The sequence below is a fragment of the Marmota marmota genome, unplaced genomic scaffold (genome assembly GCF_001458135.2).
Source record: "Marmota marmota marmota unplaced genomic scaffold, marMar, whole genome shotgun sequence".
Taxonomy (NCBI): domain Eukaryota; kingdom Metazoa; phylum Chordata; class Mammalia; order Rodentia; family Sciuridae; genus Marmota; species Marmota marmota.
In genome coordinates, this window is record NW_026000221.1 from 12136328 (window position 1) to 12208416 (window position 72089).

General features: G+C 32.7%; 1 protein-coding gene and 1 pseudogene across 6 annotated transcripts in view; both read left to right on the forward strand.

Annotated features, from left to right (window-relative positions):
- The window catches only part of Prr16 (proline rich 16), a 160775-nt gene extending 154921 nt beyond the window's left edge, over positions 1–5854 (forward strand). For 5 of the 6 annotated variants that reach the window (XM_048792025.1, XM_048792024.1, XM_048792028.1 and 2 more), the window contains one exon: positions 4464–5854. In XM_048792025.1, coding sequence (XP_048647982.1) covers positions 4464–5219 — 756 coding nt within the window. In that variant the 3' untranslated portion in view covers positions 5220–5854. Of the gene's footprint in view, positions 1–3379; positions 3491–4463 lie in introns of all 6 variants that reach the window. The other variant, XM_015488617.2, reaches the window with a different exon arrangement.
- Positions 5855–39806: 33952 nt separating this feature from the next.
- LOC107144652 lies at positions 39807–47853 on the forward strand (annotated as a pseudogene).
- The last annotated feature ends 24236 nt before the right edge of the window (positions 47854–72089 follow it).

Here is a 72089-nt window from a genome sequence, read left to right on the forward strand (position 1 = left end):
TAAGTCATCTGTACTGAATTTTTATTTTCTCAAATAAGTTATATTACATAATCACTTAATTTTTTCTAAACCTGCTCTCTTTTATAAAAATAGGTATATTTTTATCAGGAACAGGGGAAAGGAAAGGTAAGGGAGAGATGGAAGTCAAAGGATACAAAGTAGTAGATATATAGGATGAAAAAGTCAAAAATCTAACATACAGCATGAGGACTATAGTTAACAATAGTGTATGGCATTCATGACTTAGTGCTAAATTAGTAGACTGTAGCTGTGCTGGCCACCGAGAAGCAAAATGAGTAACATGTAAAAGGATGCATACATAGATTTGTTCCTCTGTAGGGACTATTATATTCCCTGTATGCTTTATAACATCATGTGCATAACTTAAATATACACAATAAACTTTATTTCAAATTCAATTTTTCATTACAAAATTATATGTGTATATATATAATATGAAATAAATAAATTAATATAGAAAAAAATAACTTTGACTTAAGAAATGTTAACATTTTATCATAATTACTATATATCAAATTTTTGAAAATTAAATAATTTTGCTATGTACTTGATGGCTCCCAACACCCATTCCTTTTCCTCCTTGTGTATTATTTATTTCCATATTGTATAAACTAAACTACCTGTGTTTCCATATAAACAGTATATGAATACTGAACATACGTTTTTATAGCTTTTAAAACTATTCAGTATCAGGTTTTTGAGATATATCCCTGGTGATACACAAGAGCTCACTTTATTGATTTTAACTATTTGAATGCTTTCTCATTTTCATTCAGTTTATGTTTTCTCTAGTACTAGTGAGATCAAATATATCCTATGTCCTTTGGAAATACGGTGCTCATTTTATGTGAGTTAGTTGTTCATAACTTTTTCCCAATTTCTTGTGTGTATCTGTGTTCTTATATGAACGTGAACTTTCAGTTTTGTATCATTCCCTTACTCACCTAAATTGGTGTTGATACTATATTTTTCTCTCCTAAGGCTTAGGCTGTGCCAGGTACAATGGTATGTGCCTATAATCCCAGTGGCTCTGGAGGCTGAGGCAGGAAGATGTCAAGTTCATAGCCAGCTTCAGCAACTTAGTGAGGCCCTAAATAACTCAGCTAGACTGTATCTCTTAACAAAATATTAAAAAGGAATGGGGATGTGGTTCAGTGGTAAAGCACCCTAGGTTCAATCCTTGGCATCAATATTCCTTTTTTTTTGGCCTGATATCTTATTTCTTTCACTTTATATTCAGTCTTTTTTTTAAATAGAAATTACTTTTTAAAATAACTTACTTTATTTGTATTTGTTACGATGACAAATATGTTGAAATTATTTATATTCTTATGTGTAGTGATTTTTTTACCATGCTTTTTTATTCCTCATTTGTTAGTTTTCTTATTTTCTTCCTTTGAAAGATTTATTGGAGCTTCTATACCTATTTTTTTAAATATTTTTTAGTTGTTCATGTACCTTTATTTTTTATTTATTTATATGCAGTGCTGAGGATCGAACTCAGTGCCTCATACTTGCCAGGTAAGCGCTCTGCAACTGGGCCCCAGCCCCGCCCCTCTATACCCATTTTTTATTCCTTTTTTATTTTAGAAGTTATAATTTTTAATGCATTTTTTATAGTTGTAGTTGGATACACTACCTTTATTTTATTCATTTATTTTTATGTGGTACTGAGGATTGAACCAAGGGCCTTGTACATGTTAGGCAAGTACTCTACCAGTGAGCCACAACTCCAGCGGTAGAAGTTATAATTTTAAGTCTATCATTTCAATAGTTACCCTAAAAGTTTACAAATGCATTCTTGACTTAATATGCTCTAAGTTCAATAAAAATGAAATAGTATTTTTTTTTCTCCCACACTTGAAAGGATACAATGAGACCTTAATATGCTTGGACTTTTATTGTTCATCAATTAGACATGTTATTTTCCCAAGTATTTTAGTTTTTATGTTTTTTGAATCCTGCTGTAAATTAGTCATTAATGTATTATTGTTTTGTAATTGATGTATATTTTGACTTATTGACCAATTTCTGTGTTCATCTGTGCTGCTTCTATTCCAGTCCCTTTTGTTTTTTTTAACTTTTCATTGAATTTTGTTGTTGTTGTTGTTACTTTCAATACCGAGCTGTATTTTCATTGAATATTGTTTTGTTTTTGTTACTTTCAATACTGAGCTGTAAGCAGCATAATCTCTTAATCTTTATTATCTGAAAAGGTCTATTTCTCTCATTTTTGCATAAAAGTTAAACTATATAAAATTCCAATAGCTGTCATTCAGTATGAAATGTATTTTTAAGTTGTCTTGAGGTGTCTATTATTTTTGTAAACATCTCCTGTTTGCCTAATTTTTGTTACTCTGTAATTATTTGAATATTTAGTGTTCCTTTTTGATGCAAAATTTTTATCATTATTTTTCATTGTTCTGTAGTTGAACTCTGTATGTCTCAGGTGACAGTTTGCATACATTTTCCTATTTGAAATTGTGTATAATTTAACTAGAGTACACATTAGCTTTATGTATATTTACATGCATGTATGCATATATATCAATTAAGGTTCCCATGAACAAACTCATTGTCTGTCTGAACACTGGTTCTCTAACTTCTGGAACTCTTTTTAAACTAAGTGGGAACATTTTCACAGCACTACAAGGACTCTCAGGGTCCCTCTGTATCATCCTATTTTATGGTTCCCCTCATCCTAGAGCCTCTTTAAATAGCTCTCACTCAGGCACCCTCTTCCTCATGGGGATTTGATCAGACTCTTTCCTGCTTGAGCCACCATGCTCCTGCCAGTTAGCTGCAGTTCACCTTCCAGGAGGACTTCACCCACCTCTCTTGTGGGGTCCTGTTCTCATCTTTAATGCTGCATATGCTTTCAAGCACTTGGGGAAATTGTGCTTTTATTTGTTTGAGGATCCAGTTAAGGTCAGCCCTTCTACTAGATGTCCTGCTACATGACAGCACTGTTTGTGTGTGTGTGTGTGTGTGTGTGTGTGTGTGTGTGTGTGTGTGTTTTCTTCTCTTGGCATTTAATAGACACTTGGGAAATGACAGTGCGGAAATTAAAGAGGCATGGCCTATCACATCATCAGTATTTTATCAGCTCTGAAAATTGGCTTCACTTCCCTCACAGTAGATGAGTTTCCTCTCTTTTGCCACAAATATTTAATACAATTAAAAACCTGGGGTAGATACAACTCCAAGTGAACTGGTACCCAGTGCCCATGAGCCATGACAGTTCCATTACCTCAGATTTGTTAGCTATACTTTCCCACTCCAATCTTTACATATCGAGTTTAGAATGAGCCAGTGTACCACCATTTGTGCCATCATTTATGGCTAAATTTTTTTACAGAATATGTCTTCTGGAAGAATTGTGTAAGTTTAAAAATAATGACAACTCTAAAAGTCAAACAACAAAGAAAATCCTTATGCCCACACTTGAACTGCAGAAAGGATCCTCAAGGTATTTACCTAACAAATATTTCCTGTCCCCCTAATAAGTATCAGTCACTATATCAGGTCATCAGAATATAACAGCAAAACCAATCAAGGGCCCTTCTCTCACTGAGATTAGGGGCTATGTGGGAAACATTATTTCAGTATTCACACTACTGCTCAACATGTCATTAAAATGATGTGAAAGTGTTCAATGAAACAAATAAGATTGCTTGGGGATATTGAACATATTAGCTTGACCTATAATTGCAGTTGGATTGGGAAGTCATTCATGAATGCCTCCTGAACTAAAACTCTTAATATTTGAAAGAGTTAATTTGATGTAGAAGAGAGGCCAGAGCATTTCAAGAAGAAATATTCATATGTGTAAACACCCTGTGGCAGGAAGCAGACTGGCAATGATAGTGGTCAAAAAGAAGACTGAGAGATTTGAGAACAGAAAAGAAGGGAATTTATTAGGGTTGAAGATGGGAGGATTTTTAGGAGTGAGAGCAGGCGATGTGCTCGAGCCAACTCAGCACTGCCTAACAAGGGCCAATTATGTTTTCAGAAGCAAAACCATGATTGAAATTTTGCACATTATTTGGCTTTTTCTCACTTTTTGCATTGAAACAATCTTCTCCTCTAGCTTTCTATGTGCTAAGCAGGAGAGAAGTCATATTCTCTTACAAAGAAGTTACATTTTTACATCAGAATTCTCTTTGGTGGGTGTATCAGAGCCAGGAATAGAATGTGCACATAAATAGTGTATTACATTCTAGGCATTTGAAATTGTGCTATCAAGCAGTTAGCACTTTGCGGGATGTAGCTGCTCTGTAAATTTATTGACTGAAAATTTGAAGCAGCAGTGGAATTCACAGTTCAATATCAGTCAATGCTCCCATAGCAGATGATAGCTAGACCAAAAAAAAAAAAAAAAGTTTCTAGCATATTCTGTTTTGAATCATTCTTCAACACAATTACCTTGTCCTTTCTACCAGGTGGTTGACCAGATTGATACCCTGACCTCTGACCTACAGCTGGAGGATGAAATGACAGACAGCTCCAAAACAGACACACTGAATAGTAGCTCCAGCGGCACCACGGCCTCCAGCATAGAGAAGATCAAAGTGCAGGCTAACGCACCGCTTATTAAACCTCCAGCGCACCCATCTGCTATCCTCACAGTCCTGAGAAAGCCAAACCCTCCACCACCTCCTCCACGGTTGACACCTGTGAAGTATGAAGACCCTCAAAGGGTGGTGCCAACTGGCAATCCTGTCAAGACCAATGGCACCCTTCTACGGAATGGAGGCTTACCAGGTGGACCCAAGAAAATTCCAAATGGAGATATCTGCTGCATACCCAATAGTAACTTGGACAAGGCTCCAGTGCCGCCTCTGATGCACAGACCTGAAAAAGACAGGTGTCCCCAGGCAGGGCCTCGGGAACGAGTACGGTTCAATGAAAAAGTGCAGTACCATGGCTATTGTCCTGACTGTGATACCCGGTATAACATAAAAAACAGGGAGATCCACTTACACAGTGAACCTATCCACCCACCAGGAAAGATTCCTCTCCAAGGCCCTCCCCTCCCTCCTCCACCCCATCTTCCTCCTTTCCCCCTAGAAAATGGGGGACTGGGAATAAGCCACAGTAACAGCTTCCCCCCTCTCAGACCTGCAACTGTGCCTCCTCCCACTGCACCAAAACCACAGAAGACCATCTTGAGGAAATCAACCACTACAACAGTGTGATGTATGCCATTTAAAAAACTTTTTGGTTTTATTTTTATTTTCTATATTATAAGCATAAAATAATAAGTAATAAGCACTTTCTACTCAAGCAATAAAAAGCCCAAATAAACTAATCCTGCATTCAACAAAGTGGCATAAAAACCACCTGGTAAGTATTCAGTGCATTGCTTATGTCCTGAGTTCACATTATTTTAAATGAACATCATCAAAAACTGCAGAACAATGAAACCTTTGAATGCATTGTTTTTGCACTTGACCTATGACAAACTGTGACCTTCAGATTTCAAATATTTTGATTTATAATGAGAGATGGGATTTCAAATATTTTGATTTATTAATAAACCCACAGTGTGATCCATTTTATTCCTGCCTAACTCATCTATGCATTAAAACATGTCACACTCTTAACTTTGATCTAATGCTTTTTAATAAGAAATTTTAATACAGAAGGACTATTTTGTTAATTTTTCTAAAGATGTTTGTCACTAGTTTTGCATTATTAAATGCTGAGGATAATACCAAAAGTTTATTTTCTATGCTATACAATTACTAATTAAATGTTCAGCTATATATGTAATAAAATATTTTGGTCTGTGGAAATGAATATCAATAAATAATAGTAAATAATGACAAAACCAAGTGTTCCTCAGAATTAAAATGAAGTATTGGTTCATTTAATCCTATGTTAATATTCATCATAGTGGGTGGCAACTCTAACAGAGTTTGGAGAAGATCTCAGTGAGTGTATGTCAGAGTTTTCTAAATTACATATAACCCATGTCGTAAACGCATCTACACATTTTCATATTGTCCACTTCCATCATGGTATTTCAGGAGCTGCCTGTTGATCTCCCTGCATGTTGCCAGGCCTTATAAACTCTTGTCACACTCAGCATTCTTCCAGGGTACACTGGAAGTCATTGCAGTTGTGGAATGTTTTGCCTCCTGCACCAGCAAGTTCTCTGCCTCCCTGAAAGAACCCACATTCCCACAGGACACTCAAAGGAAAAATATAGATGTTTCTGTTAACAGGTTGTGTTCAGCATTGGCCTGAAGCTATTTTTCTTCACAGTTGAAAGATGTCTCTTTGCTCTTCCATAGCATCTTTTGCTTCTATTGCCAAATAAAGGTCCTTTTTCTTCAGTCTTATTTGACTTGCCTACCCAAGAGCCAAGTTTGATTCCCAATAGCGTTGATTTGCACTGATAAGATGTTTTGTCCCAGAGGTAGAATGAGTTTATTTCCCTTAGAGTCATGGTGAAGAATAATGCCTGAAAATAAACTGGTCCAGAGTAGAGAGAATTGTTATTGGTGGAAATTTGTTCATTGTGTAAGCTGAATATTGGGTAAGCTGATCCTTTTGAATATATGACTTTTGATTTTAAATAACTTTTGCTGTTACAGAGAGGGAGTCAGTAATCCTTTCTTTGTTGTTTTTTCTTATCTATGTCATGGTAATTTGGAATACTGTTTTAACAACTTTCTATTAAAAGATGATAATGTATTTTGGATAGAATATGAAAATAAAACAGGCTTTCCCAATACATAATCAAATGAGTTAAATACAGAATGTTAAGGTTTTGCTCAGCCTATTGTTTTATCTTCATGTCTTGGACATAAAGATAATGCAAGCAGAATAACACAGTATTTTAAATAGTTTTAACTCCTAAGAAAAATAATCAAGAAAAGCTAAATCTAAAATATAGTAACTGTATGATCAATACATTTAAAATGTATGACACAGGCTATAAATGGTTAACTTGCTGCATACCAAAATAATATGCTAACTTTTTACTGGATGCATTCAGTCTTGAGATAACTCAGGATTTCATTGTGTTTCTTGGTTTAAACAATTACTATCCTTCATATTTGTGTCAAGTGCTAAACCTTTGAAGATTATGAACAGTCATAGAAGACATAAATTTTTCTTTTTTTAGTTCATCTTCCTTCTTCAGTCAGTTACAATGACTTCAGTCAGTTACAAACCACCATATTGTCTGAGAAAATCTTGACCCTTGTTGAGTTCTGGAAACCAAGCTGGATCTCAAAGTAGACCTATCTTGCAATCACTAGTCATCAGCAGAGTAGATAATTTGCTTGCAATACAGCAAGTTAAATAAGTTGAATCATTCCAAGCTGATTGAAGAAGGACATTGTGTCATATGCTAGAAAAAAACCTCAGAGATTCAATTCCATCTCTCTTCCTCAAAGTGTAGACGAAGCTTCCCCAAGAAAGATCATATTTCTCTTTTGGGTTGGTGTTCTATACCAAAATTTCACCCATTTTTAATTCAACACATTTGTAACTAACTATTGGCCTAAAATTTGAGTTGAATCTTAACCCCAACATGTTACAATTGTTGGTTTTACTCCTTGGTAAATTTTATTTATTTATAATCAATGTTAAATATTAGATTACAAAAATATTGAGACTTTTGTACTCAGATTATTTCATTATTTCATTAATCTATGGATTATATTATACTATTTTGTCTTTTTGACCAACTGATAATTTTGCAACATTCACTGAAGCTTGATTATATTTTAAGTATACATACACTTGTGAAATATGGATAATAACATATATAGCATCATTATATTTTCCTTGGAAACTATAATTAAAATGTCATAGATGGCAGTATAGTCTTTGTTATCAGCCAACATGCTTTCAAAATTTAAATTTTGAAGTACAAGCACTCTACATTTTCCTTCAAATCATCATAAAACATGATATCTTTCCTCATAAGAAACCAAAACAGAAAAAAACATAAGAGCAGCTACTTTTTAATGATATGCTTTTGAACACTTTTATCTATAATGATATGTAACACAGAGATAGTATCCATTCTCTTTTGATAGTAATGATCCTAGGAAATGTAAAATGGCAATACACTGCTTATGATAAAATCCATTCATAGTATAAAAATAAAATGTATTTGAACAAGCATGGCACTCATTATTTAAGTTAGAATAAGAACAAATTTTGACTCTTTAGTTTAGACATGATTTTTTCTATTTTGGGGGGTTATTGTATCTCTAATGAAGATAAAAAAAAATTGACCAAAGTTCTTATCTATATACCAATATTTATAAAAAGTTATAAAAAGAAATAAAACCAATATTTTTACATCATACTTAAGGCCTAATATGAAAATATCTTTACAAAATACAATGCAAAGGTATCTAAAAAGAAAAAAATTCCTACACTTCTAATATGATATAATGTTCATACTTCCCCTTATTAATTTAATAATATTTTGGGAAAAAATGAATTTTTTGTAGAAGAGATTTAATTAACTTAAAAATCTTATTTTTGATATATTATGCATCATTATTATTTAATAAATACAGGAATAATTCACAGTATTTTATATCACCTAATTTGGACAGATCTGTAATTGCTTTTAGCTTGACTAAACAGCAGCTACACAGTCTCTGAAACTATATAAGACCTTTTATCTGTAGATCCTAATTATAGATCTTTCTGGGTGCTGTGTGAAGAAAAATCTGAGTAGTTCTGCATATAATTGCACTAGGAATGTTATAATCAACTCATGAATCACTCCTTACCTGATTCCCACCCCCCCCATGGACTACATGTGATAATCTAATGCTTAGTCTTATAATTATACTGAAGATTTGGTTTCTTTCTCCTAATTCTCTGTTGGTAGCAAATTTTTCTAAAATGTACACTCAGAATTATAGCAAAAGACTAAATTGATAAAATGCCCATGTTTTCTAAGTGAGGAAACGATTTATGAGCAATAAAGTTCTTTAAAATGTCATATCGCATAATTTGGTAAAGTGCATAGAATCTGACAATTACTAGACATTATCACAAAAATCACATGACATTTTCTAGGTCAATGGGTAGCTGCAACACTATAATTATATTTTCAGAGTAAACATTTTGTAGCTTTGGAATCCAGCTGTATGATTCTGAAATAATGACAGACATGCTACTGCTAGGACACTCAGAGGTGTTGAACGTAAAACTGCAGTTAACTACACCTTTGTGGAGCAGTAATTATGGAGAGTGTCATTTCATTTGAAGCCCTTGGATTTATCATTCTTATCTTTAGAGAGAGAGAGAAAAAAAAAAACACTAATGTGGAACATAAAGAGGCTTTGCAAGTAGCCCTCTCTTAGAAATGCAGTTAAATCCATATGGAGCATAGCAACATTTGAAGTCCAAAGAGAAATAAGAAGTAAATATTCTTCATATCTTCTAGAGTGAACAAAAAAGGCAGACTGACATATTAACTTCTCTCTGAAACATTGTGTATAGTAGATTTACTCTAATAATCTCTAACAATAATATATAAAGTAAATGTCTTTACCTTGGTTTACAAGGGTAGGAATCCAGCACTTCAATTTCAGTATTTTGCCAAAATCAGCCACTTAGTATATGTGGGGTGACATTTTGGTGTTAGTATGACTCCCTTGCTTTTTCATCCCCAAACATCACCATTTAATTGTGTTCTTCATAGCCCTGAACTTTGCAAATCTTTCCTTTATTCTGAGAAGTTATTTTGACGCTTGAAAAGGGTTACCTAATGTTGTTTTGACATTCTTAATGTGTTTGATCTTTGCAGAATATGAAAGGGATTTCAGGCAATTTAGCTACTGTCTAAAATGAATGAGCTCCTGAATAATGCAAGCCTCATTTTCTCATGTATTATACCTGCCACTTCACCTTTCAGTTTTTCCCCCCCTACAAGTTCAAATACTATTATTTTAGATCTTTTCTGTAAGAAATTTTATTCCCTAGTATTCTTGCCATTGACCCTGAATGTGTCACTATCACTCACTGGTATTTCATTTGTGAATTTCATCTATTTAACATTGATCTCTAGAACTAAAATAGCAGTGGGTTCACTCTGTGAAACCTGTAAAGAACCAGTGCCTTAGAAAGATTCCTAATAAAAGGGTTTTCATCCTTTCATTCTTAAACAATACATATGATTTTCCACAATTTGATAAAGTAATGTCAACTCTTCTAAGCACTAATGGAGATTTGGGACCAGTTAAATGAATCAGTGTGTGCCTATTATTGTTGGGGTTCAAAGTGGCAAAACATGATATTTAACCTTATCAAAGGCTTACTTTCTCCCAAACACTCTCCTCAGTGTTTGTGTATATTATTTTTCCTTATAAACTCATTTCTTGTTCACCATTATTACCTACATCTTATGAATGAGAAAACTATGGCACTGAAAACTGACTGCCCAAGATCTTAAGAGCCCATCAGTGGCCAAGCCAGGGCTGTGAGGCAGGAGTCTTTCTTTATATCCCACGTTCTTTGTCACCTTTCAAAACTGATTAAAGTTTCAACCTTGAATTGTGTACAGGTAATCTAGAAATGATGGTCATTATTTTTTGAACTTGACTGAGAAAGTCATTGGAAATGTAAAATAAGAAAACATAAATGTATTCCTGAATTAGTCAAGGAGGACTAAGCCTCACACTGCAGTAGCAAATAGCCACAGCATCTCAAAGGCATGAGTTATTTCCTTTTTTAATTGATTTTATTATTTTTTTAAATACATGACAACAGTAGAATGCATTACAATCTTTATTACACATATAGAACACAATTTTTCATATCTCTGTATATAAAGTATGTTCACGTCAAATTATGCCATTATACATGTACTTTTTTTGCATTACAATTCTTAATACACATATGTACCACAGTTTTTCATATCTCTGTTTGTATATAAGGTATGTTGGCACCCAATTCAAGTCTTCATACATGTACTTTATATAATGATGACCATCACATTCCACCATCCTTGCTAATCCCCTTCCCCCTCCCTTTCCCTCCCACCCCTCTTCTCTATCTAGAATTATTTCTTGCTCATCCAAAGTTTGCTCTGTCTATGTGACTCTAGGGCAGGAGTCTCTCAAGCAGTCATTCAGCATTGCAGGGTGGGCTGACTTTATGGATGCATATTCCTCTTCCAGGACTACCAAAACAAAGGAAGGGGTGACTGCAGAAGCTTATTTCAGCCCTTATATTCTTTATCAATTAAAACTAGTCACACAGCCTTCTCTGTCATCCCAATGTGCCCAGAAACAGGAGATCTGCACCGGGGTGAGCCCAAGGCATGTCTGTTATCATTTCCAATGAGATAGTTTTTGTTTTGTTTTAAATTGTGTATAATACAACTATTTTATGGACTTTTCTAGACTTCCTTTTCTTTTCAAAGTACCTGATATTCTTTTAATCTTGCCATAAATCGAGATGTCATCTTACTTTGAACAGAAATGGAGAGAAAAGAAATGAAACTGACAACAACCCTGCTAAAAGCTGGGTGGGAAAATTGACATTCGCTATGGTGAAGTTTGGGTTTTATTACAGCCTTAAACTACAAAATTTAAATTCTGTCTGAGGAGTCACCGACTTAGATTTTTTTAAATATTTTAGAATTGCATACTGAATTTCTAAATAAAGAACTTTTTTAGTAAATTAGGTTACTATGTGAATAATTGTCCCCCAGAGGATGCTTAAAACTAATTTGAAGATATATATTCATATATCTAGAATACTAAAAGAAATATATAGCCCTAATACTGAAATTTAGGTCACTGATGAAGAAAATTATTTCATGTTTATATAATATCAATGTAGAAGACAATACATTAGTCTAAAACATCAATTTAAAACCCAGAAGGTCTGGGTTTGAGTTTCAATTTTCTTAATCCTCAAATATTCCTGAGCAAATTACTTTGCCACACCTGAGGTTTACTTTAAAATGAAAATAGGGATTAGTAGTAGAGTAATTGTCTGGTATACATGAGGCCCTGAGTTCAATTCCAGGTATTGTAAAAATAAACAAATATAGTAAAATTAAGATAATGGTGCTAGATTTTTTTTCCACCCAAATGGAGCTGTTGAATTATTATGTGTGTATTCTGGGATTGTCTAATCCTGTACTATAAAGTAAGGGGCATGGAAAGTGAGATCAACCTAAGGATGCTGTCTGTAATTGCACAAACCCTGAACACACTGCTAAAGCACTACCTGGGCATCAATGCTGAACTGTAAAATAGATGAGGCAGTGTACAAAAGCAGCTTCAAGATTCAACAAGCTCAGCAGCCTTCATTCAGAGTTACTGGATACAGGAGATCAACAAATTATTCTACCTTGTTTTTATGTATATCAGAAACACCTCCCTAACTCTCATAGGGTCCTCAATACAGAACGTAACAAGGCTACATATAATAGGCTATCTAATTACTATTTATCTTTAATTGCATTATGTGACTTACATGGAATGAAAGCTCTTCTGCTGATGCAGAGTGGGTTATACACATAGTTCAGCAATACATTTATTTGTTTGCTCAAAATCATATTCTTTCCAGCTCATGTCTCTCCAAAAAAAAAAAAAAGTATGTTTTTCTTACTTTATCTACTGCTTTATTAGGTCTTGGTCCTGCACACGTTCCCAAATTGCATTATTTCACACTTTTTATTTCTTACATTATCATTGACATTGATAACAACTATCTATCTCCCACACTACTCAGCCCCGTTTTCCCCTGCATTCCTCTTCTGAAGGGTACCACCCACCAACTTGTTATGAGGCTCTAATTATTTAATGACTATGGAAGTGTTTTACTAATAGTAAAACCATTAACAAATGTAAGTCATTAATTTTAATTTGGGAAACTTCTTGCCAAATTACTCATGTTCTTTGATAAACTAGTGGATTGTTTTGTATTTGTCTAGGTTAATGATAATGCTATTTTATTCATCTCATTTATAAAGTAATTTTTTAATTTAGATGTAGTAGTTACTGTTATCAAGTAAGCCTAATGATTTTTTAAGAAACTTGCCAGTTCACACGTGTAAGTCTCATGTTTGATTTATTACATTCTGGGAATTAGCAAGTCAGAACACGAACATGATATAAATTGGAGGTGACTACAACAACTAGCACAGTTTATTAAAGTGTTTTGACAAGAGTAGCTTAGTTTTAATTGCTTATGATAATATGCAATAAGAACACATGAGTAAATTCATTTAGAGTATAATTTGTCAAACTAATTAAAGTCTAATACCCTTAGACATCTATACAACTCATAAAAAAATCCTGTTTCAAATAAGAGATTAAATCATCAAGTTTTATTTAAGAGAATGTCTATGTTTCTCAGTGATGTTTAAAAATTCTGACAAAGCATGATTGCTTAGATTTAATCAAAGTTTGTCACATATTTGAATATATATTTCAGGGAAGTGCCTTGCAGAAAGATTGAGAACTGAAGTCCTGTAGTTATAGGAACTTACCACTTAAATATATGGCAATGATATCGATAACAATAGTCTAAAATGTCATCTGGTCCTAATATTTTCTACTTATTCAAAGCTATCCTTTGTGATAAAAACAGAGTACTCAAATTTGTTTTACCTTCTTTTTAAAAACATCATAGTTACATCAGATAATGACTAGATTTTACTTTATATTTAAAATACAGTAATGGAATTCTGTATTTTCAGAGATTTCTGTTTTTAAATGGACTTACTATCTGTTGTTTTAACAGTGAATTTATATTAAAAACAACCCTTTCTTATGACTTCCCAGTAAATTTTCTGATCATCCTGGATTCACATTTCAGTTGCATATGGCTTTCCAAACCTGTCATTCCATTTATGCAAGCAATTTTATATTTGCCAAGTCTTCCTTCAATGACTCTCCAATGACAGGCTTCTGTCTGGCACTGCTGATGGTTGTATTTGCCACCTGCCTGGTCACTTGACGTTTTGGTTGAGTATCCTCTGCTTCATTTGCTGTTTTCTAATAGAGAAATTTTCCTTTAACTATTTAATCAGAATCCAGAAGATGTGACAGTTTAGGATTATTTCTTGTTTAAAATTCTCGGCTCTGCTCTTGGCAGTTTTAACAAAATTCCTTCCAAACCTTGTTTTACAGCATCCCAGTCTAGAGAGTTCAATACCGATAAGATTGTTCCGTCCAAATGTCTGCTTACTGATATCTCAGTCTTGCTTTGCTCATTTTAGATTGTTCCACCTTGTCTTGGACATAGGGCTCCATCCGGAAATTATGTTATGATGTTTTGAATCTTGCTCTGTGAATTTCCACCATGTGTCTGAATCCTCCTACCTTAAAAATAATCACAGTTATGATGAGAGCACATAAGTACATGAATTCACAAAAAAATCTAAATACATTGGAAAAAATAACCAACAAGTAATTAAAGAAATTTACATTTTAAAAAGATATGTTTTTTTCTAACTTATCAGTATTATTAAACATAATTATAGCCCAGAATATTAGAGTTAAAAGGACATAACTATCAAATTCAATTCCTTCAATTTATAGGTTGTAAGTAGAACTCCTTGCAGTTTAAATAAACTTGTGCATATTTATGCACAGAAATGTGTTTTCTCAGTTGATTAAAATGTATTTGTGTTAACATAAAGAAAGCAAAGACAGATTGCTACATATTAATGTATCAGAATCTTGGCACAAATGAAATAAGCAAGAAAATTTGAGTTAATAATGCAAAGTGCAGACACACATGCAAAAAGCACTCAGCAAAAAGAAGAAATAACTGAAATTATGAAATAAACTGTCACCACAAAATATGATAAGTATGTGAGGTAATAGAAATGCTAAGTAGTTCCATTTAGCCTTTCTTCAATATATATATATTCCAAAATACATTTTTATTTATATCTGGATGTGGTGGCACATGCTTATAATCCCAAGCATCTCAAGGAGGCTGAGGTGGGAGGACTCGAGTTAAAGACGGTAGAATGAATCAGACATAACTTCCCTATGTTCATATGTGAATACACCTCAGTGAATCTTTATATCATGTACAACTACAGGAACATGATCCAATTAGAATAAGTCATACTCCATGTATGTATAATATGTCAACATACATTCTACAGTCATATATATTTAAAAATAACAAATAAAAAAGTTTGTCAACTGAAAATTTAAGTAAAGGAATAAAAAATACAGCAATTAAAATTTTGTACTTAATAGGTAACCCAAGTTCAGTGGATTAAAATGAAGGTTAAGCCATTTAATTAATATATGAAGGTTTAGCTACATCTTTGTTCTCTTTTAAAATTTTGAAGATTCACTATACTTTGACTGATTTTGTGTGTAGAAAAAGCTGATTTTTCCTCCCAGTGATGAATTTAGCTAATAAAAAAGATTTCAGAGAGACAGGTCTGATGTATAAATGTTCTCATAATAATGAAGCTTTCACTTACATGTATATTTATTCATTATATTGCCCTCATTTAAGACCCATTTAAGATAATAGTGTAGTTATCCTAAACTATTGAAATCTCTTGTGATGTGGATGGGACATGAATCAGTACTTCCTATTGGCATGGATCTCCCTATCTGATTCAAGATAAAAATAGAAAAAATAAATACAATTTACAACAGGAATTGTACCAAAGGGATCCTGTTAAACTATACCAAACCCGTCTACTTACTGGAATAAACATATAAATATGCACAAAATTATAAGAGTTTTCTTCTCTTTAAGAAAATTCTAAGATTTTTTGAATGGTTATATTCAGCATTTACATCAATTTTATTTTTTAAGTCTCATGTTTGATTTCCTGTACAGTGCCTATCTAGATCATGTGTATGAAATATAGAAAATTCTTTCTGCTATTTGAGGAAATCACAAGGATGCAGCAGCCAGCTTGCTCGCGCGCTCTCTCTCTTATATAAATCATCACATATGTAATTATATAAATTATTATATAGATACTATATAAATTTTATAAATATATAGAGACTAAATTCATAGAAGGAACAATCAGATGTAAAGTGCTTTATTGATTACGCTTTCCTATTTTTCTAGCATTTTCTATTGCTTTTATTTAATGCACTTTTCTTTACAATATTTGAGGAGATTGCAGTGTGATTTGAAAAGACTATTTTTTGGTGGTAGTTCCCTGCCTAAGAGTTTTCTTATTAATAGTTTAAAATTGTGACATTTACTTAGCTTAGAGTTATAAAGGTTAGTAGTCATAAATTCCCCATTACATGAAATGAAGGAAGCTATTCTGAATTTTTTTGTAGCCGAAGGTCAATATAAATAGCTCCTGATTACTTGATATGCACTAATCCTTTAAAGAACAGGGAGATAGAATTGGATTTGGCAGCATGTACTACCTCAAGGTATTTTAGGGATTTTTCTAAAATGGATTAGCTATTGATGATGCAGCTGAACTTAAAGTCAAACAAAATTGTTTATTTTTCCCCCACTGTCAAAGTTTAAACACAGAGGCTAATTAAAAAAAAAAAAAAAAAAAAAAAAAAAAAACCAACTTTCTTTCCAGATATTACTGGCTTTTAGATGCCTTTCTAAACCCCATAGAGAAGCAGTTTCTTAAGGAAGGGATATGGAAATCAGAAACACTTGAAGGTGGTGGAGAAGGGTAAGGACCTTTGTAGATCCTAAGCAGACAGTGCTGTGGGAAACTGAATTCCTGTCCAATCTTGGGTGGTAGAAACGGGCAGTGATGGGGGTGGGGCATGCTTCTATGAATGTGGAAAATGACTCCATTGAAGTTTTCTTTCCCCTCCTTTCCTGGCCGAGGGAAATCTGCAAATCTGAGGGACATGGGGTTTCTATAAAAGTGTGATGCTAATTGCATCAAAGAGAACATAACTTTAGTTTCCAGATGGAGAGATGAGCCAATTTGAGACTATAAGTTCTAAAAATTCCTAGCATTTTATAGTAGAGACACCAGTGTACCACTGTACTCAAGAATATTTCAAATCTTATGATCCTTATTTCTTTCCTTTCCCATATATACCAATGTGGATCTGAATCCTGTCTAAACATCAGAATTACCCAAGAGACTGTAAACCCTAAGCCTCATCCTGCATCAATTATATTAAAATCTCCTTCCGTGGCCTCATCCATCAGTAGGCTTAAAATTACCTAGAAAATTCTAGTATATGAGCAGGATTGGGATTCATTAATACTATGCAGAGAATGGTACATATGATATTCTTTTATCCTAATTGAAGTAGCATAAAATCAGTACTTATGAAGACTATTTATAACTTATTTTATCATATGTGTAATAAATAAGAATTATTTAAGAAATATTTATTTTAAAATTTATGTGGTGGTTAAAAATGGTGTTTAATTTAGTGCCGAATTCTTGAGCTAGAGATCAATTGAAGGTCAATTCAAAGTGGGGAATACATGACTTCTATGTTCTACTTGTAAAAGATTTTATTATTCAAAGATTCAATATCTGATTCAAAAACAGGAAAGTAACATTTAATATTGAATTGTTATTAAGAGCAAAAGTTGAATTTTCTGCATTTCAAGAATATTGTTTAGGTATCAATATGCTTTAATTCTAAACTGCTTATTATTTACATTTTATTGCAACTATGTGAAAACAATTCATTAACAGCTTTTATTCACATTTGTTGATGGTGTGTGTAGTTATGTTAACATATTAAATATTAATATTCTTACTTTGGTAAAAAAATTATATTTTTTCATGATTTTCCTAAATTCTAATTACTTTAAATCATGTTGATTAGCTATAATAAACATATTTCCTAGCATAATCCACATGTGCTTTAAACAAACTTTAAGTATCTGTTTATATTTTTATTTTAAGGTAGTAAAAGTCACTTTTAACTTTTCCAAAAATATGATAGCCTCTTCCAAATTACGTTTTCTACTAAATTGTTTTTATTTATAATCACCTTATATTTTCCACACTAGTTTAGCAAACTTCAAATTTTCTTTATTCTTTTGTTTTTAATACTGTTTGACTAAGGCAAGAAGGGTTATTATTGGACTTTCAGGAATATAAGATAATGAGAACATGATGATCATTAAAAGTATTCAAATTCTATAATAAATACTAAGGATAGCCACAACTGTAAACTATTCATAGTCTTCTCATACCCTGTGGCAATTATTCTTACTTATTTGTTCATTCTTGTATATATAGAAAACATAATTATAATATACTGTAACCCACCAAACCCCCAAATCAAATATTCTAACAGAGAAGATCTCCTTAGGTCTGTAACTGTTTATTTCATAAGAGAAAACCCATCTTTTCTAAAAAGCTATTTTTTTTTTTAGAAATTCACATTGTTTCTTTCATTATTTTCCTTTCACAGTCATGTAGCAGAGTTCAGAGACATGCACTCTAATTAAAATGGGTGTGAAAATAGCTTCAAATGACCTTACAAGTGATCCTAGTAAAGAATAAAAAGGGAAGAGACCATTTTTATATTTACAAAAATGGAAATGACAGTGATTTTTACTGTATTCTTTTGCATTCAGAGAGCAACTTGGAAGGGTTTCTTGGGTTTAATTCCAGAAAACATTTAACATAAAATGTACCTTAAGATTTTCTATTTGATTTTTACTGAGCATGTTATCTCCAGGCCTCCTGATGCGGTAACATTAAGATATTCTTGCTTTGTAATTTTGTCACTTTCTAAAGAGGAAATTTGCCATTTGGTTTTGGGGGCATAATATTTCCACTCTCTGCTTGGAATTTTTGTTGATGACAATACATTTGGTCTGAAGATATTATGAGTTCTCTGGCCAGGATACAACTGTCAAAGGCTCATCATTGATATTGGCATTAATATGCAAACCATTCAAAGCAACTCAGTGGATATTAGAACTTGTTGTTATGTTCCTTGATTCTGTTTGTCCATAAAAGATAACAAAACAAAAAATCAAAATAAAACAACAAACAAAAGCAAATATCTTTTATTTTATTTTCTCAAAAGAAAAACCATATAATACCATAGTACTTGATCTTTGAAAAGAGGCATTTAAAATTATCAAGATCTATATTTACAGAAGAATTCCATAATTTGAAACAGAAGGGAATGTAGAAAAAGTATTATTTACCAAGAAATCATTATATATAAAGTTGGACATTTCATTCATGCTACTTTATTTATATTTATGAGAACACTTATCAAAGAAAAAATGCCCCTGTCAGTTTAAACAGGCAAGGGAGACTTTATTCAAAATCACTGTTACTGCAATTGGGTTTCAGACTATTTCAATAAAAAGAACTAAATTTAACTCTGTTGAAATTAAAGGCAGGTGAGTTTTTAATGCCTGGTGAGCTGACAGGAAGTATGTTAGAATGGAAGGTCATTCAATGTGGCTACTGATTGGTTCTTAGAGAAGTGAGTCTCCTATCCTTCCAGAGAGACTGGAGATACAGACACTCTCTTTTATTACTAAAAATGTTTTTATTGGTGCATGGTAGTTATATACAATAGTGGGTTTCATTGTGAAATGTTGTTACATGCACACAACACTCTTGAGAACTATACCAAAAGGATGCCTCCTAAATTGAGAAGAAAATTAAATCTTGAGGAGCAGAGAAAATTTGCAATTGAAAATTTTCTAAAACAAATGCTCCAGGAAAAAGGGCGATCAGAGGCCAACAGTTGGGAAGAAAACCATTATGTTTGTAGGAGTTTAAGGAATGCTAAGGCCATGTTTTTCACCATCCAGGTAGATGTAACTCCCCTTGTTATTTACTGACAGAGGTTTACAGAGGTTTAGTTTTCTTGCCCTGTCTCCCAGTTATTAAGTGATATAATTGAACATGATTATATTCTGAACTGTCCCTATCTTACCATTATACTTCTGTCATGTAAAAATCCCAGGTTAGAGGAGAATACTGGCCCATACAGGAGGGATTGTCAAAGAGTGGCTTCTTATCTATTTTTCCAAAGCCCTTTCAACTCTTTTAAGAAAAGTAAACTTTTCTCTCCAGAATATCTGTTCAATTGAAACTATCATATGGTACATGTTCCATAGTTTTCAGCAATCTGGATATTTCATTGACTTAAAAATAGATAACAACTTTACAGCAGAAAGCACCATCTAATCTCCCTATTTTGTTCTTTATTTTTAATAAATGTTTCTTAAGGACCATTAACGATTTTCTTAGGATATTTATGGAATAGCTCTAGAACAACTTCCATTTATCCTCACAAATGAGAATTTCATCTATAAGACTCATGCGTGACGTACTACCTTTGATAGGGAGAAAACAAAATGAAGAAAAATTAAAGAAAATAACTTCATCAGAAAAAAAGCAGTTCCTTTAGTTCAAACCTAAAGAGAAACAAAGTATAAAATTGTCAGGGATTCTGAAGAAAACAGGCTGCTCTGTTATATGAATTTAGCTTGGCTGCTAGGAAAACGTTCTAGACTCATATTCATGTGGTAGGCTTTAGATCAATGGTTCAGTGAAACTAGAGTCTTTTTCCCAATGGGTTGCTGTTCAGTTTTTAACTTCTAAGAAAAAAAAGAGTAAAAGTTTTTTTTTAAATATTTTTTAGTTGTAGATGGACACAGTATCTTTATTTTTATTTATTTATTTACGCAGTGCTGATGATAGAAACCAGGGCCTCACGCGTGAGGAAAGCAGTCTACCACTGAGCTGAAACCCCAGCCCAAGTACAAGTTTTTGTGTTCATGAAAATATTTTATATTTTTATTTTAAAAATATGCCTTAACAATAAAAAAGTGCCTTAATTTTTAATGTATCAAATGATAATAATCAACTTGTCAGTGTTTCTGATCACAGTAAATGCAACTTTCACCCCCCCCCACACACACAATAAACTCTTGAATTTCATAACTGCCAGGATTATAGCTTCAGTTTTCCAAGTCATGCCTTTCCAATAATAATAATAAGAAGAAGAAGAAGAAGAAGAAAGAGATGATGACAAGGACGATGACAATGATGATGTAATCAGTGTTGTTCATTATTCCTTGCTTTTAGTCTTACAATGTGGGAAAGCTCCTATTGTTTGGTAATTAATTTATCAAAAGATTGGAAAATTCCAATCAAGTGCTTTAGATATAGATATCAATTATTTATCTCAAGTTTTCAATAGAAGAGTGATTACCTGCTTTTTCTTCCACTGAAAGAATTTTTTTCTTTTATAATGGCCTTAATGAGCTCCTGGTTGGATCTTAATTGTTAAGAAATGATGTCCCTAGGATACCTTACAGGAAATTATCTCAAGGCATCTTTGCTTGAATATGTCAATGTTCTGTTAAACTTCAGTCAGGAAAAGCCAACAATGTTATTATTACTAAGGAAATAAAAGGGAAAGCGTAAGGAGATACTTGCAATTTTAAGTAATACAAGGACCAATTTTCCAGTATTATAAGCATTAGGAGAAAGATTATTGTGGTTTGTATTAAGTTTGTCTTTCTCAGAACCCAAACCTAGAGATAAAAAAACTACAGAATTAAACTTTATGTCGATGCACAGTTTCAATTTTTTAAGAATTTTGGTAAATATAATTAAAGAAGGTAGCTGAGCGATATCAAATAAAATTAGTTTAAATTGGCATTTGGTTATAATGGTATATCCTCCAGCTATTGTTAACTGATCAGCTGCAAATGATGCCAATACTTGCAATGGGAAATGTACCTTTATCTGTTCAAAATAGCTCCTGGATTTATTTCTACTTTTTGATCTATTCTTTTTTAAAAATGCTCATACTTATATTCAGACCCATCTATGGTGGTCTCTTCTGGGAAAAAAAAAATATATATATATATATGGAAAAGAAACCATTTTATCAACATGAAAACCCCAAATAAAATCCTTTGATCTTAGCATGGTATTTTAAAACCAGACAATGGACTGACTTCATTGTGGTGACGGCTTGTTTTTAAATTCACAGTGGCTTGTTACAAGTTGATATATATAAGGGTTTTCACTTGTAAAAATGTTTATTCTTCTCACTGGGCACTGTGGAGCACCCCTTTAATCTTAACAACTCAGGAGATTGAGGCAGGAAGAGCACAAATTCAAGGTCAGCCTCAGATTTTAGTGAGACCCTGTCTCAAAATTAAAGAATAAAATAGCTAGGGGTGTAGCTCAGTGGTAAAACTCCCTGGGTTCAATCCCCAGTACCAGGGGTAAAATATTTTTTTATTTCTTGAAACAAAACCAATTTAGAAATATCATAGCTATCTCTGAATAAGTGTAGTGTTCTCCTAGGGTCACTGAGCCTGAAGAAAATGTCCCTCCAGACAGTGTCCTACAAATAATGCTGTCTCACCAATAAGGTTCTTATAATCTGTGTTTTGGAATGAAGTCTTAAGATTTACATTTCCCTATACCATTATACTCTCAGGTGATTCTTTCAAATGGACTGTAGCACTTTTAAATTTTTTTAAACATAAGAACAGTGTAAAACTAAATAAAATGAGTAAAAATTGGTGAAATATTGAGATATGACTCTGGAATATCATTCACTACTATACCCAGCTCAGTGTATGCCTCTGTGGCCCATTCCTCCTCCAAATTCCAGGTAGTTTTGATCTCTTCTGACAAAGTTGGTGGTATAGTAAGTCTCAAAGGTGAGTATTTCTGTTAGGCTCAATTTTTTAAGCAAGACCCAGTATTATTGTGGCCTTTAAATGGCATAGAAATAGGTGTTTTAGAGTTTAGAAATCATTTGGACTAAATTTTCCATTAAATATAAAGAACTTAGACTCCAAGAAATATAGAAAAATTTCCCTAAGGTCTTCAGAAGTCTTATGACTACAGAAACTCAAGATGCTTAACTGTAGTCTGGTATTCTGTTGCCATTACAGTATCTTTTACCTATTACAAAGGTAGAAAACAACTGATGCAATTTGGTGTGAAATGTGCTTTGGGTGTACTCACCACTGACTCAAAGCAAAGAAAATTCAACTTGCATTCCTTTTTCTCGTTCCCCAGCATGCCAATAGATCATTAGAGTAAGATTCAAAAATTGAGTTGCAATTGAGAAACAGGCTGATATTGAAAAAGAAATTAGGGGCTGGGGCTGGGGCTCAGTGGTAATGCACTTGCCTGGCATATGTGAGGCACTGGGTTAGATTCTCAGCACCACATATAAATAATTAAAATAAAGGTCCATGGACACCTAAACAAAATATTTAAAAAAAGAAAAAGAAATTATATCTTTGTGTAAGAGGAATGAAACAGACAGGGGTGAAGAGCCTCCTGAACTATATACCCTTTCTTTCAAAGACCCTTCCCATACAACTTCATACATTGTAGCATTTTTTTAATCTGCCTAAAATTGACTGGTTTGATTGACAATTATCTATAATGTCCTCATGATTATGTACATTTCATACTCAAAACATACTGAAATATTTTCTTAGTGCAGATTTTTAAAAACATAATGCATCTTACAAATAAAATGGATACTTAATGAAGTGAGAATAATGCCACCTTTTGTAAGCATGTCCTTAAGTTTATTAACTTTATTTTCAAAGTTTTTTAGTAAGTTTATTATTTGGGGGAAGAAAGAGGAAATCACAGTTGTTGTTTACCGAAAAATCTGATAGGCTTTAAAATACAGTGTAAAAAGCACCCACTATGGGGGGTATGTGAACTGCAGGAATGTATATATACCAGCTTCCTGAAATCATTAAAACTGAAAATACGTTGCAATACCTAGCTAGCCGTCTTGCCTGAACCATGATGTGAACAGTAGTTCACCACCTACTCCCAGCACATTCTATTTTATTATGAGGAAAAATGTCTTCAGTGCTCATTACTACTGTGATTATCTATCACTCCTGTAGCAAATTATTCCAAAATTAGTAGCATAAAGCAAGATGAATGTATATTATGTTATAGTTCTTTTATACCGTGTCTGAAATGTTTAGTGTACTAAAATCAAGGAGTCAGCCGGGCTGTATTCTCTTCTGGAGGCTCTAGAAAATAACCTATTTCCTTTCTTTTTCCTGCTTCTCCAGGCAGTATTCCTTTTCCTTGGCTCTTGGCTTCCCTCTTCACCATCTTCAAAGCCAGCAATGGCCATTTGAGTCTTTCTCACTTAGCATCTCTATAACTCTGACTTTTCTGTCTCCCTCTTCAATATTTAAGGACTCTTGTGATTGTATTGGACCCACGTGGATACTCCAGACTAATTTCCTCAACTCAATGTCAGTAGATTAGCAACTTTTATTTTACCTGTTGTCTTAATTCACCTTTTCCATTTAAAAACATATTCACAGTTTCTTGAGGTTGCTCTGTAGACACCTTTGGAAGCCATTATTCTGCCTACCACAACTATAATTATGTTATTTATTCCTCTACTTGTTTTTGTGTCACTTCAGTCAACAGACAAATGGAGAGTAGTAATCATGTCTTTTTCTTTATTTTTTTAGTGACCAAATATTGGTAGAATAAAAATTGAATAAATAAGTAAAAAATATGGAGTATCTAACTTAATTATTTGTTGTAGTTTTAGGGTGCCTGATTAGTACTACTTTTCTATTTTTATTAGTCTTAGAAGAATTTGAGATTTATACAAAGGTCCAGCAGAAGGATATTTATTACTAATGAGATCTTTTGCTGTGTAGTGCTGGAAATTGGGTTGTGTAGTTCTGGAGATAATACTTCTCTTGAATTGAATACACATCAGGCTTAAAAACTGTGTGATGCTAGCCTAAGGATTGGAAGACAATATTTTTGAACCATGTATTTGACAATGGGTTAATATCCAAAATACATCAGAGATTCATACATCTCAATAGCAAAAAAACGTAAGTGACCCAATTTTAAAAGGGGAAAAAGATCTGAGTGGACATTTCCTCCCCCAAAAAACATATAAATGACCAACAAACAGATGAAAAGAAGCTCAACATCACTAATTATCACTAAACAAACTATCAGAGAAATGAGATCAAAATCACAATGAGATATCATTTCATACCTATCAGGATGCTATTGTCAAAAAGGCCACCAATAATACTTGGCGAGGGTGTAGAGAAGGAAAAGCGCTTATATACTCTTGGTGGGAATGTAGACTGGTATGGGGATTATGGGAAGCATCAAAGAGGTTAAAATTAAAAATAGGACTACAATATGATCTAGAACTCCTTCTTATTGGCAGATACTCAAAGAAAATTAAATCAGTACCTTGAAATGAAACCTGCATTCCCACCTTCATTGTACTATTATTTAAAATAGCCAATATATGGAGACACTGTGGAACACACACACACACACACACACACACACACACATACACACACACACACCAGGATATCATTAAGCCTGAAGAATTTAAGGCTGCAATTTGTGAAAATATATTCTTGTAACCTAGTGAAGAATACTATACCTATAATCAAGATTTTAAACTTTCCTTTCATGGACTGGAGGAGAAATATTCTGACCAATTTAGGAAGGTTTTCAGGTACACAAGGGGATGTTTTTCTAAGATGAACAAGAAATATTAAATATAAAATGCCAATATTATTTTTCATTATCTTGGTAGCTCTTTATTAAAATGGTAAAATTAATACTATATGCAAAAAATTAATGCTATATGCACAAACTAGAAATTGAAAATATTTGAAAAAATTTGAAGACTTGTCTTAAAACTCATAGAATTAAACTATTAATGTCATAGATGAGGAACCTTAAGCTAAAAAGCAACAAGTAGGTTGCCCAAAGCTCCTGGCGGATCAGAGCCAGAACCTGACATTTCTTCTAAGTAGTTTAATCTTCTTACCAATTGTTGTTGTTATTGGTTTTGTACATCTGATTTTTTTTCTATGTGACATTATGTTGAAATTAATCATTGTTTGGGTTCATACAGTGTGGGTACTTCAAAAAGTATAGAATTTAATATATAATATTATGATTAGTAAATATAAATGTTCTTAAAGTGCTATAAGAGCATTTTGAATGTACCTTGATTTGGAATCTACTCTTTTCCAAACATTTCCTCTATATCAAATCCCAAGTAATAAAGATTAAACTATATTGCCTTTATAAGAAATAAAGTCAATGTATTGCTCTTGCTATTTTGGTTTGTTTTGTTTTAAAAGAGAAAACTGCTCTCTGGTCAAAGTTTTCGTACATTTCTAAGACCTATGAATCTTCCTACTACCTTACATGAGTAGTATTTTGGAGTTAGAATACAATAATAAAGAAAAATCCTGTGACTTGTCCTTTTTTTTAATAGTTAAACAATGTCTTTTTATGGTAGATATGTTTATAAATAACAATAGTAAACAGCCTAAAAGAAATGACAATAGAAGCTAATGTGTTATTATTATAGCAAAATCTAAGGAACTTCTTATAATTTCTACTAAACTAAATCATAGAGGTACATAATGTAAAATATAATTAGAACTAATTAAATATTCTGGAAAAAAAGTGTTATGATAAAAAAAATTGTTTTCCACGGTTCACTTATGTAAGGAGGATACAGGAATTGTATTTGTTGCCTGGCTCTGATCTATATTCAGTAAGATATTTATAATTTTGATGAATTTCATGATTTATGATAATTATAGATCTTTATTATTAGTGGCACAAGGCACTTCAGAAGAGCCCATGGACACTGTTTTGATGTTAATGTTTCACATTTATATCTGTTACTACTCAAAACTATGTAGATACTTGCACATGTATTTTTAGGACATAATTGGGCTCTACTTTAGCTACAAATAAATGTTTCCAATATGAATTCAGATACTGAAATTAAAAGAAAATATTTCTATTTATTGTGATTCTTAATTTAATTTGTTAATATGATCTCGATTTAAGAATATTGCATGTAAACAAAACCCTTATCAATAACATCTGCTAATCTAATCTAATACCACATGATTTTGCTCTATAATATTCTTATTATAATATTAAAAACTAATCAAAGCAAAAACAGGTGAATACAGTTGTGGTGTGCATGCAAAGAAAAATAAATTAACTGCCTAAAACCTAAGGCACACTCCTATTTCAAGTTTGTTCCTGTTCCTCCCTCTAATCTCTTTTTGGGCTAAGAGTAAATAGGAAGACTACAGAAACATTTAAAGGGGTCACAGTGTGTCCATGAAGCTCTTTTCTGTGGAGAGTAGACACTGAAACAAACAATCTCATGTGTCCCCCACCACTGGCTATGCACTATGAGGATCACTTTCCTGTGTGAAATTTTGAACATCAGATTGGCTTTTAGGCCTTAGAAGCAACAAGAAATTCAGCCTCCAAAATGACCCACCTGCCTCTGCATCACAAATTAAAAGAAAAAAAAAATTAGGACAGCCTAGTTAAAAGGATTTCCAGAAATTTTCCAACATGAAAACATAGTAGATGACATAGAAAAGTCTAGAAATATTTCCCTAATAATATTCTCCCAAGTCCTTGATACATGCATTTAACAAATATTTGCTGGGATTCTTTATCCAGCCCTTTTCTAATCCCCTCACCTTGCCCTACTTTGTGGCTGGTAGAGATATCTCTTCCCACCTAGATAGCATCATTGACTTCCTCTTGTTCCTCCAGTTGAATGAATTTCACCTTTCCTTTATTTATTCCTACCTACCTTTCTATATATTTCCCTTGGCAAAATACCATGTTCTTTACTTACTAAGTAAGCTACTGTTAGACCCTGTAGAGCATTAGAACTTCATCATCCCATGTACTTGATTTTCTTTCTTCATATCCCAACTGTATCACACATTGTATCACCAGCTTTATATAACTCTTTGAAAAAGAGTGCATCATATTCTTCCTGTATCATCAGAGGCTAGCATTATTCCCAGAATGCATGTAAAAATTAATAGTGTTTTAATGAGTATGTAGAAAGTACATATGAGTGAATGAGTCATAATTTCTGAGCATTTACTCTGTAAAAAGCAATGGGCTGAGAGCCGAAGGTAAAGGAGATGGAAATGGATAATTTACTCAGTGAATTTTCAGTGATTAGCTGTAATTGTTGTAAACATTCAACCCAGAATTTGAATTTTTTTTAATGTTGCAGTGTTTTATTATTGTAATGTTTTGACGAATATATTACAAAGTAGTTTACTGAGAATTTAGAATATGTGTCGAACACTTTGGATTTAATTATTTATTTGTTTTTTCACTTTTCATGTAAAATCGGGAGCTATAACTAGTGACAGTTTCTTATATATATTTTTGGTTAGAAGAAAAATGTTTCTAAAATGAAAGATTATATTTGTATATATCTTATTTCAGGTGAAGTCGTTATTTCTTTTTTTTTTTTTCATTGGCTTTGAAAACCTCTGAGGAAATTCATGAATAAGCTGATAAAAATAATGATTTGATTAATAAACTCATGCAGGAGAAATTTGCATAGAAATCACAAAGCTGTTTCCTACACCTGTGTATTCTCAATTTTCTACTTAGCTATTGGCTACAAACAAAATTAAAAGGCTGTCTGTCACATATGCAGGATCTTTCTTCCTGCCTGGTAATAATCTAGAGAGATGATGACATTTGACTTAAAAGGAGAGAGTCCTAATAAGAACATCATGCAATTTTTTTTTTTCTGAAGAACTTGGTGTTATATCCATCTGGTGCCCTCCACAACACTGTGCTCTTTTAAACCAGGGTTTGAAAATGAATCATACTAATCAGAATGAAGAGAGTATTAATTAAATTTTAATGTCAGGAAGAAAACTTTATGAATAATTTTTGAGCATTTATCCTGTAATAGCCTAAACAAAACAGAAATAATTATGTGAGGTTTGCTTTATACATTGAACTGTGCCTTTCATTCAAAACTAAGAAAAACAGCAATGAAATACTTTGTATTTTTCCTTTGTCAGTCTAGAAATGCATTGTTAATATGACAATAAATGTCTTGTGGATTTAACCTGTCATCTTCATAATACACTTCGCTTGTTCAAACTTTAATTATTTGAAGTTCACATTGTGGGTGCAATCTCAGAAATCATATAATGTGTCTCTCTGGTTTATAAGATAATATTTTTGCTAGTCTTTTCTGCATAGTGTTTGTATTCTATAGTAAAACCTAAAGTTTATCATTCATTTAACATATTTGAGGGCCACTTAATACATTGGGGAAACCTCATATAGGACACGTTTGACTTCAAGTATCAGAAAACTCCAATGAATTCTATATATTCATAATGAATTATAAATACATATGGATAAATATATACATATATATGTATATGAATTCACTAAGGATAAAATATACATATACCTTTATATAAAATACAGATATATAAAATTTATAATATATTTACATAAAATACATATAATATATATTATGTTTGCCTTTGGCAAATTCCCTCATTTCCAGAGTTATAAGTATGTCACAGGTAGATTCAAAAGTCTTCAAAAGAAGAGAGCAGTCCATTCCTTGTAGTGTCTTTTTTTTAATGTAATTTTTTATTTATGTATGACAGCAGAATGTATTACAATTCTTATTACATATATAGAGCACAATTTTTCATATCTCTGGTTGTATACATAGTATATTCACACCAATTCATGTCTTAATACCTATACTTTGGATAGCAATGATTTTTTAAGCATTGAGACTTTCTTTATTGAGAAACCTTTTTCCACACTTTTCTTCTGATTTCTGTTTGGCCGGCATTGTGTCTAACCCTTATCCCTGAACTTTTCTACTGTCCCTAAACTATTTTACTGGAAATAGAGGGAGCTACAATGTTTAGTTATCATCCATGGTCCATGTTTTACCTTGGGAAGAGGTAAAACAAGGTCACCTTGCTCTGATTACAGTCTCAGCTATCAAGGAACTGTAGGGGTTTAACTGTTGATAGACAACACATAGTACCTCAGAAATTAATCTAAGTCCCAGCCATAGAGGATTTTATAGTGTAGAGTGGGAAACTAATAAGAAAATAAACAATTGTTAACAGGACTATGGTTTGTGCCACAAATACAAGTGTGTTTGGAATATTATTGGGATTCTGAAGAGAAGCACAAAGAAGGAGCATACAATTTTAGATTAAAGTTAGCAATCAGAGATATCACAGCTGAGGAGATGAGAGGACAAATATTATTGCAATATGATGATGATTCAATGCAGTGAATATGCCATGGTTTGCAATTTTCAGTGCAAGTTTGGATAAAATTGTGTAAAGTAGCTTAAAAATTTTTGTTGCTGTTTTAGTCATATTATACTTTTAATTTTCAAATGAAATGTAATAACTATATACTTTTCTTGGGATGTAAGATACAGTTACAAGCAAGATTTTTAAAAATCTGTTATCTTCATTATAGTTTTATATTTTGTTATTTAAGACCTAGTAAGTTTCATACACCAGAGTTATAGTGACAATGGTGACAGATGATCACATTATTACAGATAGATGACATGGGATTGTTGGTTTTCCCATATGCAATGTCAGATGGATTGTAGAAAATATTTTACTTTGAGATTTGCATTGATGTGCTAAATATAATTAAACATAGCACAAAAATTAACTTCATCAAGATAATTTTCAATTATATGTCACAATATCACAGATTTTTCAATATTTCTATTACATTAATAATCATAAAAGTAGAGAAAGAGTAGATAGGATAACATTTTGAATTTTTTCCTGATGGAAACATTTTTTTATGCTCGTTAACTCATTTTATATGGGCATTAAATCAAATGTACTATGATTTGAGACATGTTGTATAACAACCAAAGCAGTCACTTATTATTGTCTTATGAAATGCACATTCCCAATTCTAGATGAGACTGGCAAGTAGCATAGGAACTATAAGAGAAAAAATTTTAATAGTTTCAATTTTCTTTTTATGGAAAAGTTCTAATAGCAGAGATTGAGGACACAAATATTTTGACTTGGGCACATTTTAGATTTAGGCAAGTTCATTTAAAAAATTAGTCTCCCATGTGAACCTATGGTCCGTAAGAATTCTATGCATAATTTGAATTGATTTTAAATTCCTGCAAATTGTATAAAGTCATGCTAAAAATATTTATCAACTTTGGTCTTTCTTTGGAAGAACACATGGAATATATTGACTAAAATGTAATGAACAACAATAGCAACAACAACAAAAAACTTTCTACAAAGCCCTATATGTGGTAGAAGTTTTTATTGATTACTTGATTAGATATAACCCCAACGTAAAATGTACTTATATTTTATTTTATTGGTATTTCATTTGAATAATTGGGGCACAATAAGTAATTCTCAATAGCCTGTGAGAATAATGCTCTTGCCTCCTCTCTCCCAGTTCACCAGATGGGGCCTCCAGGCCTTGGAATGTGTCCCTCCAGGATACAGCAGGTTCTCTACTTTCATTTATTTCCCTTAGCCTTTTACATTTTCTCCCTCTCCTTTTAATTTTCATCATTCTTATTTTCTTTCCTTTATCTTTATTCCATTATTTTCCTAGAAAAGATGGTAATCTATTAAATTACTTTTTGATCCATTACCATCTTCATCTATTCCAAATTAAAATAAAAACTCGTAAAGCTTCTAGACATATAAGAAATTAAGTCCTCCAAGCTTCTGACATATTCTTGACTTGTTAGAAATTGATAATAGAGCTCTCATACATAGACACATTAGCAATGATTCCAACATTCATATAACTGGTCTCGATCTCTACCAAATTTTTTCTGGATCTATTAATGTATAGTAGAAATATTTCTCCTTCTCACTTGTTGATCAGGGAAGGATCAAGCAATGGGAATTTGGAAAAAAAAGTTTCTAAATAATTGGCTCCAAATGATGGAAATTTATGGATTCTGCTCAATTTTATTATAACTTTTATGTTTGTTCTTTTATATTAAATACTTATGTTTCTTTAAAGCATAATGTGAAAATTTTGTAGTGGACTTTGAAGTTTTTTCCTCTATCATTTCTTTACCTAAGTGAACTACAGGTAAACTTTTTGTAGTAATAGAGAGAGAGGAAGAGAATATCTAAATGTGCTTTTCTTTAGACTTTATCAGTATGGAAAAGAGGTGTCCCATATCTTCGAGAACCACAATAATATTTAATTGAAATTGATGCACTACAGCATTTCATTATTTCATCACTATTTAAAAACGATTTTGCTGGTGACCATCATTATCTGGAATCCTTTTATCTGTGATTTTTTTTCATCAAAATCTTCATATCCTTTTTGAATTTTGTGTGTAAGTGGGTGATTAGTAAATAGTTTTTGACTAAAAACATGTGGACCTTACTTATCAATTCAGTTATTAAATGAGACTTTATTGAGTGACTATTATTTAATACACATTTTTCTAGACAAAGAAAATACATCAGTGAACAAACAGACATTTCTAGGCTTGATGAAACTTATATCCCAGATTGGTGAACATACATAATTATACAATAAGCATATTACATAATTACATTACAATAGCATGTTATAGGTTAATAAATGCTTTGTGTAAAGAAGATGTATAGAACAAACTAGGCGGAATCTAGAATGATAGGTTAAGAAGAAGGGGAGTACAGCTTGCAGATTTGAATAGGGCTGTATTGTTTAACCTCAGTAATAAACTGATATTTTCAAGCTAAATTGTGGAAAATCTAAGCCATGCAATCATGTGCCTTGAGAGCTTTGGAGTCACAGCAAAGCATATGTGGTCTCCCTAAAGAGGAAGCACCACTGAGAGCTAAAGGAAGAAGGAGCTCACAGTGAGGTCCAAATAATGAGAGAAAGCAAGATAATAGGGGACTTTTTAAAACATTATTTGAATGAAGGACTAATATGAAATGACTTACATTTTAGTTATTTCTCTGGTTGCTGTGTTGAGAACTAGGGAGACCAAGAGTATAAGATGGATATACAGTTAAATGGCTATTGCAGAAATCCAGATGAAAAAACAATAGTGCTGAGACCAGGTGGTAGGTAACACTGGAAGAGATTTAAAAAAAGTTAGTATTCTTGTAGAATAAGACTTGCAAGGCTGTGAAAGAAAAAGATAGGCAATGCTATTGATATATGTAATTGAGGGTTAAGTATTCTCTTTGTGAACAAGATGGGAATTTCAGATGGGGTAAATGCCTAGCAAGATATATTATGTTGGATTTTTTTTTGCACCAAAAATTGAACACTCAAGGGCACTTAACCACTGAGCCACATCCCCAGCCCTTTTTTATATTTTGAGACAAGTTCTCACTAACTTGCTTAGGGCCCCGCTAAGTTGCTAAGACTGGCTTTGAACTTGTTATCCTCATGCCTCAGTCTCCCAAGTCCCTGGGATTATAGGCATGTGCCACTGTGCCAGGCTATGTGGGATTTTAATACAATAAATTATAGAGGTAAAGTTTGCAGTCACAGTAATAATGGTTAGTGTTTACTGAATGCTTACTAAGGTCCAGATTTTGTAGAAAATGTTATTTTATGCATTATATCTTTCAGTCACTTAAACTATTTGAGGGTTTTAGGTTTTTTCTAACTCAAGAAATGGTGATTTCAAATGCAAACAACCAAGACAGAAAAACACAAAATCACTGAAATTCTGGTAAATGAATTGAAGAAAGTCCAGTTCTTTACTCAACTCAAATTTTTACTAATCTGTGGAAGTTTTTCAAAATGTTCAGGAACACAAACTCTACTTCCAAACTTATTACATCACTGTATTTTACCACTTGCTTGCCATGAAAGTTTAAGTGAGTTATTCCTCCTCTGTTCCTCTAAGCTCTTTTGCATTCTTAAGATATGAGTGATAGCAGCAAATTTTTGGGGAATTTTTTTTCATAATGGTTAGGTAGATAACAGATAATAAGAGGAATATTTCATCTATTATACTTTCTATTTTCATACCTAGAATACATATAATATTACTGATATGTGTTTATATTTTTTATATATTCTAAAACTACGTATATACTTAGTGATACACATGTGTGTATACATGTGTGTAGATAACTCTGTAGGTTACCAAAAGTTTTCATAGGATACAGATTCTATTCTATTCTATTCATATCTAAGGACAAAAGTTCTAAAAATCTGTATTTTTAATAAAATGTTATTAACTTAGAGAAATTGATTTATAGTACTTAGCACTAATATCAGTACATACAGTAGATAATCAATTTTAATTTGTTTATTCTGAGTAACCTCATTGCATCTTGATTTGCACTGTTAAAATCAATGAAATGTTTTATGAAACATATAATAAAGTTAATTTCTCAGTTTTTTATTACTACTTCTGCTAAAGAATAGGTGGAGAAAACCTTTGTATTCTCTATAAGTAAGTTAATAATTAAGCAAGGTCTCAAGGGCACAGTTACAAAAAGAAACAGTTGAGTACCCTTAACAGAATAATTAGCATATGGACTATATGCTGATTGCAAGTAATATTTTATATATTCAATAAAATTTCCAATTCCTGTGTTTATCAATACAAGTCATTTATGATAATATGTGTGCCAGAGAGAAAATATTCTTGGTTTTAATATATATAGTCTGAAATTTATATTTTTTGGTAAATGCAATGATTGGCAAGATTCAGCTTTTTAATGGGGTCAGGCTTTAATTTGGGGGGTGGTGTCTGTCTGCTGGTAACAAAAGATTAATAAGGATGTAGGTGGAAAGAGGGATCAGATATAAGAGGCATATTAAAATACTTGAACACATGGAATGTTTTACAAAAATGTATGTTAGAGTTAAGGAGAAACAGCAGTCTTGATCACATCCTGTTTTCTGCCTAAGGACTTGACGCTGGTGAGATGATTTTCTGGCATGAGTATCAGAGCAGAGAGTTCTGGTTTTGTGGGTAAAGAATTATATCATTTACTTGAATTTATTTGAATTGTTTCTCCTATGTCTGATTAAATGAGTTAAAATAACACCTAGGAAAAAGACTGCTCATTATTTTGCCACCCATTTCCTGTTGTAAGATGACTTCAATATTTAATTCTTCATTCAATATTCTATTAGGATATTATAATATCAGCACATTTTATTAGGTGCACATTATAAGCTTAAGGAAAGAAGAGGAAAAAATACTATATGACAGAACTGGTATCAAATTTCCTCTCAATTTTCCCTAGGAGTAAACAGATGATTCCAGCAAAAAGTCTTAGCACAGAAATATAAATGGAATTAACTGCTATTTTTGCCATATTTTCTGCAACATCAAAAGTCCCCAAGTTCACTCAGAGGTTTATAGCACCAACAGATGGGAAATCTTCAAAAAAATAAATGAATTAAGTCATGTTGCATTAATAATAAAAATAAAAACCTCCATGCAGTGTTATCAGTTTTTTAAAGTATGTAAAAGGGATCAAATATATTTTATTTTGCTAACGATGGTGATTTTCATCATCACCTTATTAAAACATTGCTTGATCCCTAGGCTAGTCTAATATCTATAATGAGCATTTTGTTTCCATTATTCTCACTGGTCTGTTGAATAAATCCCTTCTACTTGTGCCAAATGTCTCCTTCTGGGAAATCTGTCTTGACTTCTAGGTCATCTTTACAAAATTATAATGTTATTGTGTTCTATTTCATACAACTCTGTAATGAAAACAAGGCATCATGACATAAAATAGCCAATATTATGCTTTGTAAAATATATCACATACTCAATGAAGAAGCATAACATCTCTTATACCTAAATATATGGTCCTTTTTTTCTTTTGTTTTTGGCATTCAACCCAGTACTTTGCCACTGAGCTACATCCCAGTCCTTTCGAATTTTTACTTTGAGGCAGGCTCTTGTTAAGTGGCCCAGGTTGACCTTGAACTTGCAATCCTCTTGCTTCAGCCTCCTGAGTCACTGGGATTACAGGAGTGGACACGTTCATTCTTTAAATCTTTCCCTGTTGACCTTACTGTGTCTTCATCACAGAAGGGTAAAAGGTTCAACCAAAAATATTCTTGGTACCAGGTGCACTAATAGTTTGGCAGTGCTGCTACCCAATGGGCTGCAGTGCCTGAAGCCAGGACTTCTGGGAGCCTCCTCCAACATACCTCCACACATTGCACCAGCAGTCTTGATCACACACACATTTTATCCTTACTGTGGGATCTCAGGCCTGAGTATCAGTGGTTTACATACCTTCTCCTGCCCTTCTGTGAAAAACTTCAGTGCAGCAATTATTTTCACATTTCTATATGCTTAATGTCTCTGAAAATAAAGTGTTTTTTGTCTCTGAGAATCAATTGGGAAACATTGGTTTTCTGATTTTTTTTTTTCTTGGATGAATTAACAAATAAGTGAATGAATAGAACATTGAGAAAACAGAGAAATCCTTATCACCCAAGAGAGGGGATCAGCAGTCTGCAGCACATGCTTAGCACATCTTTCTTGTTTCCAGTTGTGGATGAGATCTAGCAATACCAATATATTGGAAATGTCTTGAGAAAGAGAGTTTACTATGCTAAACATGTCTTTGTACTTGGCACTAAATGTGTTCGTTTTATGTAATTAAAGTTATTTTTTACACAGTTCAGTATTGAGGGTAATGAATGAGAGAATGCATAGGCTTCATGTGATTTTGGTAGTTCTGATAAGGCTTTGACTGTAAAACATAAAGAAAGTTCAGATGTAAATAGTTCCTTTTTGTTAAACAAAAGAAAGTCAGAACAAAGAATTATCTCCTTCGGATTCAGAGGACTAGTAATTATCTGTGGATGTCAAGAAATCCCAATTGTACTTTTCCTTTCTGAGCTTTCTGTGGCAGTGCAGCTGGGGTTGAATATTAGGGCTGATCTGCTTAAAGGTCATCAGATGAGGAAGTGTGGAGTTGGTAAATTTCTAAAAGAATTTTCTCAATGCCCTACAGTTTTTGATTTTTAAAATAGATATCTAAGAATAATGGTAATAATTGTAAGTTGTTTAAAATCCAAATCCTGCTTTTTGTCTCCTGGCTATTGGCAAACAGATATGGCATACCAATAGGAAAAGACAGCTGATATCATCTTCACTTAACATTTTGAGACATATATTCTGGTATTTCTTAGTTTAATTCATTTAATGCTCATCATTTAATATATTTTGATTTTTAATAGTATAGATAGGATATAAAACAAAAGACACTTCCTGTGGATTTTATTCATTTCGGATTTAGGTTAATATAGACAGGTCATATCTATTGACCATTCTGACAGATGAGTTCACTTTGGATAGGAGGAAAAAATCTTTGTCAACTTCTCATATAAATGACCTCAGTCCTGGGCTGTGCATATTGAGGAGGTTCTTTGAAAATCTCTGTGGCAAATTACCTGGTCCTTTTGTCCACACAGGTAAAAATTTTGTTGCTTTAGTCTATAAGTGAGCAATGAAATGTGTTTTTCATATTTCATTTTGTACTCTAAACAGTTCTGCCCATTAAGTCAAGCTGCTGCTCAACCCATTATAGTTCCCCTTTGCCTCAGAACATCATTGAGATCTCATACCCAAGATTGTCAATGGCAATCATATGCTGAATGATCAATGCCCGGCCCTTCAAATTGTCTCCTTTCTTCATTTCTAAGACTTCCACCTCTAGTATTTCCTCTATCATTTTCAATCTTCTTTCTTTCCCGAGCTTCCCCCGTGGCCCTTTCTTTGCCAGGTGTATCTGTTCCTCCAAAATTCTATACTTGCCTCACTCACTTCACATGTTGTATACGTTACCAGGATAATCTCTTTAAGTTCCATGACTTCAAGTGCATTTAACCCTAGGACTCCAAAAGTGATATCCTCAGAAGAATATTCTTTTCCAAGTTCCAAATTTGCCTGTATCTGTATTATGTAACTGCATTTGTGATATGGCAGACAAAATAAACTCAATGTGCCCCAAACAGAATTCAGGCTCCTTCCCACAAACCTGTGCTGTACTTTTTCTTTAAACCTCTCATTCATACCACTCCATAGACACACATTTTTAAAATCCAGGATAATGTTACTTACAAAATTTCAATAATCTATTTATCTATAAAATGAGAATAACATTTATCTTGTAGAATTGTCATGCAGATATGTAATAGATTTAAGAAACATTGTTGTTTTAAAAGTCATTATTGCTACCTGTTTCATGTATCCATATAAAATTAAAACCTCAGACTTTTATTTATGTCAAAATGTGGATATAAAGGTAAAGTTCACTAATGTACTTTTCTATAAATTTGTTTTTATAGTCATAAAGGAAACTTTTAAATACATATTATTCCTGAAGTTTCTTAATAATTTGGCAAATGAATGTTATTGATACAGGAAAAAACACAAAGATAATCTAAAGATCTAAAAGCAAAATTAAGTAAACTATAGAATATCTATTCAAAAGAACATTAGCAGTGTGAACAATAATAAAATGACAAAATAATGATACAGAATTGCCTGTATTGTTGGTTATATTATGCACATCAATAAATTTCAAGATGCATAACATTGTGATGTATAGAAGCTGAGATAACTTTTTCAAATATTATTTATCATAATTTGAAATCATGAGTTAATTATAAGTTAGAAATCATATTGAACAGGTAAACAATATTTGCTGTTCTTATATAAAGCATTATAAGTAAACATGCTACCATAGTTTGAGATAGTAACCATAAGAATTTTATTTTCAAAATATTGTTTTGTGCGGGGTCTTGAAAGCATTTTGTATATTAAAAAATGAGACACAAATAGAAATAAAACATGAAACACAGGACATCAAATGATTTTCCTCTGTTTTCCAGATAGAAGAAATTTTTCTTTCTTAAGTTATTAAGTTTTAATAAAATAAGAAATTATATTAAGGGGACACTAAAATCTGTTGATAAAAAATCATATCTATCCAAATCATACTAAATTCCCATATGGTTTCACTATTTTAGCAATAAATTAAAAGAGATGATTTGGAATCAAATATCAATTTGAATTGTGCTGGTTGTGTTTTCTCTTGGGAATTTATGTTGGCAGGTTCAAGAGGAGCATTTAGTCAGACTTACAGGGAAATGCTTTATCTGTCTGTCCAGCTAGATGGAAGGTTTTTCAGAATCTGGACAGCAGTAACCTACAGTTCAGACACTCAAGTGCCTAAGTTTTGACATTGTTTACTCTATTTGTTTCAAAAAAGGTTCTTGTAGTAATCACATATTTCTACTAAACATATGGTTGTGATTATGTTTGAAACTCACATTAATTATTTGAGAATCTTATTCCAAATCTATAAGCATTTTCAAAGTGAATAATTGACACTTTCATTTGGAGCTTATAGAGCAATGAATGCTTTGAATACCAGGTGTTTGGCACACCATTTAAGCATTCCCTCCACCTTCCCTAAGCCATTTCATTCTAACAGATGCTGCAGGAAGCTGTTCCTTCCCATTGCTGAAACCAGTGGGGCTCTGATAACCTATTTTGCAGATTCACCATTCATGATTAAATCCTTTGAATTCTAAAGTACTACATTGTAAAACTTGCTCTAAGCTTGCTAGGATTTAGTAAAACAATCTTGGAATAAAAATTTTAAACTGTGAATTGACTTGAGATAAGGAGGGATTTAATATTGTTTTTTTAATAACTGCAGAAAGCCAATGCTATTATGAACATGGACAGCTTCTGAAATGAGACTTTTTTTAATGTTTTCATACAGATGCTGATCCTCTCTGCCTTTGTGGGCATCAGTAAATTTGTCATTTTCTCTAAGTCTTTGTCTTCTCATCTACAAAAAAATGAAGAAATATGTTTGTTCCTTAACATAATTTTGAAAATTAAAATGAACAGATATATGAAAGCACCTAGCATTGATCATGGCATTGTAAATGGTGATCACTTCTTGTTTTTTTTTTTTTTTTTTTTTTGAGAGTCTGTAACATGGCCAACATGGAACTAGAAACAGGTGGTTCAAGCAGTTCTCCTTCTACTGGGTTTTGTGTATTTGTTTCCTTATTATTTTCTCCCCATTTCACCCCAAGTTTATGAGCTCCATGAGGGCAAGTGTTATATTTATTTTGTTCACACGTGGACATTTGACTAAAGTAACCAGTGAAATGTAACCTGATATAAATCTTAAAGTTGGATTGTAAATGGCCAAGTAATATGTAGTGGAGAGACTGACGATATTCTTCACAAAGGAGGAGCATGATCAAAGACAGGGAATGACAATCAGCATAGCACCTGAGCAAAGTGCCAACTGTTTGATATTGCTGGGATGTAAATGGTGAGGGAGGGAGGAGGAGATGTCAAGAGGGGTTTTCCATGCCAAGTAATGAACTTCATTTGTGAAGTCAAGTGGCTTTCAAATTCTGTTCAGTAGATTTAAATAGGCTATTCAGAGTATCTCAAAACTGCCAAGGAAGTAAAGGGAAAGACATATAACCCTCCCATATGAGATAACAACCAGAAGAATTTTCTATTCCTGTTACATATTTTGAGTAACATTTCCAACGATTTTTAAATGTTTTATTTCTAGGAATTATTTTACCATTCTTAATACATAGAAAAATACTATTTTAATGCCAACTAGAGTATTTTATATTTTAGTGAAGAAGAATGGTATGGAGACTTGGTAAATAATGTTGGAAGATCTCTACAGGATAAATTCTCAGGCTCATAAGATAGGAAAATGAACCATGATACAACTGAGGCAAGAAAATACAACAAGCACAAATAAATCTTAGAATGAACATGCTCAAACATTTTAATTCTTAAGTGACCAAGAAAGACATATTGAATATCCAGTAGCCCATCTAATTAAAAGTTTGATAAATGAACCTGACCCTTGGGGAAATTTCTGCACTGAAGTCATAAATTTATGTGTCTTTAGACTACAAAAGTGGATAAAATTAACTAGTGAAGCTTCATGAAGAACAATAGACCAAAGGTGTATCCTTGAGAATGATTGGCTCTTCAAAGACCAGCATAGGACCTTAGTGAGGAAGTAAACAACCAACATATGATACAAAGAAAATAGGAAAAATTGAGGAACTAGTTTAAATACGCAGTATATTTTGGAAGCTATGCACATGTTGATTTTAAGAAGGGATGAATGAAAGCATGAAATACATATTGGATTTATCAGGTAGTCATAATGATATTTTATATATATGAAAAACAAAATTATTATTTAGTAAATACTTCCTAGTGCTAGTCTTATTTAAGCTTGATTTATCATGTTGAGCTGAGAATACTTTGCTTTTTAATATTTTCTTCAGACTTACTTATGCATGTGTTTAGTCACACTGAAAACCATTCATATGAGGATTAGAGTTAATCTTTTCATTTTCCATTAGCGTTTAGGGGCAAGATTAAAGCACAAATTATATGGAACCATGTAGCTCTAAATGTGTGCCCTTTAACCACATGTTAAAATTTTGCTGTTAGTTTCCACACCAATTGCAAGAAAGTAGAATTAAAAAAATATGCTTTATAATTCAACACCAGCTCCTGAGCACAAAATTGATAGAATATTTCGCTTGAGAATATGCACATCTATGTGGATAGTAGATAAATGCATTTGAAAGTCCATAGTGGACTATAATGTTATAAATTCTAGAATATAGACACAAAAAATGGTGGATCAGTAACTTTCATGTTCTTAAAATACTGTTAATTGTGTAAGAAGTCCTGAACATTTGGGGATTATTTCAATTATGCTGAAACTTTGGGAAAAAGGAAAAAAAAAATACCTACAACTTTCTGAAGTGCTAGATACGTACATTGTCTTCATTATTGTTCTAGCTTCATAGTCCTGTAATTATGCTAGTATTTATCAGATTGTGCATTAAATATGTGCATTTATTATGTCAATTATACTTCAGTAATGCTGCTAAAAATGGAATCTGGGATTAGCTCTTGTGACACTGATATACTTGAACCAACTCTCATAAGCCAATTGTGCACACCCTCTGTCAACTCTACATTCAGTGATGTCATGTTGATAGTTTGCAATTGACCTTGGTGGGAATATTTACAGCCCTGGAATCTGGACAAGATTACAAATCACAGCTATTTCCCCCCACTTTGAAAACAAGTTGTTCAAAAAATTTCAGGACACCTTTGGAGCTGTATCACTGACAGAAGAGACAGGTAAATGCAGTTGGCACTTATCTTCTCCATTAGTAGCACTCTTTCTGGTCTGGTGTGTTGAAAGAAAATTGCATAGTATAGAGTGTAATTTTTTTTTTTTTTTGGAAGAGGGTACCAGGAAATGAACTCAGGGGCACTCAACTACTGAGCCATACCCCAGCCCTATTTTGTATTTTATTAGAGACAGGGTCTCACTGATTTGCTTAGTACCTCACTTTTGCTGAGGCTGGCTTTGAACTCAAGATCCTCCTGTCGCAGCCTACCAAACCACTGGGATTACAGGCATGTACCACTGCACCAGCTTACAGTCTTAATTTCCATATAAGGTAAGACTGAAAATGAAAGCTCATTGTGCCATGAAAATCAGACCAAATTCTGCTTGAGTGCCCACCTATTTAAAATATTGCATCATATTAACATTGACAGGTTCATAATCTAATTTGATCCCACTATTCCATTGCACTACTCTTTTCATTATAGAACTTCTACTAATCTTCTACCTGGACTACTAAAAATTCTTGAAATTTTTCATAACATCATTCAAGAAAGTCTATAATCATGAACATTAGACCTATGTCCTACTCCTTTACAAACTATCTCCTCAGCAACTTTGTTGTTATTCAACTGAGAAACATCTAAAGCTTTCAAAATGTAATTACCACAAAATCATTTAACATTTAACATTTTACCCAGTCTTACCACAGTTTTCCTGAGCTAGTTAAAAGGCACCTTAGGAAGTATTTTTCAATGATTTCTTTCTTTCATTTTATTTTCACAGTGTTTTTAATATTTTCCTTGCTTTGAAGAAAAATGTGGAGCTCTTTGTCAAGAAAAATGGTTTATAATTACAGTTTAAAAATGTGAAGACATGCTTAAAAGCTACATTTCTTTTGTTTCAATTTATATTATCTCTTATTTATAATCACAAATATACAGATGGAAAAGATTCTATTAATTCATTAATAAAGCTGTTTTTCTTCTCTTTTAATCCCATCCACCTGATATATTTAATTTTGATAGTACCATTTCATAATTAGAGATTTTTGTGACTCTCAGAGTTCTGTGTAGTCATAACATAAATATACACTTTTCTTCAAAAAGATCTCTTTTTTAAAAAAAAAAAACTATATATTTTTATAGTGCTAGGTAAGCACTCTTAATACTGAGCTACATCCCCAGACACATTTTCTTACTACTAGATGAAAATTTTACCTCTCTGTGCTTCAAGATAGTTAAAGCAAAACTTCTCTAAACCATACCCATATTCAGAAAAATCCAAAAATCTTTAAACATGCTTATCTAAAAATCACACATTTCTTCTGATGGTAATGTAATAAATCTTGCTTTATCTAATTTAGAGACTTCTACAAGCACACTTTGGACTGAAGTAGATATTAGTGAAATAATTGTTTAGTGATACACTCTATGAGCCAACACTATGATGTAAATATAAAAAAAATGAAATCCACTCATCAGACTGCTAACTAATATTGAATAATTTAGTGGTGATAGTATTCTGGATACCAATGATAATGAGGACAATTCAGTGGAAATGCTAAGTACCAATTTAAATGAAAATTTATAATTTGGCATGGCAGTCTTATCTTTTACTCAAGCAATTTTCCACTTCTTTTTTTTATCCCCTGTTTACTAAGAAGACAAATAATGTGTTAACTTATAACATTTTTAAAAGAGAGGGGGTGTAACTTTTAACTAGTATGAGCTGTTTACCTACAATTCTACTTAATGGGGATAAGGGTTGGGAAAAACTAGAGTCTTATGTACATTTCTCATGCTTAGTGATTTTTCTATTGTTTATTCAAATGTGTTTGTCCTATATTGTTACCACTAAATAAAAACTAATCACTTTATGATAATGCAAAATCATGTGTATTTTCTTAAGTGAGGAACTAAAGGGAAGTCAAGGCAATTCAATTCTAAACAATTTTAGTCTTATTTTGTTAATGTGTCAATGAGTATAATCTCCAAATAAAAGCAGTGATCCTATGTAGGGGACAGAAACCCTGCACCTCCCTGCACATGCCCTCTCACACACGCCTGCTCACTCGTAGACAGGGGAGCACTCATATCCAGGACTGGCCTATCTGGGATATAGCCCAGCACTTGTGGCCTTCTTGGCTTTCCCAGTGAAGGTTGCTTAAAGGAAGCAGTCATAGGATGGGAAAGACCTCAGGAAAGGGAAGAGAGAAGGAGAGGAGGCCACCACTCATTTTTTCCACTCCTATATTTTATCTGAGTGTACATGTTCACCTTTGTTAGTGTTTTCCGCTTTTATATTCTGTTCCTTTCACTAGTTCAGAAAGCACTTGAGCCCAATAATTATAAACATGTCTGGAAATTAATGAGAGTTTTCTTTTTTTGTTGTTTTTATTTTGCAGCAGCTATTGTTAAACATAAACAATAGTAATATTGTTATAAATCTTGGATTTTACTCACCTGAAAATTCATGCTCCAGTACCTAGCAAATATTGGTTGCCCTCCCCTGGCATTTAAAGAAAGAGCTGCTTTTAAAATTGTTTTTCCAAATTTATACTTTATTTTTTAACAGAAAAAGGGGTATATTAAAGCACTTAGTATATGTTTGCTAGAGGAATTTGTATTTGTGTCTGCTATGCTATTATTAATATGAGTTATTCACTTCCCAGATTTAAAATGATGTTACAGAGATTTTTTTTACTAGTTTTAATATTACATATTTGCATAAATCATTAATACATTGTCAGGCTTTTTAAATTAAAAGCAATGTTTCCATTTGGGGGAAATGGATGAAATTTTGCTACATTTTTCTTTCAAATTTCAATTTTGCCACCAATTTCTAAAACTTTTTACTTTTTAAAACTGTAACTTTAACTAGCAAACTGGAAGGGTAACAAGCTGGCAACAGAATTGGTGGAACTCCATAAGCTGAAGCTTGCTGAACTAAAGCAAGAATGTCTTGCTCCTGGTTTGGGATGAAGGGAATAAAACAATCATATCAACAGGTTCCAGACATATGGTAAAGATCATGCCCAAGAGGAGGTGAAAAAAAAAAGATACACTGGAAGATAAAACAGAGGAAGAAGAACCAAAACCCATGGAACTGTTGGCAAAGAGAAAGGACTCCCTAAAAAATTTGTTGATGTGGCAGAAGAGAAGAAGATGCTAAAAATTACATCTGAAATACCACAGAGAGAGAATGAAGAAGAGGGCTGAAGGATTCAATGTACCTGTGATATTGGAGAGTGGGAGAGCTGATCAGAATTTCTTCAGTTCCATCACAAATCTGTCATCTAATAAGCTAAAGCAAATAGCACAAATACTTGGTTTAAATGTCTCTCCAATCTCTAGAAAGTCTAAAGATGAGGAGAAGCTGAAAAAGAGGAAGAAGTAAGTGGTACTTCTCACAAGCTCAGAAGATACAAGGCAAAGAAGAAGAAAAGAGCATAGTGTTTTAGGACTGGGTGATTAAAAGTTCTTGATGCTTTCTGTTCCCCAGCGGTCCCCTGTTCTCTGATTTTTCTTGGTCACATATGTACTTAAATTCACAGTCATATCTCTGTGTTCTGCCTTGCAATGTGGGAGCATGTACCCATAGGTACAACTGTGAACTTATACAGCAATTTCTCATACTGTTCTTCCAACTCTCAGGTTGTTGTGTTTTTGTTTTTAATAATTTTTCTGGTTAAAAAAACAGAAAATATTTTTAAAGTTGGAATTCTGTAGCCATTGAACACCACCTCTCCATTCCCAACCACCTAGTGAAAGTAGAAGGGTGGTGGTTTCTGTTTCCGCTACTTTAGATACCTCATATCTGAATCATACATATTTGTCATTGTGATTTGCTTATTTTGTTTAGCATAGTGTCCTCCAGGTTCCTCTATGATGTGGCACCTCAGGCTCTCCTTCTATAAAAATTGAATGGTATTGCATTGCTTGCACCTACAGCATTTTTTTGTCTTTTCTGTAGATGGACATTTGGGTTGCTTACAATTTGGGGCTATTGTTAATTATTTTGCCATGAACATGGATGTGCAAATATCTCTTTGAGCACTGCTTTCAATAATTTTGGATATATATGTAGCAGTAGAGTTGCTATAATATGGTGATTGTATTTTTAATTTTTTGAAGAAATCTCATATTGCTTTCCATGGTGGCTACTCCATTTTACCTTCCTACTACCTACAGGGCACTAGTGGTCTACATTTGATATATCCTCACCGGTAATTGTTTTCTGTTATTTTTTTTGTTTTGTTTTGTATTTTTTTAATATAGTATTCATCATGAAGAGTAGGAAGTTAACTCTAATTGTGGTTTTGGTTTACTTTAATCATGAGTGACAACAAGGATCTTCTTAGATGTTTGTTGCTCATTTGCATGTTCTCTTTGGGAAAAAGTCTACTTAAGTCTTTTGACAGGATTATTTGGGTATGATGTTGTGTGGTTGTAGGAGTTCTTTATATATTCTGGATATTAATTCCTTATGAGATATGTAACATGAAAATATTTTCCCTCATCCACATGGATTGTCTTTTCATACTGTGGATTACTTTTTTTTGGCTATGCAAAAAGCTTTTTTGTTTGACATCATTCCATCCACTTTTGCTTTTGTTGCCTGTGGTTTTGATGTCAAGTGCATAATATGTTGAGTGAAGTGTTCTTTAAGAAAAAAAGAAACTAGCAGGAATCAGTTCAGGAAATGTATGAAAGAAAGTATAAGAAAATGCCTTTTTGGACAAAAGGTAAAGGAATTGAATATTTATGTATTTGAGAGCATCAAAGAGAAGAAGAAAGACTGAAAAAAAGATGAAAACTCTGTACATACAGAAGATGCTGTCTTTTAGAATCAGTAGTGAAGAAATATTTGATAGTCTTATTTAAAGTATTGGGCATATTAGTGATGTGTACATGGAAGCTCCGGGGTATATAGCTATGTTTTTATTTTCTTTATTTAATATACCAAAGTTATCTTTCATTAAGTTGTAGAATGAGTACAAGAAAGAGGGTAAACTGTTCAGCCTAGTCTCTAGTGTTTCCAACCTCAATATAAGAATCTTACAATATTTTCAAAAATAACTTATTTAGAAATAATCCATTCCCTTAGTTTCAATCATAATGATGATGTTGTCAAATTTACTTAGTGATCAGAATAGGGGTAGCAGTCATCTCAGCGAAAATGGAGGTAGGATTATGAATATCTTAGAATTACTTTCCAATTGTGGCATCCTTTAATTTCTGAACCAAAACCAAAACATTTTAAAAGTTTACGGGGTCACAGATGATTTTAGATTTTACTGCTTAAGCATAGAGCTCAAAATTTGGCCTGTTATTTGAGTAGCTGCATCTGTGTGCCAACTTGATTTGACCTCATCAGAGGGTGACTGAGTGATCTGTGTTCGTGTCAGTAATTACAGCTTTTAGCAGACATTTTTTAATTTTTTTTTATTTTTTATTTTTTTGCAATGGACTATTTAGCAAACAGCAATGAGCAGAGAGACAGGGCCACCTGCTGAGACAAGCCAAGCTCAAGTTAAAAAGGCACTGGGTGGATCAAATACTAATTTTTATAGGGAGATCTGGTTCCTTGAATTTTGGTATAACTCTACTAATCCCTACATAAAAATTGTTATTTATATAATGAATTGAGCAGTCTTTTGTCCTAGCAAAGAATAAAAAGACCAATAAGACATGATTCATTCCCTTAGGGAGGATAGATATAAATAGAAATAAATAGAAGTAAGTAGTAACAAGTAGTGAAACGAGGCAGATATAATTTAGGGAGACAACCCTCTCATAAGAAACTAAGAAAAGACACTGAAAACTAAATTTCTATGTTAAGTGTGCTTGCAATAAAAAAACACTTTAATAGAGCATTTATCTAAAAGTTTATTTCTATATTATATATTAAAATTTGTAATATTATATTAATATTACAAAATTTGTAATATTAATATAACTCTAGCATCCCAAAGTCACATGTATCTGAATATGTGTCCCTTATTAATATGTATAATTTTGTTTTCTGTATCATATAAAATATTAAATAAAATAAGTTACTATAAAATGGCAAGACTAAAATTGCAGATTACAAACCATTAAACAGTTATCAGCAAGAATGCTTCAGTTTTCACTAATTGAACTGTGAGAGCAAGCTGGACCATTGTGGAAGAGGAAGTAGGAAGATTCCAAAAATAATAATAAAAAAAAAAAAACTAAGAATAAAACCACATTAAAACCCAGCAATCCTACTGTAGACATTTATCCAAAAGAAACAAAATCAGTAAATGGAAGAGACATTTGGACTCCTATGTTTATTATAGCACTATTCACAATAGTCAAGAAATTGGATCAATATAGGTGTCCCTTGATGGCTGAATGGGGAAAGAATAAAAACACACACAAACACACATATACACACAGTATAAATTCAAGAAAATAATAAAATTCTATCATTTGCAGCAACAGAGATGGAATTCATGTTTAGTGAAATACAGTAGGCACTATAAGAAAAATACTATATATTCTTTTTTATTTGTTTTAATTAGTTACACATGACAGTACAATGATCTTGACATATCATACATTTGAATCAGATGGGGTATAATTTCTCATTTTTCTGAGTGTACAGGTTGCAGAATCACGTTGGTCATGCGGTCACGTATATACACACAGCAATAATAAAGTCTATTTTATTTTTCTGACTTCCTTTCCCCCCTTCCCCTCCCCTCATGTGATCTAAAAAGCTGATCTCGAAGTAGAGAATAAAACAGAGGCTACCAAAGTTAGTAAAAAGTATGAGAGAGGAAAGAATAGTATACTGAGAAGCTGAGAGGTAAAGTTGGGACAAAAACAAAGTAATAAGTAATTGATAATCTACTTGATTGCCTCACCATATTCGTCTATTTCACACTGTGTGTATGTATATATGTATATACACACACACATACACAATAAACATAAAGGTAAGCTTATAATAGGAACCACTTTCCAAGAAGTCTTTTAATTAGTTAATTTGTTTGTTTATATGTGTATTTATTTATTTTCTGTTTTGGCCATGAAAGTTTTATTGTTTCATTCATCACAAAAACTTATTATAAATAGTTTTCAGTTTACTAAGGCAGTAGTGTCTTGATTGTGTTTAAAAATACATTGAATGCTTCTTACTTTTATCCTCATAGAAATTGTCATACAATTTCTTACAGTTTGGCAGAAGTACAGTTTTGGAAATGCTTTTTCAGTAAGCGTTATAAATTACTAGAAAACCAAAATATTTTAAAATTAATGTGATAAATAAATTAACTTGGACATACAGATACTTGATCTACTAAAATATTTTTTGGCAAATATCCTCACATGTTAAATGGTTATATTATTACTTCTAGAACTCTAGAAAATTATTCAATATTTGAAGTTTTGGCTTATTGAGTGGTTGCATAATTCTTAGTATATATTACTCCTCAAACATTAATAATGTCACTGAACATTTTAGCGGCTTAGGTCTTCATTTTTCTTTAAGTAAGATGCAGTAAGTAAGGCAGAAATGGTACCTTGATTCATTTTCCATGTCTTTTCCTAGTAATCTATTCTTTGGGTATTTCACATAGACATATGATCTTTATCGGTTTGCTTCAATGTAAAGTTTCAGATTTTTAATTTGGATTTAATAAAACTTTTGTGATCAAATTTACCTAAATTTTGCTTTCTGGCTTTTGAGGTTTGTTATCTGGTTAAAGAAAGTAGTCTACTTACAAATGAAACTTGTAAATAAATTCATGCAGATGTTCTTTTTTGCCATATTTCTATTGGTGCATTATAATTGTACATAATGATGGCGATTCTTTGTTACACATTTGTATATTCACACAATATATCAATATAGTTTGCCTAACATAATTCCTCAGTGTTTCCCTATCCCTGATCTCTACACCTATTCTACTGATCTACCTTTTCTTTCTTATCTATTTTGCCTCTAGCTTCTAAATATTGAAGAAAACATGACCCTTGACCTTCAGAGTTTGGCTTATTTTGCTTAATGTAATTCTCTCAATTTCCATTTTCCTACAAATGACATAATTTCATTCTTTGTTATGGCTGAGTAAAACTCCATTGTGTGTGTGTGTGTGTGTGTGTGTGTATTTCACATTTTCTTTCTCCATTTATTCACTCATGAACACCTAGACTAGTACCATAGGTTGCTTATTGTGGATTGTGCCACTATAAACATGTGTATGCATAAATTACTATGGCATGCCAACTTGTTAATTCTTTAGATAAGTAGCAGTAGTATAGCTGGGTCATATGGTGATTTCATTCTTAATCTTTTGAGGAAACTCCATGCTGATTTAAATAGTGGTTGTACTAATTTACAATCCCACCAAGAGTGTGAAAGTGTTCCTTTTTCTCCATTTCCTTTCCAGCAATTATTATTGTATGAATTCTTGATGACTGCCATTCTGACTGGTATGAATTGACATCTTTGCATTTGTTATTACATTTCCCTAAATGTTAATTATATTGAACCTTTTTTTTCCCATGTATTTGATTGCATTTGAATTTTTTTCTTTTAAGTATTTTCTGGTTAGTTCATTTTCACCATTCATTAATTGAATTATTTGTTTTTCTGGGGTTAAGTTTCTTTTGAGTTCTTTATCTGTTCTGAATATCAATCTTCTGTCAGAAGAATGAGCTAGCAAACATTTTCTCTCATTCAGTAGGTTCTCTTATCTTATTCTTAATAATTTCCTTCTCTCTGCAGAAGCCTTTTTAATTTGATGCCATCCCATTAGTTATTTGTATTATTTTCTGAGCTTTAGGGATCCTGCTGAGGAAGTTGTGGCCTGAGCTGCTTTCTATGTTAGTGTGTTGATTCTATATTTTCTTCTAGGAGTTTCTGGTATAATTCCTAAGTCTTCAATCCATTTTCAGTTGACATTTGTACAAGGTGACAGACAAGGTTCTAGTTTAGTTCTTCTGCAGATGGATATCCAGTTTTCCCAGTATTGTTTGTTAAAATGCTAAAATGCTATTTTTTTTCTATATTTTTTGACACCTATGTCACGGATCAGATGACTCTGTGTGGTGTATCTTCGGTTCTTCTATTTTGTTCCATTGGTCTATTTTTCTGTTTTTATGACATTTTATGCAGTTTTTGTTAGAATAGTTCTGTAGAATAATTTGAAGTCAGGTACTGTGATGCCTCCAGCATTGCTTCTTTTTTTTTTTTTGGCTTAGAATTGCTTTGGCTACTCCTGGTCTTTTACTCTTTCAAAAGATTTTTAGGACTGTTTTTTAAATATCATTGCTATTTTGAGGGAGATTACAGAGTGTGTGTGTGTGTGTGTGTGTGTATAGTTTTAGCAATATAGTCATTTTTTTTAACAATATTAACTCTGCCCATCCATGACCTTGTGTTTTCTTCAATTATTTTCTTCAATGTTCTACAGTATTTATTGTAGAGATATTTTACCTTCTTGGTTAGATTTATTCCTAGGTATTTTAATTTTTGAGGCTATTTGGGGTTGTTTTCACAGTTTCTTTCTCAGCAATTCATTATTGGTGTAAAGGAAAGCTATTGATTTTTTAATGTTGATCTGTAACATGCTACTTTGCTTAATTTATTTTATTAGCTCTAGTAGTCCCTTTGGTGGAGTATTTTTTTTAACTTCATCCTTTCTTATTTTTGTCCCTTTTATTTCCTTTTCTTTTGTAATTGCTCTGGCTACTATTTCCATTACTACATTGAATAGGAGTGGTGAGAGTGACATCTTTGACTTGTTATGGACTTTGTCAGATTTGGGATTTAAAAAAAAATGGGGTACTGGGGGATTGAACTCAGGTGTGCTTTACTACCAATCCACAACCCCAGTCCTTTGTATTTATTTATTTCTTTATTTTGAGACAGTATCTTGATGAGTTACTGAAGGCCTTGCTAAATTGCTGAAGCTGACTTTGTACCTGCAATCCTCCTGCCTTAGACTCCCAAGCCATAGGTATTATAGGTGTGTGCCAACATGCCCAACTTGTTATGCATTTAAAAAAAATGATCTGTTTTCCCCCATTCACCATGCCATCATAGTGGCAGGTCTGAGTATAATCATGTCTGCCTATTCAGTTTCCTGGCCTCTTCAGCTGGTCACAGGAGCTGCCAGATATGTTGTATATAGACTTTATGATATTGAGGTTAGTTCCTTCTATTCCTAGATTCTCAGTGTTTTTTTCATGAATGGATGCTGAATTTTGTCAAAGGCCTTCTCTGCATCTATCAAGAAAACTATGTGATTTTTTTCTTGATCCTATTCACGTGGTGGATAACATTTATTGACTTGCACATTTCCAACCCTGGGATAAAACCAATTTGGTACAATATTCTTAATATGTTGATAAGTAAAATTCGCTAATATTTTATTGAGTTTTTTTTTAATCTAAGTTCATCAGGTATATAGGTCTAAAGTTTTCTTTCCTTGATGTGTCCCTACTTGATTTTGGTGTGAGGGTGATACTGACTTCGTAGAATTAATTTCTAAGTGTTTCATTTTTTCTGTTTCATGGAATAATATGAAAAGCCTTCAAATTAGCTCTTCTTTAAAGTTCTGGTAGAACTCAGCTGAGCATCCATCTGGTCCTGAGCTTTTCTTTGTTGAAAGGCTTTTTATTTCTGATTCTATCTCATTGTTAGCTATTGGTCTATTTAGATTTTCTATGTCTACTTGATTCAATTTTGGCAGGTCTGGGTATAATCATGTCTGCCTGTTCAGTTTCCTGGTCTCTTCAGCTGCTCACAGGAGCTGCCAGACTCAAAGGGAAAGCAAGTCACATTCTCTTTTACTTGAATTCCCCTATACCCTAGGTCACACTTCCTCTGATCTCCAGGGTTCCTGCAGCAGCAATCTGCATCAAAGTCTCCTCAAGATGGTTCCCTACCTCAGCTCTCCACTCATCAATTGAGAAAGAGCACACTTTTAAAACACCAGTTAAGATCAGCTAAGTTCATGCTGCTTTTCTCTTCAACAGAGTTTTGCATGCCAAACATGTCCATTGTGTTTCTCTCTGTGCAGTATCCCTCCCCTTTGTGGTGAGTTGAAGCTGCTGCTGCTGCAGCAGTAACCAACTTGGCTCTAATGTGCTCTTTCTTCTTCTTTAGTCAATGCACCCAACTTTCTGAATCTCTAAGAGACTCTGACTGTCAGATAACGAATTTCAATGAGTGCTCCCTTTCATCTACTTTGCTGAGAAGAAGTCCTGCTGCTTAAATCCAGAGCCATGGAGCACCTGGAAATACAACTTTCCTCTAATCCACCATATTTTGTTTTCCTTGACATTTTTTATTTTTAAGTATTTTCTTGGAAAAATCATACTTTTCCTACTCTGCTGCCATGTGGCCTTTATCACAAATCAGTTGACTAAGGTAAGGCAAAAGCTTTACCATTTGAGGTACATCCTCAGCCAATTACTGTGTATTAGTGCATTTTTTTTTATTTAAATACATCGATTTTTGCATGCAGTGAATGAATTCACTTATATTTATTGATACAATGAATATATTATTTGCCAATTTTGTTATATGCTCTATTTTTATGCCTCTTATTTTCAATGTTTGTTTATTTTTCTTGTCTCTGATTTTATAACTTAGATGTGTGTGTGGGGGGGGTGTATGTTTGTGTGTATATTTCTCCCTGGAAATATAAGAAAAAGGTTTATAATTTTCTTTTATTTTTTTCAAGTTATAGATGGACACATACCTTTATTTTATTTATTTTTATGTGGTGCTGAGGATTAAACTCAGTGCTTCAAACATGCTAGGTGAACACTCTTCCACTGAGCCACAACCCTAGCCCCTCTTTTTATTTTTAACAGTTATATTTGAATTGTCTAATATTTTACATAATACACTTTACAATTTTTTATTAGTTCATTTTATTTATAAATGACAGTAGAGTCAATTGATATATTTATATAAAAATGGAATATATCATATTCTAATTAGGATCCCTGTTTTGTGGATATACATAACATGGAGATTCACTGTGGTATAATCATAATCATACATAGGAAAGTCATGTCAGATTCATTCCATTGTATATTTTTATTAATAGTCTTGAGTGTTTTAAAATTATAGCTACACTTGAACTCTGATTTGTTATTTTCTCATTTATTTAATTAAAAAATAAATTAATGTTACCAAATAGATTGAAACTCTAAAAGATCTATTCATCTACTTAATACCTATTTTAAACATAATACATCTAAACTGCTTTCTATCTGTATGAGCTTCCTACTTTTGCTCAAACAAATTACCACAAACTTAGTGGCTTAAATCAATGATTAATTAATTATGTTATAGTCCTGGAATCCAGAAGTACAAAATGCAGTCTCCCTGAGCAATTTTCAAGGTGCCTGCAAGCCTGATTCCTCCTGATATTAGAGGAAATCCCATGTCCTTTCCTTTTTTGACTTCTACAGTTTGCCCACATTCTTCAGTTACTGACCCCCTTAAAGCCAGCAATGCATCTCCAATTTCTGCTTAAAACACGACATTTTTTTCTTTGATTTGCCCTCCTCTGATGAGAACACTTGTGATCACATTAAATCTACCTGGATAATCCAGGAAACTCTTCTCTTATCAAAATTCTTAATTTAATCACCTCTGTAGAGTTTCAATTTTATCTGTTGTCTTATACAGTAACATATTTACAAGTTCCTAAGGGTAGCACATCTTTTAGGGCCATTATTCTGTCTACCATATACTTTTTCTTTTAATATTTTTCTTATAACATATTTTACATAGATCATTTGCAGACATTTTCCTCCTATACTTCTATTTTCCCAGTTATTTTATCTTAGTTTTGTTTAAATAAATTCAGGGTTAGTAAAATTTAGTTTTTAAAAATTCTTTAAAATATTTTCTTTTTTTAGATTTTGATGGACCTTTATTTTATTCATTTATTTATATGCGGTGCTGAGAATCAAACCCTTTGCCCCACGACATGCTCGGCAAGCCTCTACCATAGAGCCACAACTCCAACCCAGTAAAATTCAACTTTCAGAAGTTTTTGATTATTTTCTCCAAGAAAGTCTCACCTGTTCACTATTTTCTAGGTTTTTATTATTGTTGTTTATATGTTTTAGTATTTGAGGATGTGGGTTTTAAATTATATTGTAAATGTCATCTTACTAGGAATAACTGTGTTGAGTCACATTTTTTCCCCTCCAGAATTTCAGAGTTTTTGCTCTAATATCTTCTGCATTTGAATATTATAGTAGAGCTCTCTGAAGATAGTCTGACATTTTTCCAATTGTGAGTTACTGTGCAAACTTTATTCTTAAACTTCAGTTGCTTTAATCAAGATATATTTCATTGCTTATGATTTTGTACCAGATTTTTTCCTCTAGATAATATATCAGCTTTTGTGTGTAGTTTCATTTTTCTTGTATTTCAGAAAATTTTTCCTGTGTGTCAAAGCATTTAGATCCATCAATTGAATTTGTACTTTCAAGGACTCTGTTTATCCTTTGGTGGGATATCTTTGCATAAATTTCATGTCTACAGTCTTTTCATTATTTGTGTTAATCACTTTGGTTCATTCTTTGTCTTCTTTCTGAATTCCTTATCTTTCCTATTTGTCAGCAAATCATTTTTTAAATTTTCAATTCATTTCTGCATATAATGTAATTTTTAATCCATTTATATTACTAATTCATTAATACGTTTACTTAATTCATTGGTAGTATAACATGGTCTTCTATTTGTTTTGTTCTTTAATTTCCCTTTTCACCTCCTTTTTTTTTGTTTAATGATTTTATTTTTGAGACACTGATATGTTGAATCATGTTTTCTATTAAAAATTTAAACATAAATTTCCCTTTATTATATTTTAAAATAGAGTTTAGGATATTTTCCTCTGGCTCATTTCTTACATGGACAATTTAGCTTACACTTTTTATTTTCATCATTATTGCTTGCATAATTTCCTTCTAAATGCTTTCTTTTATAATCTGAGTTCTACTTATCTTTTCTCTTGAAGCTGCACTTTGCTTCTATGTGTGGTCTTTGTGTATTTAAAAGAATGGAACAGTCCATGGGAGTAGGACTAAGTCTAAACTAGGTATAAACCTATACAGAAAAAGATAATTATATTTTGTTAGTGTCTTACAATCAAATTCACTTTATAGAAGATGCATACTAATCCATGCCAGAATATTTTGAGGCTTCAAACAGCACTGAGGACTTTTGCAGAACCTCAGAGTCTTGGCATTTAACATAAAGCTCTTTTCCCTTTTCTGAGATGTTTAAAAGTTGGTACTCTTTGAGCTGCCTCCATATTTTCTCATCATGTTCTTTTCAACTATGTATTTTTACTTGGAATTTTTTAGTATGTCTGTCTAATTTTACCTTCTCCCTGTACTTCTGTTGGGACTCTCAGGAAATATGTTTTAAAGAATAATTGTTTAACAATTGTCTCTTTCACTGGCCACTAGTTTTTGTTTGCTGGTCTGTGGTTTACTTGTGAGGGTTTTGTGTGTGTGTGTGTGTATATATATATAAAAAATACATATATATTGAGATTTAGAGATTTGACATAATTCTGTCATTTTAGGAGGTTTGTATTCAGATTTGTTCAAATTTTTTCAAAAAGTAGTTTTTCTTTTATTTAGTTAAATGTGTGTACAGATCTCTCTCTCTCATATATATATATATATATATATATATATATATATATATATCCTTCTCCTTGGATCATTTTTATACATTGATTTCAGAAATACGTTGGTGACTTCAGGACCCAGGTGATCATTGCTGTGATTGTTTTTGGCATACAGGTAGTAATGGTGAGGCAGATTAAATCTGCTTCCAAGTCCTGGTCCTGTTTTAGTGAGGTGTGATTTGGATTTGGGAAAGAACTCTCCTATAAATTTTCAATTAATTTTCTAAAAAGTACATTTCAGTCTGAAGAAAGACATTTGGTGCCCAACAGGACTTCAGAAAGACATTTTGATGAGGTATATTTTTTATGCCTTTATTTATTTTATAACTTTTATTTATTTTTATGGGATACTGAGGATTGACCCCAGTGCCTTGCATGTGCTAGGTGAGCTCTTCACTGCTAAGCCACAACCCGAGCCCAAAGTGTATTTTAAATATGACTTTTTAACCAATTTGGAATAAAATCTAGAATCTTCTCAATTTTGTCAGCTATTGTTTCTTTATTATTCAGTATTTACCTTTGACTAATTTCTTTAAATTGAAACTCGGAATTAATAGTTTGCAATCTTCATGTCTTAAAATTTCTCATAAAGTTTTATAAACAATAACTGTTTTGTTTCTAGTTCCAGAAACTTGTTTTCAGATTGTCTGGGATAAGACTCTGATGGTGGTATTTTTAACATCTCCTGGAGGTTGTTAATTCAAGCCAGATTTTAAAAACATTGTAGTAGAAAATCAATCAGCAGAAATAACCATTTTCAATAGAGGACATATGGGAATATAAGTCTAATGTTACCAGATTACAGGATAAATGAAAGTAAATTATTTTCTCTTCACCTGGAGCCATGTGAGAAATTATTGCGACTTAAACTATTGCCCAACATGGTTATTGAATAAAAGCACATTTCTTCTGGGTGATATAAAAGCAAGATTTTATTTGAAATTTGGGTGGAAAATATTAAAAGATTATTTTTATAGCCAGTTCTATTTGACTGAATTTATTCTACCAGTATTCCCAGAAGATTACTTTCTTCATTGACTATTGAAGAGAAAGCTTCGGTTTATTTGAAATTTGCTGTCACTATGGAGAAGAAATTTTCAAAATTAATTGCATATTGAAAATCCCAAACATTAAAAAAAGACATATTTATGTTTAGAAACTGGTCCTGGGTGTGGGTGTAAGGAGATATCTGTAGTTCACATTTACCATTTTATCTCCTGGGCTACTAGATAATTTATCTTAGGCACAGTAAATACATTCAAGTTGTGAGTGCTGTGTATTAATTAATTTCAATAAATTAAGCACTTCAACTTTTAGTGCCATTAATCAGATTTCAGTGAATATGAGGACTGAATTTTTAAGCAGGTTATATTTCATATAGATGGCTTTATCTTCTTAGAAATTCTCCCCTTCTGTAGATATGATCAGATCAGTGATTCTCAAAATGTTGTATGACAGCCAGAGGGAGATGTCCTGGAAAAAAGGAGCAACATCACTTGTTAGTTAAGAATGCTGTCCTATGGATACCCTGCACCCATGAGAAATGCCTGTAGATACATAATCTGATATTAAATTGATAAGAATGGCATAGTCAAAAATACAGCAAAATGTACATATAGGCTTTCTGGAGTCTAGGCATTTACTCTTTTATCACATGAAATTGAATGAAATGGAATGGAAAATGAAAGAAGAAAGGAGGGAGACAGGTGTGAAGGGAAAGAAAGAAAGAGATTTAGTTTATTTTTCTAAAATAATATTTATTAATTGTGTTTCTCCTCAAATTGCTAGGGTTTATAAAAAAAAATATGATATGTGCACTTGGGAACTAGAAAAGCTAGCTGGAGACAGTGGCAGATGTCCCCAGCAGCTCAGGAGGCTGAGGCAGAGGGATTACAAGTTCAAAGCCAGCCTCAGCAAATTAGCAAGACTCTAAGCAATTTAATGAGAAAAAAAAACTTAAAAAATTCAAAAAAGGTCTGGCTTGTGTCTCAGTGCTTAAGCACCCCTGAGTTAAATCCTTGAGATAGATATTTCCTTTTTACTATCTCTCTCTCTCTCTCTCTCTCTCTCTCTCTCTCTCTCTAGCTATATATAGATATATGTATATTTTTAAAATAGAGGGAATAAAAGAAAATATTCAGTTGGTTCAATTCATTCCCCACTTTAAAATAATTACACCTTTTGAGTTATACAGTCATATGATTTATTATTCATTGCTGTAATATATTTCCCATACACTATCTAATAATTTAAAAAATGAATGGTCCTCTTGATATCAGTTCTCTAGAGATTCCTTTGGCAAATATGTTATTGGATAATTAAACATTTAGAATAGGTGGAATCTTTACATACAAACTGATAATATTTGCCTTCATAAAACAAAATATTAAAACAGAAAACTAGATTATTTTCTTGCAAATATTTTTAGATCAGTGAAATAAGTTTCATGAAATTTTCAGATTGGAGTAAGGCTCACAAATTTAAAACACCTAAGATTGTACAAAATTAAACTTCTTGGACCAAATCCTGGTATTTCTTTTATAAGAAACAGTATTTGTTTTAGTTTTGAGAAATTAATGCAAAAATACCACATCTTTCTCTTATACCCTTTTCCTTCATGTATAACTGATTTTTCACACATTAATTCAGTCTTCTTATTTTTTATATGTGTCTAATGTGTGGCACAGACTGTAATAATGAGCTACAGGCTATCTGTGAATGTGGAGTATATGGAATGTACAGGAAACGGGCATTAATAAAGGCAGATATTTAATATAACATTTTAATAATACTATGGGAGAAGAATGCAAGATCTTATGAAACATTTAGGATCCATTGTCTAAAGTGAAAATCGGGAGTTCTTTTATAATATTTGAACCCAAATCTGAGGATTCAAGTGTCATTTGATTAATTCATAGCGTGTCAGGAAGATAAATGAGAAGTTAATCAGTCTAGAAAAGTGAGCATGAAAACATACTTTTATTTAATGAAGTGATAGAAATGGAATCAGAGAGTTATATATTGTTTCAGCAATTGTTCAAGTTTAATTTTATATTATACCTTAACTAATTTTATTTATTCCTGTTGAAAAATAGTCCAGATATTTCCATTGTATATGCCACCAGCAAGTTGCTGTAGTATAACAAATCTTTAACCACATGTTGCACATGTTAAATAGTAAGATTCAGTGATACTTATCTGGAAGAGCAGTTCTCCTTTTAAAATAGAATATTTTTCAACCAATTACTGAAATTGATAAAGAAAAAATGAATGTCAGGAATTAAAAATATACAAGATCTCAGTTCATCCTAGAGTTTGGAAGGTAGATTCTTTACAGAATTATTTTTATCCTAATAGTATTTTTCCTGTGAGTTTCATGGAATAGTATACTCCCTACTGAAGATAATTTAGGGTTCATACCAATAGATGTTGGACATGTTCATGAAGAACTGATGAATAACTCTCCATTAGACACACTTTTACTCCATCATGGATTTTGGTGTTGAAGAAATATGTTAGATACCTGTTCTCAGTTACCTGGACATCTAGGTAGATGAGTGCACTCGGGAAAATTAAAGGGTTACTGAAATGCAGCTATGAAAACAGCCTGAAGGTCTAGGTGAGAGCAAGCTGGGTTTATTAAAATACCAAAATATGTCCCTCATGTATCTACAGGACACTATTTTTTTTAAAGTTAACTATAAATGGATTGAAGAAGTATCACTGGAGCTGGAGTGGGAGGGGAGAGAGAGGATCTGAGGCAGATGGGAAGTGCTGGGGACAGAAGCAGAGCAGGCTGGGTTCCACGTTTTTGTGATTATGTCAAGTGTATTCTGGTGTTGTATCATAACTAAATAGAGTTAAAAAAAGACACCAAATATAGCACTTATTGTTTACACTTGAGACTTGGCAGCTAGTGAGGAAGGGCGATAATATACCAGGAATGTGAAATTATGAGGCATGTAGTGGAGTACCAGAAAGGAATACGTGGGGCTGGAGAAGGGAAGTATTAAAAAGTGCCCAAGAAAAAGGAAGGTACATATTGAAAAGTGATATGAAATAAGTTTGGGTAAGGGATGTGCCAAGTTAAAGGAAAATAGCAATGCAATCAAGGGACCCCCATTTTGATATTATGAATATTAGAGATTCTTGAACAATGGTAACCAAAAATTGGAGTAGAAGAGTATTCATTTGTGAATTGAGGTTGGTGTTGATTTTTAAACTGCAGGGTATATAACAAGACTAGAAAGCATGTAGCACATAGTGACATTTAAATGACAGAACACATATGCCACAGTGTTTCCATAAGATTGTATTGGCTAGTGACATTGTAGCCATTTTATTTTGTGTAAGTATACATTATGATGTTTGCACAATGACATTATCTAATTATGCTTTTCTCAGAATGTATCCCTATTTTTAAAGTGGTACAGGACTGTGTGCTCATGTACACACAAACACACAGACACATGTATGTACAGTCCATTGTGTACTTTACTTAGTTAAGCTGAACCTCAAGTAGCAGTGCTTTGTGGTACTTAGTAAGTCAGACTGAAATTAGACCACCTAGCTCTAAATCCTGACTGTTCCTTTCTAGCTGTGTAATACTGAACAAGTTGTTTTTGGCCTCTGTTTGCTGTTGTGAATGTTAAGTGAGTTGCTGCATGTAAACACACCAATACCTAGAGCATAATGAAGACTATATAAATGTGACCTACCATTATTAAGTTGGTCATGACATCTAAGTGAATAGATTATAAATGTATTTAGCGAAAAGAAAAAGGAAAGCAATAATAGAGGCAAGAAAAATAAGTCATCATCTAAGTTACTGACATGGGATTAAAATATAATGGAAAGTAGAAATAACACGATTTGACAGTTTCTTCAGTTCTGATTTTTAAGTTTCCTTGATAACTAAAAATTTATAAGGGCGTGCGTATTCCCTAGATTTAATTCCCTAGATTTAACCCTGGATTAAATCTCCTAGGACTAAAAATTACATTCTCATAGTACTGAAAAACAGCTCAAGAATAGATGTCTGGAGGATTAGTGAGGTGTTAGACTGTTGTTGTTCTTTATTTTTATTAAAGTTTTATAGTTATAAATAGTAGTTGGGTTCATCCTGACAAACTCATACATACATGAAGATTGATTCAATTCCTGATCATCTCCCTTTTCCCTCCCATCCTTCCTCCCCTCTCCCCTTCTTCTTCCTCTACTGGACTTCCTTTCACTTGTCTTTGTTTTTTTGTCCAACAATTACTTTATTTATATTACTGTGTTTAAATTACATGGAAGTGTAAACATTCAAGCAGTTCTATCCCATTTCTGAAAAAAAAAGTTTCCAATCAACACCAGTGGTGACAAGTAACTTGGATTGGTGACATCTTTGGATAGATACTGACAAGGAAGAATGGGCTTGGTGCTAAGATTCATCTCCAACAAGAATATGGCACACTGGCCCACACAGCATGTGAGCACTGAGCCACAGATTCTGCTGGCCACAGATTCTGATCTTGTCTCTGAAGCTTGCAAATTAAATAAACTTTTTTTAAGTTTTAAAATTAAGCCCCCAAAAGTTTAAAAAACCATGCTATTGACTTATTCTCCACTCAAAATCTACATAAAACACAGTTGTTTTCACTCTAATAGCCCAGAATTTTTCCTCATATAGCTTACCATCTAGCTATAGAGAATTTTCTGCCTCAAGAACTAAACATAAGGGAAAAAAATAATAGCAACTGCATAGTATTCTCTATACACACTGCTGTTGGATGGAAAATAAAAATTAAAAAAGCAAATAAAAAAAGAAAAAGAAAGAGAGGTTCTATCTTAGATTCTTACAACCTCTTGTTCCTCAGTACATGAATCTGACACTGGTGCTAAGGTGACAGTGTATGTAAGTAGATTTTTGTTTTCAGTGAAGGAGACCTGGGAACAGATGGATTTATCTGTTTTTCTTCAAGAGTTATCAGGTGGTAGTGCTCTTCAAAGCTCTCACTCTAGAGCATGTTCCAGGATCAACATTAGCCTTCCTTATAATGCTGGCTGTCTTCTATAACAAGTTTGCTATTGCAGTTTTTGCAGCGCACATCCAAAAACATGTAGCAGCCAGGGAGCATGACCCCATCTTGAACTTCATTGTACTGTAGGTTAACTACCTTGTTAAAAAGAAATGCTCTATTGGTGGCACCTGGGAACCCAGTGGAACTGAATTCTGAGCAGTTAGTCAGGATCCTGTCACAGTTGGCACAAGAAAACAGACACATACCACCAATATGATCAAGGAAAATTCTGCCCATTTTGATAGCCAAAGTTCTAAAAAACCCCGAGCAATGGTGCTGCCAGGGGCTGTTAGCTCTTCAGCTGGTACCAAGCCCTTGCTTGTCTCTTAATTTATGTTTGATTGGTTCTATACATTATCCTATCCTTCCCTCCCCATATCCTTTATTTTACTCTAGCTTCTGCATGCGAGATAAAACATTCAACCTTTGAGTTTCTGATATTGACTGATTTCACTTAGCATGATATTCTCCATTTCCATCCAGTTAGTGGCAAATGCCATAATTTCATTCTTTTTAATGGCTGAGTAGAACTCCATTCTTACAATTTTTTAATACATTATTTATTGATGGGGATCTGGGTTCATTCTATAACTTGGCTATTGTGAATTTTGCTGCTATAAACACTGAGGTGGCTGTATTACTATAGTATGCTGATTTTAGATCTTTTGGAAAAACAATAAGGAGTGGGATAGCTGGGTCATGAGGTGGTTCTATCCCTGGTCTTTTGAGGGGTCTCCATGTTACTTTTCAGAGTGGTTGTACTAGTCTATACTCCCACCCACAATGTACAAGTGTTTCTTTCTCCCCCAAACCTTGCCAGCATTTGTTGTTTGCATTCTTGATCATTGCCATTCTGACTGGAGGGAGATAAAATCTTGGTGTAGTTTTGATTTGCATTTCTCTGATTGCTAGACATGTGGAAGATTTCTTATATATTTGTTGGCCATCTGTATTTCTTCTTTTGAGAAGTTTCTGTTTAGTTCTTTTGCCCATTTATTTATTGGGTTATTTGATTTTTTGTATGTTCTATGTTTTTTGAGTTTTTACATATTCTGGATATTAATCACCTATCAGGGGAGTAGCTGGCCAAGATTTTCTCCCATTCTGTAGGTTATCTCTTCATACTCTCATTTCCTTTGTTGTATAGAAGCTTTCTAGTTTGATAAATCCCACTTATTAGTTCTTGGTTTTATTCTTGCACTTTGAAGGTCTTGTTAAGGAAGTGGATGCCAACACCTATGAAATGGGGTGTTGAGCTTATGTGTTATTCTAACAATTGTAAAATTTCCTGTCTAATTCCTAAATATTTGATCCATTTCATTTCAAGTTTTGTGCAGGGTGAGAAAGAGAGGACTAATTTTATTTTTCTACACATAGCTATCTTGTTTTCCTACCACCATTTGTTTAAAAAGCCATCTTTTATTTGATATATATTTTTGGTGCCTTTGTCAAATATCAGATGGCTATAGGTTTGTGAATTTTTCTCTGTGTCATCTATTCTGTTCATTGGTTGTAATGTCTATTTTCATGTCAATACCTTACTGCTTTTGTTTCTATAGTTTTGTAGAATAATTTCAGATTAGGGATTGTGATGCCTTCTGCTTTGCTTTTCTTGTTTACTATTGCTTTCATATTCTGGGTCTCTTATTCTTCCCAATAAATTTAAGAATTGTTTTTCTAAGTCTATGCTGAATGTCATTGGTATTTTTGGTTCTAATTAGTTATAACTGAGAGAGTAGAATGCATTTTGACGCATCATACAAAAATGAAATATAATTTCTCATTCTTCTGGTTGTTCATGATGTAGAATCACACTTGCCATGTAGTCATATATGTACATATGGTAATAATGTCAGATTCATTCTACTATCCTTCCTACCTCCATACCTGTCCCCTCCCTTCATTCCCCCCAACCTCATCCAAAGTCATTCTATTTTTCTCTAGCCCCCTCCCTTATTGTAAGTTAGCATTCACATATTAGAGAAAACATTCAGTCTTTGTTGTTGTTGTTGTTGTTTTGAATTGGCTTACTTCACTTATCATGATATTCTCCAGCTCCATCCATTTACTAGCAAATGCCATAATTTCATTTTTTATTTAAGGCTGAGTAATATTCCATTGTGTGAATATACTAAATTTTCTTTATCCATTCATCTATTTAAGGACACCTAGGTTGGTTCTATCATCCTTGAAACTCTCACCAGAGCAATCAGACAGGAGAAAGAAATTGAAGGGATACACATAGGAAAAGAAGAACTCAAACTATCACTATTTGCTGATGACATGATTCTATATTTAGAAGACCCAAAAAATTCCACCAGAAAACTTCTATAACTAATAAAAGAATTCAGCAAAGTAGCAGGATATAAAATCAACATCCATAAATCTAATGCATTCCTATATATCAGTGATGAATCTACTGACAGAGAAATTAGGAAAACTACACCATTCACAATAGCCTCAAAAAAAAAATACTTGGGAATTAATCTAACAACAGAGGTGAAAAACCTCTAAAATGAAAACTACAAACACTAAAGAAAAAAATTGAAGAAGACCCTGGAAGATGGAAAGATGTCCCGTGTCATTGGTATTACAATAGAGATGGCTTGAATCTGAATATTGCTTTTGGTAGTATGACCATTTGACAGTATTGATTCTGCCTATCCAAGAACATGGAATGTCCTTCCATTTTCTAAGGTCTTCAATTTCTTTCTTCAGTGTTCTAGAATTTCATTGTAGAGCACTTTTATCTCCTTAGTTAGAATAATTTACAAGTAGTTGTCTTTTTGTTTATTGAGATTATTGGGAACAGGATTTTTTTTTTCTGATTTTGTCCTCCATTAAAACACTGTTGGAGTGTAGGAAAGTTGTTGATTTGCAAGTGTTGATTTTGTATTCTTCTACTTTGCTATACTCATTCATAAGTTCTAGAAATCTTCTGGTAGAATTTTTTGATATTATAAACGTAAATAAAATATTATATATACAATCAACAGAGATGGTTTGACTTCTTATCTGTATCCCTTTGATTTCCTTTTGTTGCTTGATCACTCTCACTAATGTTTCAAGGACTATATTGAATATGAATAATGAGAATCTACAGCCTTGTCTTATTTCTGATTTTAGGGGGAATGGTTTTTAATATTTTCTCCATTTAGTATGATGTTGACTGAGTTTGTCTTAAATGGCTATTACAATGTTGAGGTAAGTTCTTTCAATCCTTAACTTCTTAAGAATTTTTAACATGGATTGGTGTTGGATTTTATCAAAACCCTTTTACGTCTATTGAGGTGGCCACTTGATTTTTGTTCTTAATAACTAAGCAGAACATCAAATCCACAAACTCATTGCAGTTAACTACATCAAAAGTCTAGAGTATATTATTAAATGAATAACTTATGGAAACAAAATATAAAAGAGAAAGCAGTGATTGCCAGAACCTAGAAAGGATTCTCTAAAAACTAGTGTCTGCAATCAGCCTTATCTTTTGCATCATTAACAAAATACATTTTCAAGGCATTTTTACAATGGTCCCTTAAATTTATTGTACACAAGGCAGAGATACATAAATTGTATGTATGGGCTACTAGGTGGATCAATAACTGGTTGAATTGTTTGAAATTGCATTTAAATATATGACATGGAAAAAGAAGAACTATTGATTTGAAGAACTCCATGAGGTAGAATTCAAAGTGTAAGACAAAAGCTATTTAAAAAGAAAACTCCGCTCAATTTAAGAAAAGTATGTATAACAGAGCTGTCTAAGAATGAAACAAGTTACCTTGAGAGGAGGGTCAAGGATTTGGGTTTTTATTTTACCTTATTATTTGCCAGAGATTTGCATGGTTTAGTCTCTTAAACTACTTTCAATCTCTCTCAAATTTACAGATTGTCTTTTCTTATTCCAAGTCTAAATCATATTGTAGACTTAAGCTTTAAATACCCTTCTGTTTTATTGATGTTTTCAAAGAAGCAATATTTGAATTCAGGTATTCTGGGTGTGGGAGAAGTAGCATGAATGAGGCTTTCAATTTGATTAATCTCAGATTTTACCCCTGTTAATAATTTCCTGTTTGTTCTTTTTATTGTATTTGATAACTTTTTTCCAATGAATACTTTATCTTTTTCTTTTTTATAATTAAAGATTTTTGTGGCCACAAATTTTTCATTCAAGTACAAATTTTGTTGTGCATTATTGGTTATATCATGAATTGTTCTGATTTTCCTTTGCTTTTAGACATTATTACTACTACTACTATTACTACTACTACTACTACTACTACTACTACTCCTACTCCTCCTCCTCCTCCTCTGGGAATTAAATTCAAGGCCTCGTTCATGCTAAGCAAGTACCATATCACCACTAGCCCTGGGCATTTTATTTTTATTTTAAAATGCTTAGAGCTATATAATTTTATACACGTTTTTTTTTATTTTCTGAATTTATTTTTGCCACTGATTATTTTAACTTTATTTATTTATTTATTTTCTAATTTATCAAATAATAATTGATACATAAATTTCTATTCCATTGTTTATTATATTTTTTGAGGCAATTTATATGACACTTTAAAATTTTTCTTGAAAGTAAGTATAACAATACACAATTCATTTGGGAGATAAAGTTCTCTCTCTATTCACTGATTGGTGATATTAATTATTTTCAATATGCATTATAGTTTTCCTACTTTATCTGTCCTACTCTGAAATAAAGTGTTGATGTCTCAAAGTTTAGGGCTTATCTTGAATAATTGTCTTATATTAAAAGAATTTTTAATTGTTTAATAATGTCTCTCTAAAGGCAGAAGTTTTAAAATTTTATTAAATCAAACTTATCTACTTGTTCTCTTATGAATTATGGCTTTGGTGTACAGTTAAGAGATCTTCTCATAACCCCAGGCTATCAAAATTTTATCCAAACTTTCATTCCAGAAATTTTATAGTTTTATGCCTTACAATTAGGTCTGTCTGCACTCTGAGTTATGCTTGTATATGAGTTATTCCTGTGAATGATAGGAACTGAACTCTTTTTATTTATTCTAATGTCCAAACGTGCCAGCATTGTGTGTTGGTGATTGTGTGATGCTTCTTTGTAGCTTTATAGAAAAGTGAACTGTCCACTTATGCATCTATGTCTGTACTGTCTCTTCTCTCCATGCATTTCTCTGTCTTTACACATACACTGTACTGTTTTGACTACTGTGATCTTATAGTTACTCTTAAAATAAGAAAGAACTAGTCCTTAACTTTGTGCTTTTTAAAATTGTTCAAATATTCTAGGTTTTTCGCATTTCTTTATGAATTTTATTGTCTTTCTATTTCTCAGTATTTCTGATAATATTTTTGATTTAAATGACATGGAATTTATAGTTTTGTTACATAACGTTGTATCCTGAAAACATGCTAAGCTCATGAATGAATTCTCACAGATTTTTGTTGATTCTTTTGGATATTTTACAAAGACATTGTGTCATTTTCAAATAGTAACAATTTCATGACTTCCATTCCAATCTCTATATTTTTGTTATTTTCTTTTTTGCTTTCTTACACTCTTTAGGACTTCCAGTATAACATTGAATAGGAGCAATGAAATGAGACACTCATGCCTTGCTTCCAATATTTGAGAGAATGTGTTGATGTCTAACAATCACCTACAGTGTTAGTTATAGCATTTTACTTAATGCTGGTTATTAGATTTTTCTGTTTATACTTTGTGAGATTATTTCCATAAATAGATGTTCAATATTTTCATACATTTCTGCATCTATATTTAATACAGCTTTTCTTATTTCATCTGTCCATATGATAAATACTGATTAATTTTTAAATGTTAATTCTGTCTTAGGTTCCTGAAATAGACCTAAGTTGGTCATGATGTATTATTGTTTTTATGTTTCTAAGTTTTATCACATTTTGTTGAATATTTTTTCTTATAGTGGGTTTGTAGCCAGAGAAGCACTTATCTAGTTATGTATTAGGGTAAATTTGGTTTCATGAAATGAGATTGGGAATGCTACTATTTTGATTTTTTTTCTTTTTGGAAAGATTATTTAGAATTGATATTTGTTCCCCGAGTGTTTGATGGAATTGTCCAGTGACACCATCTGGGCCTGAAATTTTCTTTGCAAACTTAGCCAGTAGTTCTTCCCTCTCTATAGCCTGCTCCATGGCTGTGGGACTTCCGGGGTCTCCCTGAACTTCACTGGTGAGTTCTGTAGGAAAACTCTATCAGAGAGGCAGGACCCCTATGTCCGTAGTCCCAGGATCTTCATAGCCTCATGCTATCCCACATTCTGCCTTCAGGAATTTGTTAAACAGTATTAGCTCAATATTAGCTCAACATTTGTACCAGCTTATCTGACTATGACACAGGATCTGTCCAAAAGTCAGCCAAAGCCCCACTTCTTTCTGAAGATTTCAGGGTAGTTGTTTGTCTTCATAATTCAGTTTTTTTTCAGATAATTTAAAGAAAAATATTCAATCTGAAATTTGTCAATTCTTCTCTGGTAGTGTTAGGAGCAATACTTTTCTCAGTTCTGGTCTGAAAATTCATAATCTCTTAGTTGAAATTAGAAGCTCAATACTATAAATTGCTGATGTTGTTTATTAAATAAAGTACCATGCTATCTACATCTTTTAAAATCAATTAAAGTACATATTTAATTTGTTGCAAGTATCTGCTATATATAACATTTCTGAGTGTAATAGGTAATTGTTTTCTGCATTGAGAAACTCATGTCCATACTCATATATGTTAATATAAACTTCAAAGCTATACTGTGGCTAACTGATGTAGGTTCTTTGTGGTTTATCCCCCAAAGATTCTCTAAAGCTAAGTTTTGCTGGATACAAGATTCTTGGTTGGCATCCATTTTCTTTCAGAGCTTGGTATATGTTGTTCCATGATCTCCTGGCTTTGAGGGTCTGGGTTGAAAAATCTGCTGAAATATGAATTGGTCTCCCTCTATATGTGATATGATTCCTCTCACTTGTGGCTTTTAAAATCCTATATTTATTATGTATGCTAGGCATTTTCATTATAATGTGCCTTGGTGTAGATCTGTTGTAAATTTGTACATTTGGTGTCCTGTAAGCCTCTTGTATTTGGTTTTTCCAATTCATTCTTCATGCCTGGGAAATTTTCTGGTATTATCTCATTGAAGAGATTGTGTATTCCTTTGGTTTGAAACTCTTGCCTTCCTCTATCCCAATAACTCTTAGATTTGGTCTTTTCATGCTGTCTTATAATTCTTGCATGTTCGGTTCATGGTTTCTTACTATCTCCACTGTGTGATCAACTTTTTTATCCAGATGGTATACTTTGTCTTCATTATCTGACGTTGTTTCTTCCAAGTGATCTAGTCTGTTGGTTACGCTTTCTATTGAGATTTTTATTTAGTTTATTATATCCTTCAAGGATTTTTGACTTTTTTTTCAGAGTCTCTATCTCTTTCTTGAAGTAATCTTTTGTTACCTATATTTGTTCTCTTATATCTTTGTTAGAGTGACCAATTTTTGCCTGTATTTGCTCATTTAGGTCATTCTTCAATTCACAGATCATTTTAATTATGAACCTTGCGAACTCCTTTTCTGAAATTTCATCAACTTCGCTGTCCATGGGTTCCGTTATTGTAGTATTCTGGTTTGTTTGGGGCACTTTCCTCCCTTGTTTTTTCATGTGGTCTATGTGTCTTCCTTTCTTGCAGTGTGGATCTGGACCTGGGTCTTGCACAAGTCAGTGAGGGCACATCTGGTCTTGGCCTGAGCTCCTGGGTAGTCTGCTGTTCCGAATGGGCGTTCCCATGCTGGAGGCTGGGCTCTGGTGGGTGTCTGCAGGTGGCAGGATGGACCAGAGCCAACTATAAGCCTGGGTCCCCTGCAGGCTGGTGTGGGCCTACTTACTGTGGTAGCATTGTGATGTGGAAGATTACACCATGGGTAACCACCCTCAGAAGGGATTAATGTAGTTTTTCCAGGACTAAGTTATTTGCATAAAAGCAATATTTATTTTGTTGTTGTTGTTGTTGTGCTGGAGATAAAAGCTAGGGCCTTGCACATGTTGAGGAAACACCCTTTCATTAGCTAACATTTTCAGTCGCAAAGCAGATTCTTATAAAAGAGTCAGCCTGGCCCCTTCCTATTCTCTACCATGCTGAATTGCCTCCAGATGGTGGTGCCATGCTGCTTGAACTTTTTACCCATAAAAGTTACTAGCCAAATAAACCTCTTTTCTTTATACATTATCTACTGCCAGATATTTAGTTACAGCAACAACAACCACAAAAATACATTAACTTAGATATATTTGTACATACACTTCTTTTCTAAATCAGTGAATCAAGACTTTACAGAATTAACTACAGAATTCAAATAAAAATGAGGACTGAAACTAACCTAAAATTATATTGAATAGGACATTTTTGTTTCATGATGAGGGTGAATAGTTGTCACGTAGTTATTTTCTAAATGTTCTTGGGGAAAAAGCTCATGGCACCTGAGCTGTAAAACATGCTGTATAGAATATATACAGAATATTATTAAAAAAACACAAGTACAAGTCTTTTTAATTTTTTTTTTGTTGTTGTTTTACAACCAGTGATGGTTATTCATAAAAATGTACCATGGCACACATTTTTTTTGCTCTGATATTTGAAGTAATGGAAATATAAAAGAGTTGATTTCTTATTTAGTGATAGAATCATTCATGAGGTATCTATTCTAAATATATCAAAGAAATACCATCGGCAATTAACTTCCAATTGACTATGTAACTATAACCTCTTTAATCTTAAAAAAAAGCCATATTCACAGTAATTTTTGACCCAAGACTGGAACCTGAATTTCAATTATTATAGGTGAAAATTATGTGAACAATGAAACAATTTTCAATTTATAGTCAGTGCAATCAGTATTTGTTTCAGATTGTCAACCAATGTGCATTTTGATTATTTCCTACCTTAGTATTGAAAGGAAAGAATACTACTGATTTCACATATAATGCAAAATAATTAACACCCAAACATAGTTATGTATACTATTATGAAATTTCGTTCTCAAACAGCAAGAGTAGGTGGAAAAAGCCCTGTATGATGTTACCAAAAAGTATTTACAGAAAGGAAACTGTATATGCTGTATTTCCCTTTTGAGTATTCTATATTTGTAAGAAACAAATAGTGGATATGCACTAGAAATTATATCCATCTGGAAATATTCCATGTAATTTTCAATCAAATTTTCTTCTATAGATGTTTGCAGATTATGCTGAGAGAAAAAAAAAATCCATGAGATATTCCCTTTCCTAACCA